The sequence below is a fragment of the Lepidochelys olivacea genome (genome assembly GCF_965140295.1).
Source record: "Lepidochelys olivacea isolate rLepOli2 genome assembly, chromosome: 10".
NCBI lineage: Eukaryota > Metazoa > Chordata > Testudines > Cheloniidae > Lepidochelys > Lepidochelys olivacea.
Genome location: NC_140420.1, coordinates 2,467,968 through 2,528,915, shown reverse-complemented (window position 1 = coordinate 2,528,915; position 60,948 = coordinate 2,467,968). Strand labels below are relative to the sequence as shown.

Here is a 60,948-nt window from a genome sequence, read left to right as displayed (position 1 = left end):
TCCTTTGGCAAGTCTGTCATGTGTCCATCCCACGACTGATATTGGCAGGCTCCCAAGAGCTAATCCATGTAACCTAGTTCTTCTCCAGTGTCAGTTATTTTATTACTACCTTAAGAAAATCACTTACATCGTGTACCAGATTGCTTTTCAGATCTGGTGATTAGTGGTCTGTATATAGCTTTTTTCACAGTATTTTTAACAACCTCTTGTGTATTTACCATTGCTTTGATCTGCCCTTCTTCTGAGCTTCCTAAAAACCCTAACAAATCAGTGGCAATAGAAAGCAGAAAGGATTTTTGATGAAATCTGAAGTTTGCTTCCAAAATCTGCAAGATTTTCACAGGAATTTTAGCCAAAATCATCAGCATAAGGTTTTAGAGTTAACAGCCTACTGCATGAATACAAACTTGTCTACACTAGCCTTTCTTCTGAAATATTTCCTTATCACCAGTTGCAGACCCCTCCTGGAAATGCTAGTGCAGACAAGGTCATAGAGTTGAAGGCCAAAAGGGACCATCCTACCATCTAGATGGGGATGTTTATACCGCTATGGCATGGCGTTAGTAGTCCTTCATGGGTCAGGAGGCCTCAGGAGTCCTGTCTATCCTAAAGGTCCCTCCTTTATTACTAGCAATGAAGTCAAACTAGTGGTACCAACATTGGGTATTTTTGCATGAAAAAGCCTCGTGCAGACTCAGGTTAGCTTACTCAGGCAGGTAACATAGAACTGAGTCTCTTCGGGAGATTTTATTTGCAAGCAGAAGGGCTAGAAACGGGAATTTTTTAGGTGAAATCTTATTTGGGGCGGAATTTAAGGGGTGCTAAATCTGCCTGGGGGTGCAGGGTCCTAGGCAGACTGGAACTTCAGGGGCTTTGAGGAGCTCGGACCCCTCTCCTCCTGCCTGACCCCCAACCCTCCCCTCCCCCACGCCCTCTCTCCTCCTCATCTCGCCCCCCCTTTGCCATTTGCCCCCCCCCACCCGTGTCACGTGACGCCGGAGCAGGCAGCGCCTTTTGTCATAATGCGCCGCATCACGTGAGGAAAAGAGGGCGTGGCGCACTGTGAGGCGCACGCGCAGTGCGGCGCTTCTCGCTCCTCGCCCGTGCGGTTCCTGGCTGGGAAACCCCCTAGTCGAGCGCTGAGGCAGGGGCCGCTGGAGCCGCCATAGCGAGAAGCCGGGCCTCAGCGCGGCTGTGTGAGGAGCCCGAGCCGCACCGTCCGCCCGGCTGGGGTGTGAGGAGGAGGAGGAGCAGCAGCAGCAGCGCCCCCGCCGCCGGGGCCCAGATCGATCGCTGCGGGGCCCAGGCCGGAGCCGCCGCCATGGAGTCCTGAGGCCTCCGGCAGCCCAGCCTGACAGCGCGGGGCCTGGCCATGGCGGAGCGTGGCGGCCTGTGAGCGCTCGCCGGGCCCCGAGCGCGCGCGCGCAGCCCCCCCCCCCACCGAGCAGGCTGCTCGTCGGCCGGGCCCGAGCGGGCCTCAGCTCCCCCCGCAGGCCCCGCCCCGTCCCCGGCGCGGGACCCGTCTCCCCCCTCAGACCGCGGCCCCCGCGCGGAGCAGGCCCCGCCCCCGACCATGTCCTGCGTCCATTACAAGTTCTCCTCCAAGCTCAACTATGACACGGTCACCTTCGACGGGCTCCACATCTCCCTGTGCGACCTCAAGCGCCAGATCATGGGCCGCGAGAAGCTCAAGGCGGCCGACTGCGACCTGCAGATCACCAACGCGCAGACCAAAGAAGGTACGGGGCGGGGCGGGGCGCGGCGGGCACATGGCGCCCCGGGGGGGGACCACTGCCCCTCCCCCCCCGCGGGGGCAATAAACCGAGAGGCCGGCCTGAGGGTGCTCGTCGCTGCGGAGGCCGGCCCGCCGCGGGCTCTGGGGGCTGGGCTGGGCTCGGCTGGGCTCGGCTCGGTCTCGCTCGCGCATCGTCCCCAGTCGCTGAACTGGCTGATCGGCGCTGTTGGGGCGGGAGTCGGAGTTCAGACCCAGCGCCCTCTCCTGCGGCCGCGCAGGGGCGCAAAGTATTTAACAGACGTAAAAGCTAATAAAGGTGGATTTTGGGAACTGAAATCAGTAGATAGGGCTTGGAATGTATGTTCAGGGAGCGTAAAAGGCCACTTCTGTCGTCTTTTTTCCTCTCTCAATAACTACCGCTGACAAATTACGTCCGTTGTCATAGGTAGAGTGCCCGGTTGAATTGGCTGGGCTTTGAGCTGCTGTGGCAAATCCTGAATTCCTTGACCCCGAAGTCTTGATTTCCTAGAACTCTTCTGGGTTTCTTGGTTTATAGGCTGGCAGGGAAACATGGGGCAAAGTTTTATAGTAACAAAGCGCCCGAATTCTACTGGTATCAAAAAAGGAGGTTGAAAGATGCAGAACTTTAATACAATTGGGGAGGATTACTTCCTGAACTACACACTGTGACAATACAGAATCTTTGAGTTAGTTTTGTCTGCTGAGAGATTACAGAATTAGATAATGGTGGTTAGATGGCAGTTATAGAAACTGGGCTCATTGTTAGCTCCTTGGATAAAGAGGAGCTGTTTAGGTTTTTTCTGTAATGTATATTCATGTTATAGTGTTCATTAAATCCTTACAACATGCTTTTCAAAGAGAGAGTCACACACAAACATGTAGATATGTTTGGTTTTGCATTAACAGGTAACTCCCATTCTTTTCTTAATCAAACATAAGACTTACAGTCATTTGGAAGTTCTTTAAGTTCAAACCGTCAATCACTTTTTTATTGTCTGTCTACTTTGCTACAAACTAATTGCATCTGCTCACCTGGTTAAATCCCATTTGAACCTTGATATATTTGGTACATGACCTGTCCTATTGTAAATGGCTTTGTGAATAACACACACACTTCTCAGAAGTTTTTAGAAATACCATTATTTCCATTCAGTGAATAGGGCTGCTGGCTCTGGGGGGATTCTCATTTCATATTTCTCCACAGGAGTCTTAAATTGGTGGATCAGCCATTGGTATAACTTTAGCATCTGATTAAATTTAGAATTCAACTTGCAACAACTTTAAGAAGTGTCTGACTTCTAAAATGCAATATATTACCTTTAAAGGAATGCTACCAATTTAGTCAACTAAAATTGAAAAGTGAAACCTTTGGATGCTATATCTGCCATTGTCTGCCAGCTGTTTCGTGTTTCCTTTCCCTGCTGTGTGAAAGACTCACAGAATATGCAACTGAAACAAAGGCTATCAAATGCATGGGAAACTGAAGATAAATTAAGAAAAAAAAATGTTGTTAGGCCCTGAGCTTTATAGGATTGGACCCTAAAGGTGTTTGTAGTAGAGGCAGGTAAACAATCTTCAGAGAAAAGTGTAACTTTAAAGAGACTCTGACAACGTTGAGGTTAGGGTTTATGGCTCATTCATTTTGAATTTGTATTGATTTGATGAGTTCTTTGTAAAAGGTTAATGTTTTCTTTAGAGAATAAACACAGAATTCCATAATGTTTCACCAGACTGTTAAGTTGAGTGCTTGCCTTCCTAAAAGGAAGTGTTGATTAAAATGGAAGGAACATAACTCAAGTTCCATTCATGGACTGACTAGCATCAGTCTGTTAGTTTTGGTTAGGACTGATAAGTTTTGGATAAGAGGAGGAAAGATAAGACACGGAAATAAATATTGTTAATGTGACTTTAAATCTCTGGAAATGGAATGCTGAAATAGGTGAGAGAGTTTATTTTGTCTGGTATGATTATTCAGGGAGTGTTCATGTAGAACTTGGAGGGAAATGCAAAATGTTGCAAAAAAGTATTGGCTCTTGAAAGCAAAGCTGTATAATAGTAGATTTATAAATACATAAACTTTTCTATTTATCTACCCCAAATCCCTCTGCCTGGTGGCCTTGAGTTTCAGATGCCTAGCCAACTTACTGGTCATAAATTGTAAACTTCTTCAGGATAACAACGAAAAAGATAAAGAAAAATCCTTACAATTCAGCTTCATGTTTTTCATTAAATTCTATTTGATTAGTACTTAAATACTACAGCGTACTTTGTGCTATACAAGACTGAATGAAGGGAGTTTTTGCCCCCAGAGACCTTGCAATTGAGAGGAAAACTCAGGAAAAATTTAGTTTCAAATTATTTTTCTTATTTACTTTTGAGCATTATGGAAGAAGTAAGTTTTTAGGAGTGATAGGAATCAGGTTATGGTGGTGGTTTAGTGAACTAGGATAGTGGTAAAAGATAGTGTGATACCTCAGGGAGAGGTATTATTATGGCTTTGCTTGGATAGGACAGATGCAGTAGTAGACAGGTTTAAGATTCAGCCTTTTTCTTTTTCCCCCTTCTTCCCCCTCTGGTCGCGGATTGAGATTTTTGTGTTAACTAAAGTGGTCTGTTTTATAATTGACTTTCTTTTCCAACCTGATTCAGTTAGGAATATTACAGTCCTTGAAAGCAAGTTGACGTCAAACATTGGGTTGTGATATCGTTGAATAGATATGGCAAGATACACAAGTGAATTAGATGCTATTTACACACACAAATACACATGCACACACACTGGTAAAGTTGTAGGAAAATTTAGTGAGGCTTGTAGGTAAAATGTCCATCTTCATTGCTGCTGTGCAGTTGAGCAGTTGTGCAGCTAAGTGTTTTGTGGATAAGTTAGTGTTGTAAATAGCTTGGATAGATAGAATTGTGTGGTACATCTGCTCATCATGAGGTCTGTTACTACTCAATCCAGGAACATGCATTAATTTTCAAAAGGATCCTCTACCTCTCAGTCCTACCATGCAAAAATGTAGCTGTAGACACTAGGAGATGCAGCAGTATGGCTGAGAGCTTTTTTTGTAGTCCCTATTGTTGAATTAGTGATACTTTTAAAGAAAAGGAGGACTTGTGGCACCTTAGAGACTAACCAATTTATTTGAGCATGATGCATCCGATGAAGTGAGCTGTAGCTCACGAAAGCTCATGCTCAGATAAATTGGTTAGTCTCTAAGGTGCCACAGGTACTCCTTTTCTTTTTGCGAATACGGACTAACACGGCTGTTACTCTGATACTTTTAAAATTACTTCTCAATCAGTGGAAGTATCCATGTCAGATTTTCCTCTCTTCCACTACGGTGTCTAGTGACCTCATATATTTGAGTGAAGTCTTAGTTCAGTGGCCCATATGTAGTCACATTTCATTGATGTATGTTTTAGTTGTGAAGGTGTTCTTTCTCCTTCTTATTACATGAGTTGTCAATAAACATTCAGTTGCAACTGTTGTACTAGCTGTCATGTTCAGCAGATGAATTATATGTAGGTGTACTATGAATATTAAATGCTATAGTTAACAGTAATAAATATGGAGGTTACAACTTCAAATGCACAGAAATTGAGCACTTAACACTTTCTTGATCACTGTCTGCTATAATGTGTACACTATGTCTAATATGGAAGTTGAGTACATAGCCAAAACCAGTACTTGCATACTTTATTAATGCAAGTTTGAATTAATTGGCCAACCCTTCTGTAATTCAATATTTATTGTTTTTAATTGCTGACTTCCTTAGCAGTTTCTCTTTCAAAAATGAAACTACGCAATAGGATCAGAGGATAAGCAACAGCCAAGGTTGTGCATTGTTTCGCTGCAGACAGCTTTCTACAAGGCTGATTTAACAAGGCAGAAACTTCAGTCTGTGGCATTGTATGTATATACTAAACAACTGTTGAACTGATTCTGTAGCACCAATTTAGGCACATGCTCTTTGGTGCTGAATCATGTTAAGAACACATGCTCAGCCTCAAACCACACTAGCGCTTTCTGAACCATTCTAATTACAGTGCCTTATGAATACTTTCCCCACAGTTTCTGACGCAGCTCACAGAAGCAGTGATTTTGGGATACTTGAAGAGACAACTGATACAATGTGGAACAGTAATGGGAGGACTAGTTAAATTTTTTCAGCTAGTTTTCATATGGACTGGCACTAAAACAGTTAGGCTGAAACAACTGAGGATCAAATGGTAAGATGTTCAAGTAAGGTGTTCAAGCTCACACTAAACATTCTCTGAAATTGAAAAAGTAAAACCAGTAAAGTTCAGACTTTGGACGCCCTTCGTATTTCTAAGGTGGTAAATAAGCAGTATGGGACACTTCCTTAAAAGGGAAAAATACCTTTCATGCCCACTTTATACATACACTTACAAAAAGAAAACAAAAATCTATTTCAGATCATACTTTTATAATAAGTGGAGATTTTCAGACAGTACAGAATTAATCAAAAATTGCAGGAGAACCTTAAGATCATGGAATTCATAACTGTCTTTGATTTCATGATTTTCTCCATTAACCAGGTGTTTGGCAGTTTTTCTTGTAGATTTTTTTCAGGAGTTCAGTCTTCTTGAGTAGCAGTTGTTCTTGCCCTACTCCCTTGCCACGCATGGCAAGGGAAATGAGCAGTTCTTCATCCTCTCCTTTGGCCTTCTGTGTACTGGAAAAAATGTGTTTTTGTGTTCTTGTGTTCTTGCATAGTGTTCTTGCAAGCTCTGATGTTTTTTTTTACCACAGTCATCTAATTCTACTCTTTAAAGGAGTAAAAAGGCTTGAGCCCTGTCTAAATTGGTTTCTACCATGCAGCTTTAGTGATGCCACTTAAATGCTATCTACAATACAAAACTTGTTGTGTTAACCACCATTTGATTCCCCCAACACATCTTTAACACATTTTGTATGTATTAAAATGTTTCCAATGGTACACAGGCATTACATCCACTGTATAGATGACCCTTTCTTGAAGAAAGAAAAGGAGTACTTGTGGCACCTTAGAGACTAACCAATTTATTTGAGCATAAGCTTTCATGAGCTAATTGGTTAGTCTCTAAGGTACCACAAGTACTCCTTTTCTTTTTGCTAATACAGACTAACATGGCTGTTACTCTAAAACCTTTCTTGAAGAAAGGCTAACCACTGTGCTAATATCTATTGCAGTGCTCGTGTGGATAGGGATTGCTGGGGTAACATCCCTCAATTGTACAAGTAATCCTCATGCTATGATCTCACAGTGCAGCATTCACTGCCTAGGTGACCTTCGTCAGTCTACTTCCTGAAGTTTCTTGTGTAGGGTCAAGTTGTGCAAATAGCTTTACATACAGAATGGAACTCAAATGTATGTTGTTTCCATGGCGATCAGTTTCTTCTACAACTTTGCTGAAATTATTCTTGTTCTGACAGCAGCATGTTTTGGAGGTGTCCATCATGTGACCATAGAATTAGCTACCTGAGGTTGCTGTGCAAACAACTAATGGCCATATAAGGAGATAAGGCCCAGATGATCTTGGTCATTCATAATAGTGTGAGACTGGGAGTCTGAGTGACTGGTGGAGATGGGCATCACTAGAGGGGAAGGCAATGCCAAGAAAAGGTAAAGGGATTGAACATCCTGTATAATGAGGCCGGAGCTAGTGGCAGTAGGCCTGGTTCAGGGCAAAAAGTGTGCTCCTTTTATAATGAACTGGACAAATTATTTGAGGCTCAACCTTCCAGAGCCACAGAAATACTTCTGCATAGCACAAAGGTCCCATGCATTGCATTGATGGAAGAGGGCTCCATCAACAATTTGGACCACTGGAACATGAAGCTAGTTCTGAAGATGCCAGGCATGTTGCTGACCTCATAGGAACTGTTTTGTGTGCATGAAAGATCCAGAAATAGCAGCCAAGATAGATTGGCAGGACAAGGAATCTGAAAACACAGAGCTCTCAACACCAGGTATATGTCATTTTATTGTAAAATATACTGGTGGGGACAGGGTGTGGGAGTCTGTGACTTAATTATTTGGGGAAGAGTTTTCTGGGTTCTTATGAATATCATTTCTTGAAAGGGCAGATAATAGTCTTACGTGAGGATAGAAATGTCCTCTCCTGCTCCACAAGTCCTTTCTCCACCACCTAGACAGTATAAGCTGTAGCTGATGAGCTTTTTCCATACCTAGTTGCTTTGGTTCTCCCCATAATTCTACAATATTGGCATGCCCCTACATAACTCCCCCACCCTCTGGCTGTATGAGCCATTCTTCCTGTCAGGGTGGAAGTTTGCCTCAGCATGGTGGATTCAAAGAGCAAGAGATGACAATGTTAAAAAAGAAAAAAATCTAAAAATGAGAACTTCACTGTAAAAAAAAAAAAAAAAAGTGTTGGCTGTTTTAAGCTATATAACAGACTGGTGCACCAGATTAGCTGCCATCATCCTAGCAGAAGTTTAAGAGCAGATTTTGACAAGATTCCTTAATAGGAGTGGTGTGTATATGTGTGGAAACGGAAATAGAAGTGAGGTGGCAAAATTGCAAATAACACAATTTAAGTTAGTAAAGACTGAGGAAGACTAACATGAGTACTCTCATCAAGCTGTGGTGATGGGCAGTGTGATGTCAGATGAAATTTAACGTTGACCAACACAAAGTAATGCAAATTGAAGATAATGGTTTGAACAATTCATACTTTACTGCATTTTAAATTAATTCTCCTCAGGAAAAGATCCGGGCATTATTGTGGACAGCTCAATTAAGACTTCTGCTCAGTGTGTAGCAACAGTCAAAAAAGCATCTATTCAAATAAATTAGCAATGGAGTTAGCAGCTTCTCCCTTCATTTCCTAAGGAACTCCTTTATCCCCAAATGCTGGTTAAATGGTTTCAAGTGTTGTGTTTTCCTGTAATAAGTAAACATTGGTAGACCAGCACCTATCCCCTCAATTCCATTCTTGGCCTTAATCTAGCACCCTAATGAACCCTCTTTCTTATAAATGTTTTGAATTCATTGAGTCTAATCCAGGAAGAAAATTACTTGTAAGAAGGTATTAAAATTTGAAACTGAATTTATTTCTGTTGCACGTCTTGGTATTCCTAGGGTTAGGGATCGATGAGTATTGCTATGGTTAACTCATTCCTTATTTTTCACTATAGTGGCCACACCAGTAGGATGGATGTCCCAGAAGAGGCATGGTGTCATGCAGAATAGATTCACAGTGGTGAAATATCTGTCAGTGTACTGGTTCAAGGAACACAAAATGAGGGCCAATTTGCAATATAGGGCAAAGCACAATGAGGCAGGACTATTTCAGGAAGAGGAGAAATTAGAATGGGAGACAGAGTTCTAAAGGGAAACGTTCAACTGATGCAAAGTGTTCAGGAAAATGACTCTGTTGATCGAACAACTGATCCCTGCATTGCCTGTAAAACACAACATTAAATTAGGATAATAGTTATGAGGCTGCCACCTACTCTTCAGCTCCCTTGCTTTCTATTCCTCTGGCAACTCGCGCCTTTAGAAGCCAATGGAAAGGAAAATTGGAATCCCAGTAAGATAATTTGTGAATGAATGTCTGTTACCTTTCATGTTGTACAAATGTTACTTTGTTTTGTTTTTGCAGCTGACTTGCAAATGTTTGTATAATAAAACATTTTCTTAAAAATAAAGGCTTTGTGCATCAAGCATTATGTTCTTTAATAGGAATACATGAATTCACTCCTCCATGAAACTTCCTCACCAGAACTAATACAAATCACTAATAAAGCATGAGAAAAACCAATGCATTAAAATCACCAAGAGTATAAGCTCACAACTGAAAGGCACTTCACAGAAGCAGCTGTCAGTTACTATTCTCTGGTACATGAAATCACTCCTCCATAAATTCATCCACTATACAAATCAAGATAACTGGATAATTAAATGCCAAACACAAGAAGCCCACAGCAAAGAAATATAAATGGCTAAAAATAAAACAATATTTACTTCGCTGAACCAACAGTTTAAAAGTGTGTGTATACAAAGCATTTCTGAAGAGGATTGCACAATGTTTATATTTAAGTGACAGTCTCAGATGCAACTGCTTGTGTGTCCAGATGTGCATAGGTTGCTGCATAGCTAGTTGCCTACTTCTTCAGCTCTCCATAAAAGACTACCTTTGTTTTAATATATGTTTAAAAATGCAGCAGGCAGATGTTACATTGGTCACTGAACTGCCTTTGGAGGTCAACAAACATCTCCATTTTATTTTTAGTCTCACAAAACCTTATGCTTCTCTAGCCACCACCATGCGCACCTGATGTGTATGTTTGAATTGATATCTCTTCAGTCTGGTGTAATCTGGGAATAGATTAATTAGAAATAGAGGAAACGGGCATGTGGGATCACCAGAATCACAGTGGGGACAAATGCCACTGTCAGCGTTGTAGTCCTACTCTGCCCATCTTTTAGAAGTCCGGCTGTTTGAAAAATTGTGCATCTTGCACTTTGCCTGGCCACCCTATATAAATAACCAGGAAACTGTCATAAGTCTCTCAAAGCCATGTCACAATTGAGCAGTAACTTTCTCTGTTAATCTACGTTTTGGACTTAATATGGGAATATGAATTCACAGATTGGGCACATGAGTTCCCTCAATAGCGCCTGCACTGTTCAGGAATCCCAGTTGTTTGAATTTCTCAATGATCATTGGCACACTACACTGTCTTGATCTTGATCCCACTATGTCTTCCCCTATATGCCTCCATGACTAATAATTTAGCCATGTTTCCTGAACCCAGACTGATGTCCACTGTGTTGAAACCATTTGGGGTGGGGTAGCCAGCTGCCATAGAGAGTCAGACCTCTTTCATGGCAAGAAGTTTCATCCTGAGCAAGCTAAATTAGTCTTGGAAACTCAGTTACCACTCACTGTTACACTATAGCAGAGGTAGTCCCAAAACTCACATTTTGAATCTGAAAGTAACCTGATGTTGGGTATTGTTTTTTAAAGACTTGCAGGTTTATGTGAGCTTGAGGTTAGATCAGAATATGTTTCACAAAGACAAATTCAACACTATGTAGAACTTATTTTAAATGTTTAGCTTTTTAAAGTGTTAAGTCTTTCTTTTTGCTAAACCTACGATTTTGTCTTAAAGTGGTTTTACTTTGAAAAGTGAATCTATCTACAAGGGGCATTGTGGAGTTTTTCTCAATTACTTCCTAGACAGTTGCTTAGTTTAAGAAAGAATAGACACATTTCCATAATTAAAAGAAATCCAGTTTAAACCGTTAATACAGACTTTCTTCTACTTTGTTTTCAATCCAAACATCAAGTACTGAAAGTGAAACTGATGGCATTGATTTTTATTGAGCTTGAAGAAATGCCAAAAATAAACACAATAGTGATAAATTGGCTTTTTTAAATTTTCACTTTTAATATTCAAACATATTTTTAGTAACTTAAGTAAATAAACGCATTATAGCATATTTAAGTTTGAAAGTTAAAAGATTACTATTCCGAACTGCCTGCCATGCAAACTCTACTTCAGATCTATATTCACTGTAGCTTTTGCATAGTTACCAGTTCAGTTATGAAGATGTTATGGGCCAAGCTGTCCTCATTTTACAGTGAAATCCTACATTTGCCATGGGTTGGATCTCTTGAGTAAGAAAGTACCTGTTTAGTCACCTTTCTGATTATAACACTGTAGAACTTGCCTGTGTGTGTGTTTGCAACAACCCTCTAGAATTGGTGGTCAATTAATAGAAATCTACTATTTATTTGTGTGGATTAATTTTAACCTTTTCAGTATTTATTTTAAAATTCTGGGTTTGGTTTTTCTCAGTTAAATGAATTCTTCTAAATACCTAACAAATTGCATATGAAAAAGAGAAATGTGTTTTTTTGGGAATGGAAATTGATCTTTCTTACCGCATTTTTACTCTTTTCAGAATATACAGATGATAGTGCCCTGATTCCTAAGAACTCATCTGTAATTGTTAGAAGAATCCCTATTGGAGGAGTTAAATCTACAAGCAAAACATATGTCATGTAGGTATTCATAAAATCAAATACTCTATCAGGTGTTGCGGCTATTAGACTTTGGTAATGAATAGTTTGCTAGAAACATTCAAATGTGTCTAGGTTTTCTTCTTTTCATAAGAGTTACTACTGGTTCACGTTGTAGCTGAAAGCATGAGACCTGTAACCTCTTGATCTTTGCCAGAGGGATGGCTTGAATATCTAGCCTTCTTGGGACTCCAGATTCTAGTCCCACCATTACATTCTGAGGTAGATAGAGTTCTGTTCAGTTTACTCTGTGAGTTGGTCTTTTGGTTGTGCCCTTAAACTGAGGCCCTTTTTGCTCTATATTGACAGGAAAGATTTCATAGCACTTTTTATAAGAAAAACCTATAATGCTTGGCCAAAGTTTTCCCCTCTCTCATCTCTTATGCATGTTTGTGTGTGTGTGTAATATATATATATATACGCACTCATTCCCATGTCAGAGATGACTACTTGTCAGTAAGTGAATGGGTGTACTTCTGTCTTGGGACAGGGCAGGACAAGTACTTTACCAACAAACAACTAGTATTAGTATTGGCAACAATCATGGAGTCTTTCATAGAAACCATACTGGAAAGACCAAGGTCCACCATTCTGTATATCTTCCAAACACAGGAGGTTTTATGGGGGATATGCCCGCCAGATTCCAAGAGACAATCACTGCTTCAGTGGAAGGCAAAAAGAACAAGGTTCCCAAATGTGTGTGGTGAGGGAGGTGATAATCCCTCCCCACCCTGAAATTCAGTAATCAGGTCAGCCATTTTGCATGTGAACAAGATTAAAAGATTTTCATTAATTCTGTTTTATACTATGTTACCATTGAGCGCCAAATGTCTGTTTTCCCTGTTAATCCCAGTGTGGAGTAACAGATGTAGTGTTGGCTAAAATGTCAGAAATTCCAAAGAATGAAGTCAGGATTGCAGGTTGCTTGTTACCCTTCTTTCCTCCTGTATTATCCCACTTCTACATTAGTTTCACTAGCTTTGTTTGAATGAGTCATTTTAATCTGTGGCTGAGCAGACAGCATCTTCCTGGTGCTTCAATGCTATTCCAAAGTAAAGTGTTAGATAGTAACAGATAAGTTATTGAATAGAATAAGTATCTGGATAGAAATCTGTAGGGGGTACAAAAAGAATGGTGCATCTTGCTCTCTCCATAAAGGCTGCCCATTGCTTCTGTGGTGCTTCTAGCCTAACAAGTAGAAGGCAAAGTGCAGAAGTGACTCCTGAGTAGTTGCATACTGTGTGCCGATTTAATTATTAAGCTGCTCATTAGTATAGTTAACTTAAAAATAAGCAGTTTTGAGATTTCAAGCCCAGAACTACAGTATTGTTGTATGCAATGCCTTTCAAAATTTACTGTTCATCTTGTAGCATGTTCTTCAAGGTAAACACATTGATCAACAAATGTGTGGTGTATATCTTAAAGAACTTCCTCACCTATCCCCACCTTTGGGATGTCGTTACCTCTGATTTGATTGTGAGCCTGGAACAGTTTTCCTAGTAGTGACTGTTGTAAGCACAAGTCCTACATGCATAAATAAATTCCATGCGAGGCATTAAACTGCCTCAGCTCATGGGAGACTTTTCGCAACTTCATTAATTAAATATACAACTCTTATTAACAATACCAACAATTGCATGCCTAGTTCTCTAAGTAGTTTGCAGATCCAGAATCAATATGTAGAACCTCAACACACTTTCAAATGTAATAAAGGAATTCCTAAATACTGTAGAATATTCAGGATTTATTTTGAGCAAATTCTGGTAATTAAGACTTTTTTTTTGTCACAGGACTCCTAAACCGCACAAAATCCTAGAAACTTCTTTCAGGTGATGTTTCTACTACTACTTTTAGTCAATATAGCATATATAAAAGGTTTACTATCTGGGCACTTTCGTGGCTAAAATCAGCAGATCCCTCACCAGGGTGTTTGGGCTTCCACAAAGAAATCCTGTATGAGTACCACATTGCTGAGGATTTATAGTATTATTCACTGTACCTCAAACATTCTACTTTTTAGCACAATTCTTACAAGTTAAAATTCACATTTCAAACAATAGAATCCAATAATATTTCAATATCAGACACATTTCAAACAATAGAAATGTTGGGCTGAAGGGACCTTGAGGTAATCTAGCCCATCCCCCCATGCTGAGGCAGGACCAAGTATACCTCTACACCATCCCTGACCCAGTGTTTGTCTAACCTGTTCTTAAAAACCTCCAATGATAGGGATTCCATGATTTTCCTTGGTAATCTATTCTGGTACTTTCCTAACCTTATAGTTAGGTTAGATGCTAGGAAGATTTTTCTGAGTCTCCCTTGCTGCAGATTAAGCTTCTTGTTCTCCCTTCAGTGGACATTGCGAACAATTGATCACTGTCCTCTTTATAACATCCCTTAGCCTATTTGAAGACTATCCGGTCCCCCTCAGTCATCTTTTCTCAAGACTAAACATGGCCAGTTTTTTTTACCTTTCATCATAGGTCAAGTTTTCTAAACCTTTTATCATTTTTGTTGTTCTCCTCTGGACTCTACAATTTGTCCACATCTTTCCTAAAGTGTGGCACCCAAAACTGAGCACAATATTCCAGCTAACGCTTCACCATGTCAAATAGAGTGGAACAACTATCTCCTGCATTTTACATACATGCACCTATTAATACATCCCAGAATATTAGCCTTTTTTTGCAACTGCATCACATATTGGTTCATACTTAGTTTGTGATGTAGTATAATCCCTGGATCCTTTCTGCCGTACTATTGCCTGGCCAGCTATTCCTCAGTTTGTGTTTATGCATTTGATTTTTCTTTCCTAAGTGTAGCACTTGGCATTTTCTTTATTGAATTTCATCTTGTTGATTTCAGATTGATTCTCCAATTTGTGTAGGTCACTTTGAGTTTTAATCCTGTCCTCCAAAGTGCTTGCAATCACTCCCAGCTTGTCATCCCCAGATTTTATAAGCATACTCTGCATTCCATTATCTAAGTCATTAATGAAAATGTTGAAAAATACCAGACCCAGGACAGACCCTTGCAGAACCCAGCTAGCTATATCCTCCCAGTTTGACAGTGAACCATTGATAACTACTCTTAGTACCGTTTTTCAGCCATTTGTTCACCCCTTTATGATTTCATCTAGAGCATATTTCCCTAGTTTGTTTGAGAATGTCATGCGAGACTGTGTCAAACGCCTTACTAAAATCACAATATATCATGTCTACTACTTCCTCCCTTCCACTAGGCCAATAACTGTCTAGACTACCACTCTTTTTCAGAAGCTAGAATAATAATCAAATACAGTCAGTGAGACTCAGAGCTGATCCGTAGTATAACTGCATTAGGAATGTCAGAGTTGTTTGGATACTGTAAGCCCCTGCTTAGATAGGGGATAGTCTGAGAATACAGAATTGTAGCATGAAGCAGTTCATATTTAGGATCATTAATATGTTGGCAATTGTCCAAATGCAGACTTGTTGAATTTTAAATTCAATTTTTACTAAATAAATTTTATTCCACAAACATGAGTCTTACAATATTTGTTTTGAAAATACAAAATATAAATGTAACTTCAAAGTAATGCTGTGACGCCCAAGGGAGAACAGTTTCTCTAGTCACCTAAATTTCTATATTCACTAAATTATCAGAACATATAATATTGGTAATCACAGCATAGTATGTTTTCATTGTTTGTTTGAAGGATGTAAACAGTGTTCTTATTCTGACAACTTTTTATTTCTTCTTCTAGAAGTCGAACTGAACCAGTGAGTGGAACTTCAAAAGCAGTATGTAAAAACACAATCTCACACTTTTTTCCTACACACTGCACTTAATTATAAACAATAATGTAGCAAATTAATTTTCTAAACATTAACTTAAATTTTAACTTCCAACAAAGCACAGTATATATTGTAAATACAATGTATTTGATGCAAAATAGTAAAAATATTGAGTAATGCCATCATTTGCACACTTTTAATGTGAATACTAGTATTTGTGCCAAGTAATGCATTGTATTTCATATTGAATATGCTAGAATACTTCCTGTATGACTCTGTGTTGTACAGATAATGTATGATCAATTTCAGATCATGAAGGTTCAAGGTTTGCACAATTGAACATGGTGCCATGTTCTACATCTGTCTGTCTATAGTTAGTAATATGTATGTTTGTACAGGTTGTTGTGTGCTTTTTTGTTTCTTGCAATAAAAATGTTTGGAGTGTATTTTTTGCCATTTTCACATTGTATCACTTAGCTTTTGTTTTCAATACTTTTTTTGCCTAATGGTTTTTGAAAATGTTATCAAAAACCACTGAGAAACCATTATTGTTAAACTTGGTATTGTTTCTTACTTTTTGACTTGGGGTTCAAACAAATGCTGAACCAAATATATCCCAGCATTTCGGGAGGGGGCGCATTTCTGTGCAGCTAAATGGCTCATTTTGCTGTCCTTAAATACTTGAATATTTACATTCCATAAAACTGTGAGATTAAAAAGGAGTGTTTGGGCGCCTCTAAATACATAAATGTCTTGAAACAGTTGCCATGAATTTGACTAACTTTTGGTACACAAAGTGGTATTCTAAAGTTCTGCATTTGATTCTTCCACTTTCTGTGATATACAGTTTAGTATGTCTGCAGACTAAAGTATCTAAAACTTGGTGTAGGAATTTCAGCTAATTAGTCATCTTGTCTGCTAGACCCTTGTGCAATCCAGGTGAAGCCCCCTACCAACCTCCTTAACTCTGACCTGCAGGACATTTTCTGATCTGGGTCAATTCTGAGTTGGATGCTTCTTAAGCTGTTAGTGACCAAGCCTTTCTTTAGTATACCACCACTTCTGCTTTTACAGTTGAAAAAGGGGCTGCATTTTTCTTTAGGTTTGACACACTGATTGTTAGTCTGTTGCAAAATACAGAATTATAGTTACACAAACAAATATTTAACTGGTTATGGTGTAGACTTTGACTTGCTGATTGGGTTGAATATTGTGCATAATTCAAACATTTCAAAATAGTCCTAATTAGTATTCAGAATTATTACTTGGTGTTTATTTTTCATTTTTCTTTAAGTACAACTGATTTTTATCTAGAATGGTATGAGGCATTACACTAACCCTGGATCATTGGATCTGATTGCTTGATAAGCTTTTAAAAAAACAGAATCTAGAAATTCCTACCTTTAGGTCGGTGGTCTGTGAAGAATATAGCCTCCATTTCTCAAGAAATGTAACAATAAATCTAAAATCCTAGTCTTTTGTACTTGTGGTATTAACATCTTTAAAATCCTAATCCCGCAGTCCAAAATTCTGTCAGCAGTTGGTTCAAATTGGTTTTTAGACATACTTATGTCTCAGCGCTCGCTCAAATTAGCTTGACTGGCCCAGCGACCCTAGAAGTTAATGTAATGCATTTATGTGAACCACATTTACAGTATTTGGTCTAATTCAGATGAGTTTTTATTTCTTGAAAACAGTTCTTTTCCTTTTTGTTTACTAGCATGTGTATGAACACAGATCACATGTTCATAAATAAAGTTAACATTCTTTTAGCCTTGTGTGTTCCCTGGCATCTCTGTATTACATTTCTAAGTAGCATCTTATTATGAGCTGATATAGATTTCTCATCAGTTTTAAAAAATATACTTTAAAGAATGGCTGTATTAATTCTAATTAGAACTATTTAAATTAAAATGGAAGCAAAGGAAAAATATTCCCTCTTGTCTTGTTGGCATGATTGGACGCTATTTAGGTTGTGGGCAGAAAAAAATCAATTGGGGCCTGATCTTGCCAGTCCTCTACATATGCAGTTTCTGTTAATGATCATACCTAACTCTTAGTGCTTTTCATCTTTAAATCTCAAAGACAGTAGGGGTTCAATCCTTGCAGTATCCAGGATAAGTCACTTCCAGTGATGTGGGCACACTTATTACCTGTAATTGCCCAGCACAACCTAAAATCAGGGACAAATTCTGTCCTTAGTTATATGTGCACAACTCCCATTGCACGTATCTAAAAGCAGAACTTGGCTCCAGTGTACTAGGATTAAGTTAATTGAAAGCTGACACACTAAAAACAAAACCTAGGGCAGCAAGTTTAAAATGGGTTAGTATACCTGATATAAATTCAAGTAATTTGATGATTATCTTGACTGATTATTTCTGCATTTCTTGCTCTTTGTGTGTTAATATCCTCCTACACTGTGCCCATTCTGACATTGTCACAATATGATTTAGGGTTTTGAACCTTTGTTTTAAAACTGGTGACTACCTTATTAGTATCAGAGTGTCAGTAGCAAAAAGAAGCCTTAATCAGAATCAGTACCCCCATTGTCTTAGGTGCTGTAGAAATACAGAAAACAGTCCTTTGCTCAGAGCACAAGTCACTAAAATGCAGCTGAAATCCTGGTTGGCCAATTCTTCAGTTAACTTGAATCCTGAGTATTGTAGGCCTTATAATTGAAACGGAAATCCCTATAGTTCTCCAACAGTGGTCTATGTGTAAAGTTTGGGATTGAATGGTTTGTTGTCCTTCTCACCTCTTTCCTCCCCCCCCCCAACTCTACTCCAGTTCCTCTGAGCAGTTTTCTGGTGACATGGGATCCAATCCAATCATTCACCTTTTTTATTATTCGAGTTCTACTACAGTATCAGGTCTGTTCTGTTGTACTCTCACCTGGAGTCACAAGAACCTTGGACATGTAGGTTCCATGTGTCTGAATCCAGTGGCTGGCAGGAAGCTTGACCACATACTATAGTAGAAATTTTGAAAAAGTTGACAGCAAAAAGGAGAAGAATACAAAACAGGCCGGGAGGCCACCAGGAGATACTCGGACATTAAATCAACTATTCACTCCCTCTGGTGGTAATTTAATGTTCAGGAATAACACCATTACCCCCTTCCTTAAGAGATCAGGTCAGACTTGTGTCTAAAACCATTAATGCTTTTGCATGAGAAAATTTTATCTGTTATGTTATCTTGCTGTGCTCAAGGTAGAAAATATAACCGATTTAGAAAAGCTATCCATTGGACTCTTGCAGTTGTACTATTAAACACTGAGAAGTCTAGCATTGGCAAAAAATTGATAAAACATTCCTAACACTTCATAAATTGTTAAACACAGAAGCTCAGAAACTAGTTTTATCGGCTGTAATTGTAAACCAGAGCCCTCTTTATTTCCACATGTAAAAAGGAGGGACTTCTGAAACCTCCGCTTTCTGGTTATTTAACTACATTTCCTTTTTTAACCTAATTGAATGTAGAGCATCACAACATAGCATATCGAGATTTTATAACAGACTGAAATTTTCTTAAATTGAAATTTATAATAAAAAATTCGCAAAGCTTTACCATTGAAAAGGGGCTTCATATTCTGAGTCTTCTAATTCTTCCCCTCCATGGAATATTTTCAGGAGTATCATTTCTTGAAGTCTTTGTGACAATTCTGTAAAAATCCGTGTATAAGTTGTGTTGCAAGTACTGCTCATGTGCAGAAGAGTCCCATGTGGTGGAGGAATCGTGAACTCTGGGACCTTTTTGATTGAATGAAGAATAGGTTCATTACAGAAACATTTCCCCAAAGTTGGAATAATACAATTATTCTGTGGCATATTTCTACTACATTAAGTAATGTAGAATTTCTATAGGATTCTTTAAAAACCTGTTCCATTACTTTTTTTTTCTTTTTAATCTTTCTCCAGCTTATGCTAGTGATAGTATTGGCTTCACTTGAGAGGTCTCTAACTTGTGAAATTTTATTCCATTTCTCCAGTCAGCTTTATTTAAGACAAAATAACCACTGAGCCCAAAATTTCTAAATATTTTCTCTCTACAAATTTTATTTTGATAATTAAGTATTATTTTGATTATTTAATCATTTCATCCTTGGTGGTGGTGGCATGTTACAATTGGATACCTCTACAAAGAGCACAGGAATTTTCCTTTTCATGTGTGGAAAAATTACATATTACCAATCGTTTTGAATAGGTAATCTAATTTATGCTGCAGTCAATGATCCATTTGAAGCCTTTAAAATCAGCCACTTTCCTGCAAGGTACTTTGTCTGGGCAAGCATATGGGGGTCGCATGGATGAGCAGCTTGCAGGGTTGGGACCTGAGTCTACCTTCGTCTCTGAAAGTACGCTTTCTTGCTTTTGTCCATAATGGAGTCCATAACTGCTCCTCATGACTGCTATTAAAAACTGTCCTTTTGGGGGGCGTGGGGCGTGGAGGATGTTAAATATTGAAATCTCTATAAAGTCAATTGCATGTTTTCAGTTCAGTTTTATAATATGCCCTTCTGTTTTAATAAAATGGACTTGTTTAATTTCTTCCCTGTTCTAGTAAACTCTTATGACATATAGAATTATACAGCTTTTTACTTGTCCTCATTTGATCCAGACAGTTTATTTTGCAACTCATAGATAAGTGGAAGGATTGCTTTTATGAAATGGATTTTTTTTGACAAGATTTTATCTCTGGGCTGATATGCCTGTTCTTTCTTTTGGCAACAGGCGACTGTGTACTTCACAAAAGCATAACCACACTCATTCATGATTAAGTGTTAAATTACAAAATATAGTAAACATATATTTATATGTTAACACAATTCTTTCTCAAACTAACTTTAAAAAATTATTTTAAAAAATTTAATCCAGTTAGCTACAAAGTGAGAAGTATTTGTTCTGTCCGTAATATATTGAGTCCTATTGATTTAGGGCGCTATGGGGTCTCATCAAGGGGAGAAGAGGCTCTGAGTCAATACATTGATTTAAGCAAGTTGCTTCACTATTTTAGTGTCTTCCCCTTAGAAGCTGACCCCTCCTGATCTATCACACATTTTTAAAGCTGCCATGGTTTTGGGCCCCATTTCTTTTGTGCAAATAAAAATTGCACTACTTTGGAAAATGCCTCTGTCAATGACACACACAAAAAATACCCAGAGTAGACGTTCAAACTACAATAGAGGCTAAATATCACTATGTTTTGACTGTGGAACTTGAATGTGTGTTTAATTTTTTGTGAACAGATTGATGACTCTTCTGCATCTATTTCTCTGGCCCAGCTTACAAAGGTATATATACATATATATTCTTGTCAAATAAAACTGAATGAATTGTTTGCTTGATATTTAAATGTCTTATATTGTGATCTATATCTGGCTAATTTTGTAATATGAGCAAAATTTTATTTTAGTGAAAAGTGCTGACTTTAACTTGAAAATTTGTGTATATATTGATTGATACTATCCTGTAAAGAGTAGTTCCCAGTTTGGGAAGATAGAAGGGGAGTACCTTATCAGCCTCAGCATAATGTTGCAGTATTACTCATCTTCAAGACACAAGGAAGAAGCACTTCAGAAGCTGTTTACCGTTTCTTTCATACGTTCCGTTAATTTTCCATTGGAAACTAGCACAATTTTTAAAGAAGAATTTAATAATATTTTGGCTGTAAGTTATGGACTTGCCAGAGTTTTTTGCAACAGCCAAAATAGAAGCTTTTCGTTAACATGGACAATTGCACGGTTATTTTTTGGATTTCTAGACTTTCCAGTGCTAGACCAATTCTTTGAGTGTTGCACATAATTTCATAAGTTATAGACTTGTAGTATATTTACAGTGGACAACATTTATACAATCTAATTTGTTTGAACACAGACTTGTAAATTGTGTAAATGTATCAATTGTTTATAGGAATATACCAATGTGTATTTGTGGCATATTGGCAAATGTGACCTTTTGAAACTGTTGTATATGCCATGTTTTGCTATGAAACTGCTTGCATTTTCTGCTCAATGATGTGTGACTTTGTTTGGGAAAGCACTAGTGACTACACTTTCTAAAAAGATACTATAGTATCAGCCAAGTAAATTATTGCTCTTTTAAAATTTAAAAGATTAGAAAGGTTAGGACATTATACAGAGTAGTTAGACTTCCTTTCTTTTGAGGGTAAAGACTGGCGTTTGTTTTCCAGGAAAAAATATAATTCTTTCCATCTACAGCTTCCCCTCCACTATAAACATGAAAATCTTACATTCATTTGGCAACAAAGAAATTTAACTTGAAAAATAGCCATCTAAAGAGATTGGCTTCCATTAGTGCTGTCCCTAAATCTGTCCTCGGTTTTGTAAGCTCGTGTCAACTTTCTTATTCTAAGATGTGAAAAGCTGTCCACGTGGTGTATTCCTTTTTAAGTTTTTTGATAGAACATAAGTATTTCAGAAAAATGCAGAAACTTAACATAAAGCAGCTCAAAACTGTTACTTACTTTAACCTCTTCAGCACAGATTGGCTTAGCATGGAGGCAATGTGTTTAACAGTTTTCTGTTTTATTCCTATTATGTATTAAATGCCATATTGGAATTTTGGTCTATTCCTACTAATGTTTTGTGCTTTTGGATGTGTTTGTAAACTGTTTGGGTTCAAACAAATTAGTTAAGTATCTGTAAATCACATTTTCTGTAAATGTTAATGGAAATGGTTTCATAGATGTCAATCTGGTTGATGTTACTGTTAAGAAAAGCTATGTATATGAAACAACCATTTAATAAAATGTTGAAACTAGTTGGTTGCTTTTGTGAATGAATGTATAAAAAGATAAAATACTTTGAGTGGTTGATCTGAATGCTAGGTGCTTGAAGATCCAAGTAATTAGCAGTCACTCCCTTAGACCCTGCTTGTATCTGGACTAGTGTGTAATGAAATATTTTAACGAGTACTAGTAAATTTTAATTTTTTTCCTCAGTTGGCTTCAGTATTTTGAAAGGTTAGCTCCACATATGAGGATTACATTTACAGTTTTCATATTAAAGAGAGACAGTCAACTTGAAAGCTATTTATCTGCAAATTTTGTACCCGCTGTAGTTACAACACTTCATAGTGTAAAGTTAACAAAAATACATTTTTAGTCTATTTACACGTGACAGAACTCTGTGTATAGTCAGTTTCTGCTTTACTGAAAAGACCCTTCTAAAAATCTCAGGAGGGGAATACACATACCCTTATTTAAAAAACTAAAGGAATTTTAAAAGCACATTCTCTTCAAGGGTGCTATATCAGAGACCCAGACTTTATTTAAAACAAAACAAACAAAAGAGTAAGTTTCAAATAATTCAAGTTGAGTGTCCTTTTAACACTGAAATGTAAATACTGCTACTTGTATCCATATTTCTGAATAAATACAAATACACTGAGCGTACTTTTTCATGTAGTCTGGAGCTTAATATTCAGTTTCTTTAACTTAAAAGTACTGAATAAGATTTTTGTACACTTAGCTTAAGTCCAAGTCCACTTTTGGAGCAGTTACACAAGTCTTTATGTAAGGTACAAACAGAGCCTAAGGTTTTGAGTGTCCAAGAAAGCTTTTCTCAAGTAGACTAACAGGCACACAAACATCATGTAATGGCTTAAGGACTCCCCAGAACATCTTCATGACAATATAAAATATAAGCAGCAATTTTGATGCAACTTCAGTTAGATTTGTGCTGCTCTTTACAGGATTGGATGAGTGGTGTTGTCTTTGGCTGTGTGGACTTAATTGTGTTTCTAATGTGTGTGTCAAATAATTACCTATTAAACAGACTGCCAATCTGGCTGAAGCCAATGCTTCCGAAGAAGATAAAATAAAAGCTATGATGTCACAGTCTGGCCATGAATATGATCCAATCAAGTAAGTGTTTATAATGTCAAATCTGTTCCTTGAAGATTATGGACAAATTGTACAGATATGCTTATGTTCTGTTTAAAAACTGTAGACACACCTTTTTTAAACCTTTTTAGTTACATGAAGAAACCTTTGGGTCCACCTCCACCATCCTATACGTGCTTTCGTTGTGGAAAACCTGGTCATTACATAAAGAATTGCCCAACAAATGGGGTAAGAGTCTATGGAGGGATTTGCACTGTTATGTTTTTAGTAGTATGAGTTTATTGCATTTTATGATTTAACTTAAACACATAGGTAAGATAATTCATAGCAAACGCTGAAACTCTGCTCTGAATTTCTCCTTTTGTGCCTGTGCATAGTAGCTGATAGTGTTTAACTGTATACTATTTGTTGACAAGACATCCACTCTGATAGTGGAGAGCTTTGTTTAGTAATTCAGATTTCTGGCTGGATTTAGTTTACGTATTTAAAAAAATTCATTTTCAGAGTTAGTATCTTTTTCCAGAATAGGAATGCACTGTAGAGATAAACATTCCATTCTGAGAGGTTTTTCTGCCTTGTGTTCCTCTGAATTGCAAGACATTAAGGGGGGAGGGAGGGACCTTTACAATATGTTTATCTATCTGATCTATTTTTAAAAGTAGTAATTGCACATTTGAAGTAAGGAGTAAAGGTTTAGTTATTTATATTCATGATAGTTAGCCTCATTTCAGTGTGTGGAGTAATGTGAGTTTATAGAATGGATTCTAAAAACTGTGTGCGGAGGTGTCAAAAATCAATGAAAATTTAGAAGAATTTTCTTCTAAAATATTTTAAGTTTATCAGTAAAGAAAAGGAGAGAAATTGTGGTGAAGGGGATATGTCCTGTACTTTCCAGTGTGTTGGTATTGCAAGCCCTCTCTTTACCTTATCCCAGTGCGTCTTGCACTTTCATATTGCAAGCTGTGGAATGCTTCATGCTTACCTGAGACTTGTCACATCCTCCATAGTTTCAATATCAATTTTGTATGAATAAACCAATTCACATTTGAATGCTTTATCATTTTAATTGTACACATGAGTGTAAAGAGGATGCCTCTTCCAACCATTCTCCTCCCGTAGATTCAAATGTATGTGACATCTACTCTGTAGCATAAATGTTTTACAGCCATTATTACATGAATGGAGAGATTATCACTTTAGGGCCTAGTACTGCAAAGACCTGTGCTTGTGTTTGACTTCAAGCACAGGAGTTGTCCCATTTTGTTCAAAACACCTGCCTGATTCTTTGCAGTGTCTTAGTCAGTTAAGGAATTATATGTATTTATCATGCAGTCCTCATATTTGCAAAGGAAAAAAAATTAAATACAATTTTTTTTATCACTCTCACACACTTAAGCGTTCAGATGCCCTTTTAAATGGGTTCCCTTTAAAGCTGAAATATATCTGGATTCTTTTTCTTAACAGGACAAAAATTTTGAGTCTGTTCCCAGGATTAAAAAGAGCACAGGAATTCCCAGGAGTTTCATGATGGAAGTGAAAGATCCCAATACAAAGGGTGCTATGCTTACAAACACAGGAAAATATGCAATACCAACTATTGATGCGTAAGTATTTAGTACTTCAGAGGTGGCCAAAGCATAACCAACAGAGACTGCATCAAAGTGGAGCAATGTAGGTTGGCATCTGTGGTCTCCAGGGGTTCTGGCACAGTATCTGAGTGGCTGCAGTCTGCTCTGTATAATGCTAATGGGGTGCAACCGTGGCAAACTTGTCGTTGTGGCTCTAACTGGGAAAATATTGGTACCCCCTGAAGCTGATATAAATGTATTTTTAACCTTTTTCTTGTTCCATTCGTACATATGCTCATAACTTGCTATGCAGATATATGCACACAATACACAGGTGTGTGTGTCACCATATCTAGGCACCCTCTCTGCCCCTCCGACTGTGTTCAGTTTGCTGTTGCAAATAATTCACTTTGGCAGTAAAGTGATTTGAAAACCTTGACTGAAATATGCTGGGCTAATATTTTAATGTGTCATAAAGCATGCATATTATTTCATAGAAATTAGCACTGAGACAGTGAATATTGGGCTATGTAAACATAGCAAAAGCCTGAAACATTTTGGGGTATGCACAGCAACAGCATCTGATCTTGTCCATTTCCATTGCTGGCTAGAAAGCTTTGGCTTACAAATAAATCCTTCATTTAAGTGTAATAGCAAGGTATTGAAAATGAATAGTTGGTCTTTGAATGAAAAGCTTCTTAAAAGTGAACACTTTATAAAAATGGCCAACACTGAGATGGCAGCGTTCTTTACTGGCTAGCTCAGGGAGTTGAGATTCTGTGCCCTTGACTTGGTGTGAATTGCACTAGTCACCTAAACTTTCTACCTCAGTTTCACTGCTATAGGAGTGCTGATGATGTTGTTTTAAATAATATTTGCAGCTGTAGTTAAGCACTTTTTAAAAAAGCTGATTTTCAGCTTATGCTGCATCTGCTTCAAAGGTTTCTTGCAAAACACTGAGCAGCTCTAGATGAAACTGCCAGTTTCAGCCAAGACACCAAAGGTCTTAAGATCAGATGGTCTTTAGTGTTTTTATGTAAACTGATTAAGATGTACCAAAAAAATAGTAATAGCAAGAATTAATAAATACCTATGTGCCTGTGGAAAACCTTGCTGAAGCTGTTCATATGTTGAAATCCAAAACTCCTTCATGCAAAACACACTGCAAACTCAGGTCTAGTGGAAATGCTGCTCTCACTTAGTAAAGGCACTGGAAGCTCAGGAAATCTGAGTTCACCCTGTTTGTTTTAACGCAGTAGAAAATAGTTATCCTCTGTAAGGTCCTACCTAATCCAACAAACACACTTTTTTTTAAATAGTGCAGAATCCTCAATAAGAAGGAGGGAAGGATAAGGATTACAAAAGTACATCAATGCAAATACTTGGGTTTATATGGACGTTTTGGTGGTGATGGCAGATGGTAGGAATGTGGTTGCATTGTATGTAGTGTACATCAAAATTTGTCCAAAAATAGAAATAACTACTTGACCTGATAAAATCCCATTAAATACCAATATATATCAAATGTTTTTGTGGAATATTTTATGGTTGTTAGAAACCAAGAAAATATTGGTGTGGTGGGTTGAGGGAGAGGGATCTACATAACCTTTATATCTAGTTCATATGGTAATTTTAAAAAGATACCTGTTATACAGCTAAAACTCAACCTTTTCTAAATCTCAATTCATTTTTCCATTGCGTACCTCCTTATGTAGAAACAGTATCATGTTTGATCTGTGCTAATTATGCAATAAATAATCACTTACCTGTTTAGAGATTAAATCTCTCTTGCGTAATGTATAATACTAAGTATATGGTTGAATTCTGTTTAGGAAGTGTTTTCTTGATTTATTTATTCTGTTATAAAATCTGAAATTTTTATGCCCCTTCTTTAAACAGATAGTCTTAAATTAAATTATTTCTTTCAGGGAGGCTTATGCTATAGGGAAGAAGGAAAAGCCCCCTTTCCTCCCGGAGGAACCATCCTCCTCCTCAGAAGAGGACGATCCTATTCCGGATGAATTGTTATGTCTAATCTGCAAAGATATAATGAATGATGCAGTTGTCATTCCCTGCTGTGGAAACAGTTATTGTGATGAATGTAAGTGCCATAGTCTGACATTATAGTTAACTCAGATGCCAAATGATCGTCTAAAATGAACAGGAATCTGAATTAACAAAAAATGCTATGCTACTCTTTATTCTGAAACGGGGGTATCTATTCACCAGAACATTCTTGCATTTAATCTTTGGGTAAAGGAAGAATGCTAGAGATGATTTTAGCTGGAACTCAGATTAGAGGAATTTTTTACATAGGGATGGAAAAACATAAGAAGTGAATGCTTGTATTATTATTTTTTATAGTCCCTGATGTTGAAGACCTCTAGTTTGAATAAATGCTTTCTCAAGCTCTTCTTCTCCTTTGTTTCTGTTGTTTGATTTGGTAATAGTTGTCATCAATTTGCCATATAAATTGTTAGTATCCCAAATACAACACCGGCAATTAACTGGAGGCTCAAACAAGAGGAAAGATAGACTGTTGTTCAAACTCCTCTTTTAAAAGGACAGTTAGTTAAAAATATAATCTTAACCTAATTTACTAATGCTTTCTTAGAAATAAAATTTACCCGTTAATCTAGAGATTGATTACTTATTGTATCCCACTCCACTAGACAATGAAAATAAACTAGTTAAATCAGTTTCACTGACTGATTGTCATGCACTAACTTTATCTTGTACTTTGTGATTTGCAAACACTAAACAATGTTTAAGTACAAACAAGGTGGTGCTTTTTTATTTAAGGTGGAGTTTTCAAAAAGCCATGGAAATGGTTTTTTTCTACTCTGTAAATCCTTATTTTTACAAAAAATATTTTTTGTAATCAACCTGTCATTTCTTTATCTGTTAGTAAAAGTAACTGTTAATTATGAAAAAAGAAAAGGAGTACTAGTGGCACCTTAGAGACTAACCAGTTTATTTGAGCATAAGCTTTCGTGAGCTACAGCTCTCCATCGGATGCAAGTGAAAGCTTATGCTCAGATAAATTTGTTAGTCTCTCTAAGGTGCCACAAGTACTCCTTTTCTTTTTGTGAATACAGACTAACACAGCTGCTACTCTGAAACCTGTTAATTATGAGTGTGTGGTCACAGAATTTGTTTTAAAGTATAATACTACATACTAGAACTTCTCAATAAGTCCCTGTTTAAATGTTTTCCGCCCTGTCCATGTTTCCCCTAGACCCCATTGTTCGTTGTGTACAGGGATATGAGAGGTTTCAGAGTAGCAGCCGTGTTAGTCTGTATTCACAAAAAGAAAAGGAGTACTTGTGGCACCTTAGAGACTAACAGATTTATTTGAGCATAAGCTGTGAGCTACAGCTCACTGCATCCAATGAAGTGAGCTGTAGCTCACGAAAGCTTATGCTCAAATAAATTCATTAGTCTCTAAGGTGCCACAAGTACTCCTTTTCTTTTAGGGATATGAGAGTAAAGTATGACCCAAATATTTGTTAGCTCAGGTGCTTCTGTTTGTTCACAGGTATCAGAACATCACTACTGGAATCAGAGGAACATACCTGCCCAACTTGTCATCAAACAGATGTTTCCCCTGATGCTTTAATTGCCAACAAATTCTTACGCCAGGTAACTTCACTTTACATATAATGTATGTACGAAAAGCTCATCTTATTTGTAAGTAGCTAAGAGGCAGGAAAATTCTACTTCATGGAGCCATCACTATAATTAAGACAGGTTGAGATATGCATTTTCAAATCTGTTAATGGCTTATTTTGAAATGATCACTTTAAAAATACAGAGCAATTTCCTGATTTATGATATTAGAAAATTGGCTCACTTCTAGATTTCAGCAAAAAACATTGACATGTTTTCATTGTTGAATATATATGTTGTCAAAAGGATGCTCTGATGTTGGTTTACACAAAAAGAAATCATACTTCCAGTTTTCACTGTTGCAAAGAGAAGCTTGAAAATATGAAGAAAGTGCAAATGGATGCAGTGCTATTCCCATCTGAGGACAGCCTCGTACAATAGCTCTGCAGAGAGTGAACTTCCTTTTTTACCTCCGTGCAGTTGTTAGCTCTGAAAACTAGAGAGAATAGTTCAACCGTAACACTTAGTGAAGGAAGTCTTTTATAGGGATCATAATATACATACTAGTAACTTTTATGTAACAATGATTTTTCTACCTCTAGGCTGTAAACAACTTCAAAAATGAAACTGGCTACACAAAAAGGCTCCGTAAGCAGATACAACCACCAAGACAGACAGTTCAGCGGAACCTGCAACCTGCAGTAAGGCCTCCAGTTTCCAGACAACAGGATCCTCTAATGATTCCAGTCACTTCTGCACCTTCTCTAACATCGTCACTGACTCCTAGTCAATCATCTGTGACAACTACTTTGCCAGTAAATCAGTCTTCTGCCACCGCACCTGCGGCTGATATCTCTGCAACAATGTCCGTATCTCTTCACTCTGAAAAACCAGAAGGACCTTTTCAGTAAGTAAACTTGTAGTTTAACGCAACTGAAAAAGAAATAAAAATGTTAATGCTGGTTTTCCACTTTCATTGACTTCTAATGCTTTATCTTGTCTGGTAGCTGTTTATATGTGCTTTAGTGATGGTTGACAGACAAACCTCTCCTTTCCAGCTCCAAGTACAGCCTTGGAGGATTTCATTTATCATATTGTCTTTCACTTTCCCTGCTGTAATTTAACAGGTCTTGAGAGTAATCCAGATGCCAAGTTTCATTCACCTTGTATTCTGATAGGGTGGAATTCACAAACTTAGTTTCCTCTGCCACTCCTCCTTGAAATCAATTATGTGTTCTTTGACACATTATATATATTCAACATATGAACACTTCATGACCTTGTGAGACCTTATGCTTTTAGTAGGGACTCCATGAGGTACTGGGAGAATGGTACTCAAGCATTTGTTTCCGTAGACTTTTCTTATCTATTTGAGGTACGGCACACCAAGTCTTATTTAATTCATGTGTATCTGTTTCTTTGTAGAAGAATTAGTTACATTAGTCTGCTCCTATGGAGATGCTCACCATTCTTTTAAATAAAGATGCAGTTTTGTGATACGTTGGTGACATGCATCACTCAAGAGCAGCCAATTCCCCAGAAGCACTTGTCTTGGTGACTGTTTGGTCACTACTAAATCTCTCCCAGTGTAGGATTACTTTCTTATAGGAATTCTTCTCCCAGTGTCTTTTCTGGGGGAAGACTCTTTAAATTTAGCAGAGAACAGCAGCAGCTAAAGTTACCATTTTGTTACTTGATAAATCAGTCTCTTCCAATTGGAAAGCATTCTTGATTCCTGTTAGAGTATGTCTACACTGACATTTTATAGCACTCTAACTTGTTAGTGTAAAAAATCACCCCCCTGAGCGCAGCAAGTCTGAGCGCTTTAAAGCACTAGTGTAGACAGGCTCCGAGCGCTGGGAGCTAATCCCCTCATGGCGGTGGATTACCAGGAGTGCTGGGAGAGCTCTCTCCCAGCGCTTGTGTGCAACCACACTCGCACTTCAAAGCACCGCTGCGGGAGCGCTTCTAGTTTCCACTGTAGACATACCCTTAGGTTTGCTTTTCTTACTATTGAGGAGACATGGTGCATTTTCTTAAACTACAAAAATGCATCTACAGGTAAAACTTATCATTTACATTCATATCGCTCCTTCTGTTCAAGTTCTATCATCTACATCATACAGGGTCTGACCTAGCTGCAATGAAATACATAAATCAAAGCAACAGTAACATATGTAGGTTTGAGGCATAGTGAATCAGAGAGCATTACTTAGCAGCTATGTAAATGTAACTCTTCACAATGTAAATTTAAGGTCCAGAACAACTTCCTATTAAATTATTTTAATTTTAAAAAAAATAAACTGTAGTTGAAGGCTCACATCTCCAGCTCTGTGGTTTGAACCTACAAGACAGTACCTCTGTCAAACAAAGTGTCAGCCTACCTATTAGAGAAGGTGGGTGAGGTAATAACTTTTACTTGGCCATCTTCTATTGGTGAGAGAGACGAGCTTTTGAGCTTACACACAGCTGCTTTTCATAGCAAAATACAAGAATACAATACAAATACAGTATAGCATACCTATATCATTAAACACCTGAGGGCCATATTTCAAAATTATCTCATCCCAGCCACTAAATTTCTATTTGAAAGTATATATGTACTAAATTTTACATACCCTGGAACCGAGATCTGTATGTAAAAGTTTAAATGTACACATTCTAAAACTTGCATGTGAAAATATAGAGGCTACTCTGGAAACCTGTGTTCCCTTCTGACCCTCTCATTCAGTAAAGTTGTACTTTACCTTTTTTACAGTCCTAAATCTGTTTTTATGCAACATTTTCTTATTTGCAATAATTAAAAATTGTGCAGCTTTTTCTTATATACCTCAGTCCTTTTTCTTTCAATAACTTAAAACTCCATATTTGAATATGTCACAAATCTTATGTCCTTTGGTTTTTTTCCAGCGATGCTGATAGTGTTATACCTCCTGCTGCTATTGTGCCGGCCTCCGAACATTCTAAAACTTCTTCCTCTCTATCGATTAGCACTGTGATGGAAGAGAAGGTAAATTTTACTTGAGCATATGTAATGAGTTTTATGTTTTGAGAGAGCTGCTCTTCTGATTTTTCCCTCTTGATCCCTAAGGGCTATCAGGTTCCTGTACTAAGACAGCCAGCATTACAAGGCCAGCTGACTTCACAAGGACAGTCAATACCCACTACTGGTGAGTAACCACAACTTTAGCCCTGTTCTTATAGAAATATTTCTTCAGATAAACTGAATAGAATTTTTTCCCCCCCCCAATAGGTCAGCCAATAAGAACCAATACGGTTCGCTCTGCAGGCAATAGGCCAGGCTGGGAACCGTAAGTATATTTGCAAAAAATATTTCACTTTCTAGTGCTTTTAATCAGTTTGCTAATTTGTTAAATTTAACTGTGACTTGGTTATTGAACGTATTTCATTGTAAACCACCTGTTATCTAAGTATATGTAGACAGGTGTGGTGAATCTAAGCCAAATGGTAATCACCATTTCTATATGCTTTAGTCTGAATTTGTTTTAACAAATTGGAACACTAGATTCCCTTAGGATTACCTAAAGAAAAATTTCAGTGTAATCTGGAAAATATTGCAAAAAATAAACCCACTTTCAAAGAATAAACTATTAAAAAGATTTTAAAATCTCAAATATAATTTTAAACAATCAGGTAGAAAAGTTCCCTTGTGACAGTTTGCAGAACAGGGCTGAAGGACTTGGCTTCGCCACTGGGAGCTGCTGGAAATCACTTTCACAGCTATAAGTTCTGTTCATTAAAGAATTTGGTTAATATTGTTTAAGATGATTAAATTTATGCAAATAAAAAAACCCCCATAACATTTACCTGACAGCAATTTTGGGTTCTCTGACTTAGTGCTTTCAAATGGTGAAGCTGATTCCTTTCAATCCTATATATCATCATCCAGCTGATCCTTCTTTCTGGGATGTATAATCATTTATTTGATTACTGTTGTGCTGTAAGCATACATAGCACTTTACAAAACACTTCAAAAAAAAAAAAAAGAAAAGGAAAAAGGTCCATACCACAAATATATTAAACTCTCAAAATCAGTAGACAGGACAGCAGTTCAGGCACAAGAAAGTGCAGATGCATCATCGTGAGATCAACAACATAGGAAGACGCTAAGAAAGAAGTTTAAAGAAGTTCAAGAGAAGATTAGTTAACATTTGTACAGTGCGTTGAAGATGAGAAGTGCTCAAAGTGCAAAGTATTAAATGTGTCAAAGATTGGCAGAGGAGCGGTGGGCATTTGGTACATGCAAAATGGGAGACTGTTGTAAGCATAGGGAGCATCTGTCCAAAATTGCAAAACAAAGAGTGAGGAAAGAAGATTGAGGGAGCAGTTGGGAGTGAGGATATGGAGGGGGAGAGTCAGGAGCAAGAGGAGTATAGGATGAAATGAGCAGACATATAAGCAGGGTGGAGTTTGAGACTTAAATTGAGGACAAGGACAGGAAATGCCCTCAGATGGACACCAGCTTCCTTCACTTTCCTCTTTTAAAATAAGGGCAGAGTGTAACAAACAGTGACACGTGTTTTTGGGTTTCTTTAGAAGTTCAAATCGAGGACGCCCGCATAGTGAACGTACACAAAGGACTCAGGCCCCAACATTACCAGCATCAACACCTGTCTTTGTGACTGTGCCTCCTCCTCCCCTGTTTCCTCCACCTCCCCATGCACTTCCTCTTCCACCGGGGGTACCTCCACCACAGTTTCCTCCTCAGTTTCCACCTGGTCAGCCTCCACCTGCTGGGTACAATGTCCCCCCACCGGGATACCCCCCAGCTCCTGCAAACATATCAACACCTTGGGTACCAACAGCAGTACCAACGGCTCATTCAAATACCATCCCAACGACACAAGCACCTCCTTTATCTAGGGAGGAATTTTACAGAGAGCAGCGGAGACTTAAAGAGGAGTAAGTATTTGGCTCTGAATGAAGTTGCATTATTTTTCATTATTCTATTTCAATAGCATATTGGACAGCAATTACACTAAAGTGCATCTGTCATAAGCAAAAGTGACATATAAAGCAAATTTTCCAATGTGCTTTGCATTACAAGGTGGTAAACCTACAAAACTAAAACAAGACAACTGTAATTCTAAAGTTTGCCATGAAATTCATATAGGAAATATTAGTGTTTTTTCAAAAATATAGGATGTTCATTTTTTATTTGTGTGCAGTGTAAATATTTTAATATTAATGTTTGTTTCTTGATGTCTTTTATTGTGTGTTTATATGTTCAAACTATCATAATTTTATTTTAACAGAGAAAAGAAAAAGTCCAAACTTGATGAGTTTACAAATGATTTTGCTAAGGAATTGATGGAATACAAGAAGATTCAAAAGGAACGTAGACGCTCATTTTCCAGGTAATTGTTTTACATGTCTTGTGACAAAGTTCCTCCTCTACCTTGGTGGGTCTTGCGCTTATTGGCGGATTTGCTCGCCTTGGAGCTTCAAGGCAGCCCTCAGCTTGGCCGTTTTTTGAACCCACAGTCCAGGTCGACTTCTCCTGTGTCTGAACAGGAGTTGGGAGGATTTGGGGGGAACCCGGGCCCGCCCTCTACTCTGGGTTCCAGCCCAGGGCCCTGTGGAATGCAGCTGTCTAGAGTGCCTCCTGGAACAGCTGTGCAACAGCTACAACTCCCTGGGCTATTTCCCCATGGCCTCCTCCCAACACCTTCTTTATCCTCACCATAGGACCTTCCTCGTGGCGTCTGATAATGCTTGTACACCTCAGTCCTCTAACAGTCCGCGTTCTCACTGTCAGCTCCTCGTGCCTCTTGCTCCCAGCTCCTCACACACACACCACAAACTGAAGTGAGCTCCTTTTTAAAACCCAGGTGCCCTGATTAGCCTGCCTTAATTGATTCTAGCAGCTTCTTGATTGGCTGCAGGTGTTCTAATCAGCCTGTTAGTCTTAATTGTCTCTGGTAGGTTCCTGATTGTTCTGGAACCTTCCCTGTTACCTTATCCAGGGAAAAGGGACCTACTTAGCCTGGGGCTAATATATCTGCCTTCTATTACTATCCTGTAGCCATCTTGCCCAACTCTGTCACAGTCTGTAATGCAGAGCCAACTAATCTAGCAGAATTAAAAAGAGTTCTACTCCGTCCCTCTTTCTTCAGAGGGATTAGCAATATGATACAAGTTCATTGGTTAGATCATTGGCAAAATTTGGTCCTGATCGTAATTGACTGGAAATTGTTATAATCTTGCAGCAGTTTGACCCATCTGGAATTATGACTTAGTCTGGTTTGCGTGAGGGAGATCCCTATGCCTACGGTGACACCCTTGTAGACCATCTCATCACAGGCCTAAAACTGAGTAGATGTGCTTACTGAATTCTCTACGTGACTCTGTAGGTGTTTCTATGCAATGTGTGAAAAGACTCCACTACTTCTGCCTGTGTGTCATCTAATCTATGGATATTTCGGAAGCGTTTAACTTCCAGGACTGCGTATCTGGTGCCTTTCACTAGCATTAAGTTCACTTTACTTCATTAAGCTTTTTTCAGAAATGAGAAAAAGTTAATTTGCTGTTGTATTTAATTTTTTGAAAACATTTTTGTTAAATTATGGTTGAAGGGCTACTTCACAGGGAACTGATAAAAGTGTAGTGGCATGTTAAATTAGGCATCTTTTTTAAAAGTTTCTACAAGGAAAATATCTTCAGGGTCCTGAAAGTCCTCAAAAGCTTCCCACCCTAATAGTACAGATCTGTTCGGCAACGTTGGTCAGAATAGTTCTTCAGTAATACTATATAAATCACAGTATTGGTAGTAAGAAAAGGAGGACTTGTGGCACCTTAGAGACTAACAAATTTATTTGAGCATAAGCTTTTGTGAGCTACAGCTCACTTCGTCGGAATAATTTGTTAGGCTCTAAGGTGCCACAAGTCCTCCTTTTCTTTTTGCGGATACAGACTAACATGGCTGCTACTCTGAAACCTGTCAGTATTGGTAGTAATACTGAATAGTTTATAATATTACCAAAAGTTACAAGTTGAAAGCTAAAAGCTTTTAAATGTGATTTTTACTTGAAACAAGGTCACTGTTCTTAGGCTTTATCAATGTATTGCACTTACCTCCAGTGAGGAGTCCTAACTGAAAGCATTAGTTAAATAATATTGTGTGTCATGTTGCAGTATAGAATATTATGCACACTGTGCAAATTACCAAATCAGCAGTAAAGTTAAATTGTGACTGAGCTGGCATTTTGTTAAGATTTAGCTTTGCCTTCAAGTAATTCATGGTCTTCTAATGCTTGGTTCTGCACTTCAGCCATTAAGACTTGCCCTTTTAGCATCCTGTTGCAACATAAATGATCTGTACAGACTGATTTGCCGAGTAGCAAAATATTTGTCTGTGCTTACACATACCAGTAGAGGCCACTATACACCACCTTAAATCAATTAACAAACTTGGTAGTTAATATGATGGAAATGAGTGATGGGGCTAGACGCTGGGCTTGTAGTCTTCCTGCACCAATTGTTACGCTAGCCGAAACATAAGAGCAACTTTTGCATGTTATGCAGAGACACTTCTACACAACAGATTACTCGTAAGAAGTTTGCAGTGTCATTATGACTGTGTTAACTCGCCTACTGTGGTTTTGGTAACAAAATATGGAAAAACATTTTTTTGGGAGGATGGGTTTGGTATTTTTTAAAGCAGAGCGAAGGGATTATTTTACATTAAAAGTGTTTTTGTTTTGGTTTTTTGTTTTTAAGGTCCAAGTCACCATATAGTGCTTCATCTTACTCTAGAAGCTCATATACCTACTCTAAGTCAAGATCAGGTTCATCCCGCTCCCGTTCCTACTCTCGATCCTTTAGTCGCTCACACTCTCGTTCATACTCACGATCACCTCCATACCCTAGAAGAGGCAGGGGGAAGAGTCGTAACTATCGTTCTAGGTCAAGGTCCCATGGATATCATCGTTCAAGATCAAGGTCACCCCCATATAGAAGATACCATTCACGATCAAGATCTCCAGTTTTTAGAGGCCAATCCCCCACTAAGCGGACTGTACCTCAAGGAGAGGGGGAGAGAGAATATTTTAACCGGTATAGAGAAGTTCCACCATATGACATGAAAGCATACTATGGCAGATCTGTGGATTTTAGGGATCCATTTGAAAAGGAAAGATACAGAGAATGGGAAAGGAACTATCGAGAGTGGTATGAAAAGTTTTACAAGGGCTATGCTGCTGGAGCTCAGCCTAGACCTCCAGTGACTAGAGAGAACTTTTCTCCAGACCGATTTGGTCCACCAGGATCCAGGCGAGAGAATTCCCCATATGCTCGGGGTCGTAGAGAGGATTTTGCTAGTGGACAAAGCCATAGAAGTCGCAATATAGGTAGCAATTATCCAGAAAAGACTTCAGGCCGAGAAGGCCACAACATTAAAGATCCTACAAAATCAAAGGAAAAGGAAGCTGAAAATCCATCAGGAGATGGCAAAGGAAATAAACATAAAAAGCATAGAAAGAGAAGGAAAGGGGAAGAGAGTGAAGGCTTTCCCAATGCTGAGTTGTTGGAAGGCTCACGAAAGCCCAGAGAGCCTGGTGGGGGGGACGAAATTAAAACAGACTCGCTGTTCATGCTCCCAAGTAGGGATGATGCTACACCTGTCAGAGATGAGCCTATGGAAGCAGATTCTATTGCTTTTAAACCAGTATCTGAAAAGGAGAAAAAAGAGAAAGATAAACCTAAAGTAAAAGTTGACAAGACAAAACGGAAAACAGAAGGAACTGCCACTACCAAGAAAGACAGTTTAGTAAAACCATCTAAAGCACCCCAAGAAAAAGCAGAGGCTGATCGTGAAAAGTCTCCTCGAACTGAGCCTCCTGTGAAAAAAGCAAAGGAGGAGTTACCAAAGACAGACAGTACTAAATCGACTTCATCTCAAAAGGATGAGAAGGCGCTAGGCACACCACGGAAAGTTAACCCAAAAGTGACAAAAGAGCATCCCGAAACCAGACCAGCCAAGGACGAAAAAGCAAAGAAAGAGCATCCAAAAGAATCCAAGCCAGAAAAGCCATCAAGCAAGGAAGAGAAGTCAAAAAAACCGATGGAAAAAAGCAAACCTACTGATACAAAACCTGAAAAAAGAAAAAGAAAGGCAGAGGAAAAGGTAGAAAAGGAACATGAAACCACTTCATTAAAAACCTCTAAAGCAGAAGTTGCTGAAGTGAAACCATCACCAAAGGGAAAAACTGAGCCTGATGATGAAAAAGCAGAGAGATCCCCTGAAAAGGACAAAGGTGCTTCTCTGATTGCCCCAGCAAAAAAGATTAAACTAAACCGAGAAACGGGCAAAAAGATTGTAAGTGGGGAAAATGTACCTCCTACAAAAGAACCTGCCGAGAAACCTGAGCCACCCAGTAGCAAAGTTAAACAAGAAAAAGTGAAAGGAAAAATGAGAAGAAAAGTAACAGCAGCTGATGGATCCAGTTCAACTCTTGTAGATTACACCAGGTACCTTCTGATTTCCTCTTTGCTCGTTTTCTCTTCTGCTCTCCATAAAATAAAATCTTTGAGTTGTCTAGTGACAGGAACAACTAAATTGATGATAAAATGAGCATATGAACCACAACCAAGCAATGGTTGTGTTATACTACAGGTTGAACTTCTCTAATCCGGCACTCCCTGGTCTGGCAACATCTGTGGTCCGGCATAGGCTGGAGCACCCACGGGGAAAAATGAGTGGGTGCGGAGCATCCACTGTTGCCAGGCTCCCCCCTCCACCAGTGCCTCTTGCGTGCTGGCGGCCTCATGCTTGTCTCCTCCTCCTCCCTCCTAGCGCTTCTGGAGTGCCACGAACAGCTGATTTGCAGCGTTCAAGCTGGGGGTGGGGACCTGGGGCCAGCAGCTGGGACCTGGGGCTGTCATCAGAGCCCCTGGGTGGGGGGCCGGTGACAGGGACCCTGGGTGGCAGCGGGGCCCTCGGGTGGGGGGCCACACTCGGCGCAAAGCCTGGGGGTGCTGCAGCACCCCCTGCACCCCTACTTCGAATGCCAGTGGAGACGCCTGGCACTCTGCATTGACTTCCCGTGGTTCGGCAAATTACCTGGTTTGGCCCCAGTCAGGTACCGAGGGTACCGGATGGATTAGAGAGGTTCAACCTGTACAAACTCTTGTAGTGTCGTGGCTTGACTACCAGAACATTTAGTTCACAGCAAGCTGGGGTCTGACCCTGCTGAGGCACACTAACAGTTTAATGCACTTTTATCTGGTCCTCTTTGAAATGGAACTAGATCAAAGCACGTTAATGAACTGTTAATGCACATCAGCAGGGTCCACATGGACAATTAGGGCTTGTCTAAACACAAACTGCTATAGTGGCGCACAGCTGCAGTGCTTCAGTGAAGATGTTACCTTCACTTCGGGGAAGGGTTCTCCCTTTGTGATAAGTGCTCCGCCTCCCCAAGAGGCAGTGGCTAGGTCAGCGGGAGAATTCTCCCATTCACCTCGCACTGTTCTACACCCGGATTAGGTCAGTTTAATTGCATTGCTCAGGGGTATGGATTTTCACACCCCTGAGCAATGTAGTTATGCCGACCTGATTTCCACATGTAGACCAGGCCTTAGTCTGCAGCAGGCTAGTGTGGGGCTAGATTCATACCCCAATTTGCTGTGAACGAATTGTTCCTATAGACTAGCCCTTAAACTACAATCTAATCTATTAAAAATCAAACTTGTGTAAAACAAGCAGATGCTTTGAGCGAAATCCTTGAATTCAGACAAGTTCCACTCCACGCAGGACCCAGGTTGGGGGTGCAGAGATACACCACCTGATGCTGCGGCTGCTTCCCATCTATCACCTACTCATGTATAGTATTGACCAATTGGCGGTGTGTACTATGCCTCATTTATTGTGGGGGCTGGGAAGAACATGTTGCTGTCCTTTGTTCCATCAGGTGTGGCTACTGCTAAAAACAAGATAATACTCATCCAGGATGGGAGATTTGGATTACTGTAACATGCATTTTAAAAATAAATGTGATATCTGGAAAAAAACCTAACACAAAGGTGGCCTGGGTCAGCTGGACAGATGAAAATTAGAGTATCATTGGTTGCTGAACTGCAAGTTGAAGAGGACTATCTTATCTGTCTAGTACTGGTAGAACTAGGGGACACAGGAATTACAGACGAGAGATTCCCCAATCTGATGATCTAGTGCATAAACTAATTAAATGCATAGTAGGGAGAAGCTATATTAATTTATTGCTCGTAATTCTTACCCTGTGGAATCATCCTCTCTTGCCCACTTTTATAATATGAATTTGTTTGGAAGGAATATTGAAGATTTAGAGTTTAAATTGTGAAATTAAACAAAAACCACTTTATAGAGTATATCACTTTGATTAACAAAAATAATCTGCTGTAACTGGATTTTAGGTCTTTATTAATGTATATATTTTACTTCTCCTTCCCCCCCACCCCTCCACCATAGCACTAGCTCTACTGGAGGCAGCCCTGTTAGAAAGTCTGAAGAAAAGCCAGACGCAAAACGAACGGTCATTAAGACAATGGAAGAGTATAATAATGATATAACAGCCCCTGCTGAAGATGTCATTATTATGATTCAGGTTCCTCAGTCAAAGTGGGATAAAGATGACTTTGAGTCTGAAGAGGAAGACGTTAAATCTACACAAACACCTTCAAATGTAGGAAAACCTGCTAGTGTTGTAAAAAATGTCAGTGCTAAGCCCACAAACCCTGTGAAACACAATGAAAAAGAAAATGAGCCTTTGGAAAAAACACAGAAAACTGCAAAAGAAGCAAATTATGAAAGCTCCCAGCATGAAGCAAAAAGTTCAAAAAGTTCTGTGTCAAATGAAAAAGGGAAAACCAAAGAGCGGGATCATTCTGTGTCAGACAAGGACACTTCTGAGAGAAGGAAGAGCAGTGTTCAACCAGAAAAAGGCCACTCAGAACGTGGGACTGAACAAGGAAACCTAAAAAACCTTTCTCAATCTTCCAAAGACAGCAGATCTTCAGATAAACATGATATTGGGCGTGGCTCTTCCACTAGAGATTTTACTCCTAACAGGGACAAAAAATCTGACCATGATAGCAGCAGGGATCATTCTAGTTTCAAGCGTAGAGATGAAAAGAATGAGTTAACAAGGAGAAAAGACTCCCCTTCTCGAAATAGAGAGTCTGCATCAGGCCAGAAGAGTAAACCAAGAGAAGAACGTACAGAATTGTCCAAAAAGGGAACCGTAGAGTCCAAAAGGAGCAGCTATAGTCCTCAGAGGGACAGAAGACAGCATGATCACAAAACAGCATATGAGTCCAAACGTTCATCTGACGAACACAAATCTCTAGATAGAAGTTCGGGTAAAGAGAGAGAGAAACACACAACGGAAACAAAGAGCAATAAAGACAGAGACACAAGTGGCAATAAATCATCTTACAAACATGGATCACCGGATGCAAAAAATGAGAGAGAACATGCTACTGGGCAAAGTGACAAGAGCACCATCAAACCTAAGCCTCCGTTAAGCCACTCCTCTCGACTCTCTTCTGACTTAACTAGAGAAACTGATGAGGCTGCATTTGTACCAGACTACAATGAAAGTGACAGCGAGAGTAATGTGTCGACAAAAGATGAAGACTCTATAGGAAGAAATACTAGAGAACTGAAAGAAAAGGCAGTGGATAAAACTAAAGAGACTGCAGTTAAAGCAACGCTTGGCCAACCTGGCGTAAGTAGAAACCAGAGTCAAAGTAGTCCCAGTGTTAGCCGCAGTCGTAGTCAGAGCCCTTCTGAAAGTCAGACTCGGAGCCACAGCAGCAGCGCAAGCTCAGCAGAGAGTCAGGACAGCAAGAAAAAGAAAAAGAAAAAAGACAAAAAGAAACATAAGAAGCATAAAAAACACAAGAAACATAAGAAACACACTGGAAATGAATCTGAATTGGAGAAAAGCCAAAAACACAAACACAAGAAGAAAAAATCCAAGAAGAGCAAAGATAAAGAAAAGGAGAAAGAGAAAGATGACCAAAAAGTGAAATCTGTCGCTGTATAAAATGACAGATAAGAAAAATTGACTTAATTATTAAGTCATCTGTATTAAATTTTGTTATAATGTAAACAAATTCAAGCTTTGTAAATAATGACATGAAAGACCCTGTGCTGCACTTAAAATACTGCTGCTTGATTATTTGATTTTTACATCAGAGCTTTATAAAGTGAACATTTTGTACAGAATTGTGAGTTGTGACCATGTAACATGAAAGGTTTTGCTAAGGCATCTTATTTTTAACCACCGTTAATTAGTTTGGGTGGAGTTTACTGTACTGTGAAAATTTTCACATTTGAATTTTTTTTAATTGCCTGGCAGAAAAAGCTGATATCCGTTCTGAAATATCAGCAGAATGATTTGCAGAATACGTTACAGCCCTGTTATGTCACTTTTTGATTACAATAAAAAGTTTTCAGTAAACTTTATTCAATGTGATGGAATTTGCAATAGTAGCTGAACATAAACAGGGTATGGATAAGAACAGCAGCAGACAAAAATGACAAATAAAAGCTTTTAGGCAGCCGAAATGTACTGAACATAACAGTTCTAACCTTTTTTTAAAAAAAAAAAACAGTAGAACATGAGGAAAGTTTTGAGCTGAGCTAATAAGGGTGGTGTTGCAAAAAAGCTTTTTTTATGTGCCAGGTTATGCCAACTAGATGTTTTTATATTTAAAAAGGTATATTACCTGAATAAATAGCCACTCTACGTAGCCGGTACTGACTCTTAAAAATGTCATATATATGAAGCTGTCACATGTCAACATTGTTCCAATTTATGTTAAAGAGCCATTGCCACACTCTGGCAAATGTTTACAAATGTATTTTGGGAAACATGTCCTATATTCTGTATTTCCTTTTGTATCATTGCTGATCACCAAGATATTTGTGTCTTCAGAATAGAAGCTTTTGCTTTATAATGGGCTGTTTTATACTGTGATGACACAGTTCCTTGTATATCATCATGGAAGTGACTTATCGCTACCATTGAATTTTGGGGTTCGTGAATAAGTTTGTCAAGAGGAAGAAGCCAATTAGAAAGGCAAGTTTTTTATATAAACATTTCTGAATGGTGAGAGGAAATGCAGAAAAAGTGTAAAAGTAATGATTTTGATAATGTAAAGAAGACCTATAGCGTCACTTTCTTTTATTAAAGTGACAGCAGTGTTGTTCAACAGTTGGAAAGTTAACATGGTGAGAAGTATTTTTCACTGTGAATTAAGAGCCAAATCCTGATAACCAGTTGAAGCTGGTGGCAAAACTCCTTGACTTCAGTGGCTCTGGGATTTGATCTAAACTGAGTTTTGTTTGAAACTATTTAAATTAAAAGTGGCATTTCAGGGCTTCCTGTTTGTGGAGACTATTTTCTTCAAAAGTGGCGTTGTTTGTGGTGGCAGCAGTTTGACGAGTCAACCAGGAGAGAAAGTAAACTCGTTCCAGCCTGTTTACAGGGGGGCCTTCGTGCAGTAAGCATTGGCTTAAAGATGAGCATTCAGGTGCTTGTGCTAGCTAAAACAATAGTAAATCAGGATGAATTTTGGACTGCATTTTCCAGCAGCAAATTTCCCATTTTTATGGTAAGGCATTTTTCTTACGGTGGACTTAAGGAATCTTCTGCTGTACAAAGGAGTAGCAGATTTTAGGGATAAGGCAGTCAAATTTTTGCTTTGAAGAATCAAAACAATTATGCAAATGTATAAGGAAGTAGAATTGTTGCATGCACCTCTTTCTAAATGTTCCTGCATTCCAATCCAGTGCAGCTATTTCATAGCTAAGTACGCAGCAAATGTGCTGGTATTCAAATGCATCTGTAAAACTGACCTCTTCTATTCTCTGTGTTCCTGTATCTCTTACTCACTAAAGTGATGCCACTGAAAATGGAAAAGGGTTCACCACTATGGCCCTGTTTGGACCTGATGAGTACAGCAGCCTTCTTCAGGCCTCAGTTAAATTCTTAAAACTCCAGTTAGAAGAAAATGTTAACATGCTCTTTATTGTCTAGGCTCAAAATAAGACATCTGTTTAGCAGTCAGGTTTTGGAAGTTGAATACAACCATGTGCCTTCACAAAAAAGACAAGATGCTGTAGTTCTTCATAACCCAATGCTAAAAAAACTCTCAACGCTGCTGTTTTTAGAACTTCAGTTTATATATCCTTTGCTGTCAGAGCTGTAAAACCTACGTTAGGGTTTTTCAGGAGATTTTTCGCACTTGTCTCCAGTGAATTTTGAGGTAATATGTGCAGAATCTCTGTGATCACCTATCTTCCTTTACAAATTTCTTGGGATGGAAAAGACTGAAATACAGCTGTTGTGTTCAATCCTGAATGTAAGAGCATTCGGTACCACTGTCACTTTTGAGCAACCTTTTATATCCAACAAATTTCTGAAGGAAATGTGATTTGGTATTAATGTATTCTGTTTTCATGCAATCCATAGTGTGCTATGAAGGGAGTAGCTCCAAACATGTTTTCTAGACTTGTGGGGTCAAATTAATCTCTGGTGCAACTCCAGTGACTTCAGTGTAGTGAAACTGAGATGTCCTTAACCAAGAATGTCGAGAGCTGGATGCACACAGCAAAAGATGCTTGTTTCTAACATCTAAACCAGCTTTTCAAATTTTGTCAAAATGGCCAAGTTCCTTTGATATATATCGCTTCAACAGAATGACCTATGAGAGTTTCTGGCTTCCAACCTTGGGAAAATCCACTAGTGTTCCATCTGGTCTAGGGTTTTGTTTATTAATGAAGGGTCTCTCTCCTTGATCCAGTCTTTAATCAGCCATCAGAATGCATTTGCAATACAGAAGGAATTAGATATTTGATGCTGTGATTTGAGCTGAGCATGGAATGGCCTGTCAGAATGAAATGTGGTATTTTAAGGTAAAAGTGCAGGAATTGGAGATGTGGAGATGGCTCTCATGAACTGCAGAGGACCTTATTGCCTTTGCGATCTATTCGGCACAGTTAAATATTGAAAGTGGCTTTGCAATCAGTGATCACTTCAGTTTTAGAAGCTGATAAATGTTTAGCAACTAAGGCTCCCTCCACCCACCTACATCTGTTTTTATTGGTGTTCCAGAGATTGTAAGTGCTCAGCAATTACCTGAAGGCATGGAGGTGTGAGGCTTGTCTCTTTAATAAACAACTCTCCCAAAAGCATGTTAGATGTTAACAAAAATGAACTGAAATAAGAGCTTTGAACAGTATGATTAAAACTAATTCTTTCTAAAATCAGACTTCACTATTTCTGCCATAAACTTACTAGTCCTGTATTAACCATCAGTTCTTCCAATCTGAATGTTTAACGCAAAAACAACCCCCCCCCAACACACACCCCTATGGGGGGGGCCAACAAAAAGACCAATCTGAATACACCTGTCAGCCCCACTAGGCTTGCTTTGTACACAGTGTATGTTGTTGTCACTGCCCTCGCTAAGGCCAGCCAGGGGATCACATTTCATGCAACTGCTGGAAGAACTGGCATTGGGCTGGTGACAACAATTGGCTCTAGAAACTACAGTCACATTAGTTGAAATACAATGATGCAACAGAAAGAGACCACAAAACATTGTCATCTGCCCAGTGAGGTATTGATCCTGAAACTGGGAAATTATAAGCTTGAAGACCACTACCCTGCCTCTGCAGCAAAAATAAATATTCAATGCAAAATGTACTGCCTATTATGCCTCTGGATAAAGGTTTTGAAAAACGTTTTGGAGATCTAGAGAAACATGCCCTGGCCTTTAACTACATTGGTTTCCTAAGTCCCAATTGTCAGTGAAATGTGTACCTGTTTTAATCCCTCTTCTGAGAACATGGTACCACTGAGTGCAGAAGATTGAGGGCTGCTTCTCACACCCACCACACACGCACTTCCTCCCCACCCACCCCACCTCCCACATACTCATGCACAGGTGGTTTAAAAATAACCCTTTAAAATGTATATTGTGGTATTACCCAGAGACTTCAGTCAAGGCTGGGGCCCTGGTAGAGTTGGGAACTGCAAGAATGGCCAATCCAGTAAGAACATACGTTGTTAGAGCGGAGCTCCCAAAGAAGTCTGTTGTGCACTGACTGGTTTATTGTGCCGACTCATCTTGGCACTAAATTGTGCTAGAAGAAGTTAAACATACCTGGATTGCTAGCTTTAGCTGATTGCTTCTGTAACTTATGACACAGATGCCTCCACTCTAAGGTATCTTTGTACATTTATAAAAATGTAAATAAATTTAAATACTACTACTGGTTTCCATGTAAACACTACTTGTAGTTGGCACAGGGATGTTTAATTGCCAATAACAGATGGCCCTTAAGGCAATCTCTCTTTTCAGATCTAGTCTATGCTATGAAAAGAAAATTAAAGCCCTTGTATTAGATAATGCCTCCATGTAGTGTCTCTGCTCCCCATCTCTAGTGTTTGGTAAGCTGGGGCCAGGAGCGTCTGCATCTTGTTTTGTACGGTGCTTAATAAATGAAATAGTCGAGAGATGTAAAGATGGTATACGTGCAAGATCCTACCAGTTATTATAAAGCACTGGAATGTTCTGAAATTAGTATATGAAACTCAGATATGGGAAAGCATTTAAACCCCTCATTCCCCATTAATGGCTGCTTGGTGCTAGATACATACCTTAATGTGCTGGGGCAAGAATCAAAAACTCCAAAACTGCTTGTGTCTCCTCTCAGACCTTGAGCTCCCTGCCAGCCTTAAAGGAGAATGGAGACTGGTATCAGGAGGGGGGGGGGAATTTCAAGCAAAGGTTTGAGTCCCACGATATAAAGCCTGAAATTTACACTGTGGAAGTCATCCAGCTAAATAGGAATTTGATGCACTACATGGTCTTTCCTTATGTTGCCACAATGGCCGCCTTATAATTACAGGCATTGTGCTCTATTTTTTATGGTATCTTTTGTTTTCTTCCATCTCCTGTAATGTTCCACACCCCGAAGCGGCATCAGCAGTGCAACCGATTCCACTCCACATAGTTTTCAATTAAGTTATGGTTGGTGGGGGTGGGGAGAAATTGCCATTAATTTCTACCTGCACTCTGAAAGTCTATAAAGCTACACTGTTTCTCACTGCATTTTTTTAGGCTTCTCCCTGCCGTTGAACACAAGCTAGGACGTACAATATTTGAAGAAGTCAGGTAGCAGAGATGAGATGTGGTAAAAACCATTTAAAAGTTAGGGTCTGTACTGGAGGGGGAGCATTAAGCTTTGCTGTGAGTGTCGTCGCTGTATACTGAATACTGGGAAGAAATCTAGTGTAAGGTACGGTAGCCTTTGTGAGCTTTATCCAGCACTCTTTGTGTGGGCCCTGGGTCAACATACAGTCTTCAGCCTCTACAGCTGCAAACTCACTGGTTAGAGTCTGACTTAACCACATGCTGACTTCTTTAGGGAGACTTAAGAGAAACATTCCAAGTAGCAATAATTCTACTTGAACCTAATGTTAAATTCTCTGCTTTTCTCTCTCCAGTAATAATCCACCTCCCCATGAAAAATAAGGCTGGTGTTAAGCTCCTTTACTACTCACCATGTGAGCTCCCAGCCCTCCATGGGTCATCCAGTGCATGGATTGGGCTTAGTGTGACAAAGTGATGCTGTAACAGCAAGCAGAACTATGTGAGTGTGCTTGTGATTCAAAACAACGAGCCATGACAGCAGATGAGGAAGGTCAGGACAGCCCATGCTTTGTGTGTTTACAGCAACACCAACAAAAAGACATAGCAAAGCTTCTATTGTCCTGGGACACTGCTGCACTACAGTGCGTGGGTGCATTTCTCTGGTGCACTGGAACTGCAGCCATTAGAGACCCTGGCCATAGGCTGCATTTACTGTTTGTAATGCTCATCAATGGTATCTGACTGGCACCAAGGCCTAAAGCTGAGCTATTCAGCCCTCTGCTAGCTTGCCCCTCTCTTCACAGCCACTCCCGCTGGGGGTGGCTGTGCTGGGTTGTGTGCAGTGTTGCTACATGAAGCCAAAGGTGTGTGATTATTCGTACAGAGCTGAGGTGCATGTGCACGGCTTTTGATGGGTAAAGATGAGGTAGTCCCTGCCCCCAGGAGCTTGCACTCCACCTTAGACTTAAAGCAAATGAGAAGTACAGGTGGGGAGGAGCTCACGGGGACTGGGGCAATCTGTGCAGGGAGCTCTGTCTGAGCTTTGTGCAACTCCCTTCAGGGATCCCAGAGGTGGGGAAGCAGGGAACTTTTAAGGAGCCCTTTCAACAATAATTTCCTAATGATTCTTGTAAATAAAGTAGATGCAAGGCAAGGCCCCGTGTGGCCGCTTGGGACTTGGTATCAAGCCCTGCTGGTGCCTAGGAGAGTGGAAGCCTGAGTGGGGAAAGTGGATGCTGGTGTTTCTCCCCCAGAGCTGATGAGAGATGGCAGGGCCCTGGGTGCCGAGGGAGCCAGCTGCCCTGGGGAATCCTCCTGTCTTGCCGCTCTGCTCCCAGCGGCCAGGTTCAGAGTGAGCCAGCTCTGCAGCACAGCCCTGCGCCACTAGGGGGAGTGCTGGGGTGTGACTGGTGTTTGCAGTGGGGCAGCCTGGGCCCAGGTAAGTTTCCCGCAGGGCAGGGCAGAGTGCAACTAACACACCGGGGAGGTGCCCCAGAGCGTGGGAGAGATGGGGGATTGTGAGGCCCTGCTGGGGAAGGGGTCACCTGGGCCTAGAGTTTGGGGAGGGAACAACTGGCTCTGAGGCAGCCCCCCGACCCTGAGGTGGGCTGGAGACCCTGGGCAGGTGCAGAAAAGGCCCCAAAGCATCTCCTGACCGGCCCTTGCCATGATCCCATGTGAGCGCAGCAGTGGGGACACAGGGTGATCCCTGACTCCCCTCTGCCTAGCCCCACCTGCAGGGGACCGCTTCGCCCCGTGGCCTGGGGACGGCAGCTTCCACTGAGGCAGGACAGCACGCTCCGCGTGCAGAAAGCAAGGCTGCCCTGCTAGCCGGACCCAGCTGATACCACCGCCCTGGCACCCTGCTCCTGGGCAGCCCCAGAACACGGGAGGAGTCTGGTGTAAGGACAAACTGCTCCCCCAGGATCCTAGGGTCGGGAAACACCTAGAATGCTGACGATGCCCCAAATCCTCAGCCTCTACCCTGCCCCACTCCCCAGCCTTCCCTGCCAGCTCGGTGGGTGTCGGCCAGGCACACAGCCATGCCTTGCGAGCCGGGAGAAATTGAATGCAAACGGGGGGGGGTGCCTTTTCCCCTTCTTCTAGGTGCAACCATCAGAGCCTGGATGTCGATGGGAGAAATTAGCCCTTGATTGTGCAATAAAGCGAGGCAGGGTTGTGTCAGCCTGGTAATTTAGGTAGGTGGCATATCTGTACTTGAATCAATCTCATCTTAAAACCTCTTCGTAACCTGCTATGTCAGCCTGTGATAACATAAGAACAACCATACTAGGTTAGACCAAAGGTCCATCTAGCCCAGTGGCCAAGGCCAGGTGCCCCAGAGGGAATAAACAGAACAGGCAATCACCCATTCATCCACCCCCTGCCGCCCATTCCCAGCGTCTGGCAAACAGAGGCTAGAGACACCATCCCTGCTCATCCCGGTTAATAGCCATTGATGGACCTATCCTCCATGAACTTATCTCGTTCTTTTTTGAACCCTGTTATAGTTTTGGCCTTCACCACATCCTCTGGCAAAGAGTTCCACAGGTTGACTGTGCGTTGTGTGAAAAACCCATTCTAGAGACAACCACAAGAGCATTCTCTGTGCCCAGAAAACAAATATTTCACACACACTCTGGGTCTCCTGGAAGTTTTGTACTCTTTTCTCTTGTCTGCAGTCTCACTTGCTACACAAGCTAGCAGAGTCTCAGTCCATGTGAACTATTAATGGTAAATAAGGCTATGATTTTGTCACAGAGGTCGCTAGAAGGCACAGAATCCGTGACTTCCAAAGACCTCTGTGACTTCAGCCCTGGCGGCTGGGAGCTGCAGAGTCCTGCCCCCTCCTTCAGCAGCAGGGAGCTGTGAGGTACCCCTGCCGCCTGAGGCAGCGGGTGTACCCCACAGCTCCCAGCCACCGCAGACAGGGGGGTACCCCACAGCTCCTAGCTTCTGCAGGGGACATGGGGATCCCCACAGCTCCCCGGCAGCTCCCCACCACCAACGGGGGGGAGGAACCCCTCAGCTCCCAGACTCTGCGGAAGACAGGGGGACTCCCACAGCTCCTCGCCAGCCGCGGCGGGGCAGGGGGATCCTGGCAGCTCCCTGCCACCACCGTGGGGGTAGGGGGATCCCCGCAGTCCCTGGCTGCCATGGAGTACATGGAGCTGCAGGGGTCACCATGTACTGGGAGCCGCCAGGTTCCCATGCCTGCACAGAGCCAGCTGCAGGACTGGGGTCTAGGTTTAGATGTAATGGAAGGCGGAAAAGGGCAATACCAAAGGTGATGTACTTGGATTTGTACCAGGGTACCCAGCGATCTTTCCTGTCTTCTAATTAGTGAGAGGTTCTCAGGATGTGCAGGTCTGCAGCCCCCTACTGAGTTGGGGGCACAGCCACAGAGGTGGCTGCACTTAGGGGGGGACTCGCTTTCTGAAAATCTTGTGTGAATTCACCTGCTAATTTTTCTGGGTCCGTGTAGGCGGCCCATTCAGCTTTGCTTCGTGTGAGCAGTCGAGACCCTGACTGCATTGGCACGGAACAGGCTGCCCGCGCTGGCATTCATCACAAACACACCTAGAATCTTCGATCTTGAGGCAGCATTCAAACCTCTGGACTGGTGATGTTGATTCGTTATCTAAGTCGTCAAATCAGGAATTGGAAACTATGCCACGTGACGAAGGTAGCTCAGCAACACCTGCAGGTCGCAATCCGACTGGAATAGCCGCATGGAACAGCTCGTGAGCTCGTTGCATGGGGGAAGCATTGCAAAGCATGCTGTCTAACAAATGAGAACCCCGGGATTTGCTCTGAGAGGAGTCAGCCCTAGACAGATGAATTGCTCCTCGCATGTTACTTGCTTAGTGGCCTTCGACTGGGATGAATACGAAAGTGCCCAGGATAATGCACCTTCCATCCCAAACCGCTTACAAATGAAGGCTCCCAACCCCCATTATGCCCATTTTGATAGGTGAGGAAACTGCCTCGCCCAGGACCACGCAGTGAGTCTGGAGTAGGACCCAGGAGTCCTGCCTCTTAGCCCTGTGCGCTAGCTGCTAGACCGTCTCCACGTGCCAGGGTGCTGAGTCCCCATCTGCGTCAGATGGGGATGCTACATTTCTCTCTCGCTCCCCTCAGTGTGGCTATTTCCCTAGCAGGGGAGTGCAAGCATTGGGAGCGCCTGTGGAGAGGGGCTGGGGGAAGCCCGGGCCTTTTCTCTTCCCGTAACATCACCCTGGTCCATCTCTGGGCCGTCGTCCTGCCCAAGCAGGGCATGGCTTGTGCCACAGCCTGTCCAGAGCGAGCGTTGATAGCTGCACGGACAGGCACAGTTACAGGCTGGCCAGGGGCCTGGAGCTGCCTCTCTAGGACAGAGGATGGAGCCCGAGGGGAAATAAGCATCAAGTCTCCAGACTGAGGCTTTGGCATGCTCATTCAGTCATGCTCATTCAGTGCCCGACAGCTCTTTGGGCCCTCACCAGACCGGACTGGGGACCTGTGCCAGGGTTATCCTGGTGCTGGCGTTTCATCTTGCTCCATGTGCAGTGCCGCGGAGCCAGCGTCGCTCTCCTGAGGACGGCCGGGGGGAACCAGATTGCTCGTGTGGCCGGAAATTCTGAGATTTTGACTTTTTTTTTTTCTGTGCCAAAATGGAACAAAACCAAAACTCCCCACAGAACAAAAATAATAAGAAAAAATAGTTTCCGGCCAACCCAAACGGTTCATCCTGAGTTTGACTTGTTTTAAATGTTATCTTCGGTTACATAATGTACGGCTCCAAAGCTGGAAATGAAACCTTCTGAAACGGGAAATCCACAGTTTATTTGGTGAAGGTCAAAGTGGAACATTTCGAGCTGAGCCGAGCGCTCCCTTCGGATTTTTTTTTTTTTTTTCAGAAAGAAATTTTGTCAAACGCCACATTTCTGTGAAACGTTTTGCTGAAACAGCATTTTCTGGGGGAAAAACGTTGTCAGAAAAATCTCCTCCTCCCTCTACTCTTGAGTCCAAGAGCGTGGGGCTTTTGCTACATCATCCCCCTGTGCACTGTGGGGGTTTTCTCCTCCGTGTATGCTCTATGTGGGGCTATGTAGAAGAGGCTTTGGGCACATGTCTTCATGTTATTGTTAGCCCAGTCTCTCTTCCCCCCCACTTCTGTCCTCGCACCAAAACTTCTCACCTGAGCTTTGATCCTAGCTAGCTGGCACAGTTAGGATATAAACTAGAGCCAGGTGCTGCTGTCACTGAGGCTGGTGGTAACCTGCCCATTTTGTAGTGTGGATGCAGGGTAAACCACAGAAGTGCTGACAGTCCTCCTGTGCCTTCCCGTAATCCCCCTGTGTGCCCAGAAGGACAGGCAGGTTCTCCCCCAATTCCCTGGGGAGAATCAGAGAGCAGCTCAGCTTTCGGCAGTGCTAAGAGCCCTGGGATGTGGCCCCAGCCCTAGTGACGCACACGGGGGAGTGCAGAACCCGCGAGGAAGCAGTAACTTGCATCAAGCTTTGCAGTCTCTGCTCACACCTGGGTGCCCAGCACCAGCATCTCTGCAGTGAAGACCTGCCCTGGGGCCCGGCCAAGCCCTGGTGCAAATGAGTGAAGCCTGCTGAAGCTGGGGCAGTTGGGCCTACTGATGCCAGGGCTGAATTTTGCTTTGAAACCTGGACTTTCTGCTTTGGGTGAATTCATTTTGCTGGGCAGTAGTCAGAGTCCCAGCGCCCTGTGAAACAAGTGAGTGGTGCTGAAAGCCTCAGCCTGGCAGAGCCTCCTGTCTGCCCTGGCTGGTGGGTAACTGTGCGCCTGCAGGCAGCTGACCAGAGCGCCGACGCGGGGTCATAGAATCATAGAATATCAGGGTTGGAAGGGACCCCAGAAGGTCATCTAGTCCAACCCCCTGCTCGAAGCAGGACCAATTCCCAGTTAAATCATCCCAGCCAGGGCTTTGTCAAGCCTGACCTTAAAAACCTCTAAGGAAGGAGATTCTACCACCTCCCTACGTAACGCATTCCAGTGTTTCACCACCCTCTTAGTGAAAAAGTTTTTCCTAATATCCAATCTAAACCTCCCCCACTGCAACTTGAGACCATTACTCCTCGTTCTGTCATCTGCTACCACTGAGAACAGTCTAGAGCCATCCTCTTTGGAACCCCCTTTCAGGTAGTTGAAAGCAGCTATCAAATCCCCCCTCATTCTTCTCTTCTGCAGGCTAAACAATCCCAGCTCCCTCAGCCTCTCCTCATAACTCATGTGTTCCAGTCCCCTAATCATTTTTGTTGCCCTTCGCTGGACTCTCTCCAATTTATCCACATCCTTCTTGTAGTGTGGGGCCCAAAACTGGACACAGTACTCCAGATGAGGCCTCACCAATGTCGAATAGGTCCCATGGGTGCATTTTGTTTCTCCCCCTGGTGCTGCATCTCGGAAGCTTGGCCTGTACGGCTCAGAGGGAAGGCATGTGGGGATCTGCTTGTGACAGTGGTTAGAGACACCGAGATCTTCTAGGTCTAGTCAGCAGGCAAGGAGGGGAAAGCAACGGCAGCTCATGGTTGTAGCAGGCAGCCCCTCTGAACCAGACTAGTTAAAAGTTAATCAAGGCCTTGTGCTTCTGAGACCCCGCCCCCTCCCCCCCCCCCCCCCCAGGCTGCGAGGAACGAGGATGCAGGGCGAGGCGAGCAGAGAGGGCACCTCTGCGGGGATCCGGATGGAGGCTTCCTAATGAAATGCAGAGCTGCAGCTCCCAGGGGGATTGTGGAGGAAGCCGTTAGCACAGAGCCATGTGCAGCTGGAGGTTTGCTCTGGCAGAGCCTGCTCACCTGATAAATCCCTACGGGAGCCAGAGGGAACACAGCCGCTCAGCTGGACCTGGGATCTTGACCGGGACTCCTCCTCCTGGCTCTGGGGACTGGGGCACGGGCATTCTGTTTAGTGATGAGCTCGGGGCTGCCCTGTGCACTCAGACACAAGGACTGTCCCTGCCCCAGAGAGCTGGGCAGCGTGCTGGGAACCCTGTCAGGCGGTCTGCTTTCATTTATGTCAGGTGAAGCGTGGTGGGGTTACCCTTTGGCCTAAGCATTTTCATTCTAAAGGCCTGGAGTCAGCTGCTCATAATTTGCTCCGCCTCTCACATTTTGGGCTGAGACTTCCCAGATCTGATCTGCCTGGCTGAGTTATTTCCGAATGAGCCATTTTTGAACGCAAAGGCAGAGAATAAAATACCCTGGGGCTGTTGGGCAAGAAAGACGTAACCGCCAGGCAGCATGACTTTGGGGCAGACGTTAACATTTGGCGGGGGGAGGCCCTAGGCTAGTGCTACCCTGCGCTTGGGACCAGAGACCGCATGTTTGGATTTGGCCAAGTTTATAAGGATTCAAGAAACAGCCGTAAAGCCTGTGAGCATCTCATGCCCTGACAAAGCCCAAGGAGGCTGTTCCCTGCATTTGGCTAGCACCACACAGGGCCACACTGAAGCTGGGCGCACTCTGAAACCTTGTCCCTGCTGTGCATGAAGGGGTGTGCGGACTGAGGCAGGGGCCCTGTCTCGCACCAGATAATACATGAAAGTTCTCACCTGTTGCTTTTTCCATGGGGACCCTGTCTCATACAAAGCACAGGTTGAGCGGTCACACAGTCAGTGAAGCAGGGATAGTTGTGAATGTAACAGGGGAAACTTTCCTGATTTGGGGGCAGAGTCTGTTTGCATTTATGCTGGTGCAATAGCACGTTTGGCTCCTCAGTGGACAGGAGGGATAGTGGACAATGAACGAGGCAGGGTGACTATGCTGTGGGAACAGTAGCATGTGATCTCCTAGTGAGGTTGTCTCATAATGTGTATGCACAAGGGGGCAGAGTTAAGGCTGCCTGGGCATCCTTCCCCTTGGCATTTCCTCACTTTACAGCCTCAACATTCCTGTAATGCAGCTTTTTGTGTGAATAATAGTGAGCTGGTGCTTTTCCCAACCAGCTATAGAACAAACAGAGTCAAAAACACCCCTGCCTGGGCCTGGCTTTGTTAACAGAAACATTAATATCAACAAATGCTCAGCCCATCTGCTAGACCCTCCTTTCCCCTCTAGAGAGCCATTTCTACCTCCTTTATAGCCAAGGTGAGAGAACTCACTTAGCCCTAGCTCAGCAGGCCCCACACTGGCTAACAGGTTGGGTGTGTCGCAATCTCTGCCAGCTTGGTACTGTAGGCACTGCCCGCAGGCAGGGGAGACTCGTTTCCACTGCCCGGGGTCGGTCCCGTAAGAGTTGTTCTCAAGGATGTGGCAGTGGGGTCTTTGCTTTGGGGAAGGCAGCAACCTGCATTTCGTCTCTGCTACTATTATTTGTCGTGGCCGAAACTTCCTGATGGAAGAGCTGGAGGGGGGAGTGCTGGGTAGCCAGTGGCATTGCATATAGCAGGGTTCTGTGCGCCTGGCAGGGGCTGCCCTGGGTGCATGGGGCTTTGCGTCTGTTGGAGGGCTCTGCACGCCTACTGTGGGGTATCATGCATGGGGAGGAGGAGTCTGTGTGTCCCGGGGGGAGGTGCAGTGTGCGTGCCAGGGAAGCAGCAGGCATGTGGGGCAGTGCTGGGGGGCAAGCCAGGGTAGTGCTGGAATTGCTGTTAGCACATAGGCAGGCCCTGCGCTTGTGGGGCAGGGTGTGATGAAGCGGGACTGTTCTCAGTGTTTCCTCTGAATAGTGTGCGGGGTGCCTCAATTTCCCCTATGCAGTTCTTAAGTATCTAGGTGGTGGGGTAAGGGTGTATGATTGTTGCAGAGCCCTCGAGGGCAGGTGTGTGCAGGGGGCTGGACACAGAATGGCCAACACCCTGTTTCCTGGCAACTGATGGCCTGGCCCTTGCCCGCTGGAAAGGTGAGAGCTAAAGGTGTTGGAGAACAAAGGAATCAGGTGCCCTCCTGGCCCGGAAAGGGACAAAGCCCAGAGGAGGAGGAGCGGGAGAGAGTTTCAGCTTGGGGCTGGCTGGGGACGAGGAGTGAAGTGCAGACGCAGTTCTCTGGCTCACTGCCTCCCAAAATGGACCCAGCTGAGGGGTCCTGTTCTCTGCACCTACAAGCTTCATGTTAGACCATGTTCCTGTCATCTAATAAACCTCTGTTTTACTGGCTGGCTGAGAGTCACGTCTGACTGTGAAGTTGGGGGGCAGGACCCTCTGGCTTCCCCAGGACCCCGCGTGGGTGGACTCGCTGTGGAAAGTGCACGGAGGGGCAGAGGATGCTGAATGCTCCGAGGTCAGACCCAGGAAGGGGGAAGCCGTGTGAGCTGTGTGTCCTGAAGACAGGCTGCTCCCAGAAAGGAGACTTCCCCAGAGTCCTGCCTGGCTTCGTAGGGAGCAGTTCCAGAGCATCGCCTGGGGACTCCGTGACACAGGGCTACTCCCCTCTCCTGGTTCTGTGCCTGGCGGCTAGCTCACAGTGGCACAAAGCAGCTGAGGCTGGGGGCGAGTGGCCAGCGCTGCCCACACAGGGCCCCATAAGCGTGCTCTGGAAGGGGGCTCCAAGCCCGCACTGCCCCGCCGGGGGCACATTTTCCCCATGCATGCAGCCCGGCTCGGAGCCTGCGGGGCCCCTCACTGCAGCAAGGAGCTGCTGGTTGTTGCTGTCAGCCCTGCTCTCTGCATCCCCAGGCAATTAGAACCAGCTGTAAAAATATGTTTGGGGCCCAGGCCTGAGAGAGGAGTTTACTCTGCTCCCGCCCCCGCCTTCCCCGGAGCTGGGAGCTCTTCTTGTGGTGCTGCTTTCGGGTCCCTCTGGCTCTTGCGTGGCCCACAAAGGTCTCTGAGTTCAGACCCAGCACCTGGGGCCTGGCTGCAATGCCCGGGGTTTGCATTTGCTCCCTGGAACCGGCACAGGCCAGTCAGAAGCAGCAGCTCCTCCCCTCTGTTCCTGGGATCTTCTTTCCTCTGGGGCCTGATGCATGGCTGGCAGCCTCACCCGGCCCCAGCAAGAGCCCCCGCTCTCCCCAAGCCAGCCAGCTGGTGCTGCAGCCACTCCTGTTCCCAGCCTCTTGGTGAGTGAACCTGAGCGATGGGGGGCTCTGGGCTGGCCCGTTAGCCCTGGGGTCTGGCGCTGGTCCCAGCGGCTTTATTACAGATATGACACAGTGGCACATAAAACATTGCTGCAATCATTTATTTGTACGTCAGTGACCCCGGGTGATATCAGGCCCCCTTGTGCTGGGCACTGCCCGTTGGAAGAGTCTGAGCACACAATCCAGCCGGGCAGGCCAGCCGACGTGTGGGGAGGGGAAGGAGAGCGGCGGGGAGGGTCCGGAACTTGCCCAAGGTCACCCAGCTAGTCTGTGGAGTGCTGGGGAAATAACCCAGGTCTCCTGAGTCCCAGCCCAGTGCTCTGGCTGCTGGTTTTGTGATGGGTCAAATGTGCCCATCAGAACGGCTCTAAGCAGGTATAAAACCACGTTAACTCCCCCCGCCCCCCGTACTCCATGAGGTTTTCTGAAATCTCCTTCACTGCTCCTTACCCAGGGGGTAAAGCCTGTGGAGAACCTTGACAGAAATGCCCCAATGCTTTATTCCTCCTGGTTCAGAATAACAACACTGAGCACTCATACAGCCCAGAGCCACAGCAACCCTCTGCCCCTCGCCACCCGCTCTGAGAGAGGCAACGAACTCCCCTGTTTCCAGACAGGGAAACTGAGGCACAGAAGAGCTCAGTGACTTGCCTTTGGTCACGTGGTCAGTAACGGGTGGGAGCAGAGGAAAGGGGTACAGTACAGACCAGTGATGCTTTGCTATAGTAAAACCACTTGGTTCAAGGCAGAGCGTCTGGACGGGCTGCAGACATCTGCTGTCCTTTGTCTGATCAGCAGGCACTGCTCTCCAGCCACCCCCGAGCCAGGTAAAAACAAATCAGCTCCTCTCAGGTAGCCCGTGTTCCTTTAACCAGGGCACTGGCAAAATCAATTCGATCTGAGAACAGCTGTATGGCAAAGACTTAACCATGGCTAAACAGCCAGTCTGCTGGATGCCAGCGAGGTGGAGAAGTCCCCGAACTGTTGGACAGCAAGCTGGGGTGTGCAGCAACTGGCTGCCACAGAATCTGAGCAATGAAAGATGGGAAAGAGCCATCAGGACATCTAATTCCCACGCTTGGTCCTAGACCACGTAATCACAGGTTCAACAGCTTTGTGTGTTGGCTTTCCCAGAGAGCTGGGGCCAGATCCTCCGCTGATGGAAACTGATGTCGCGGCATTAAGTGAAATGCTGCCCCTATTGAAGACAATGGGAGTTTTGCCATTGACTTCAATGAGGCTGAAGTTTCACCCTTTGTATTTATCATTTGATTTAAGGGGAGCGATGCTGATTTACATCAGCTGAGGAGCTGGCCCTTAACTTCCACTCTCCTGCTTGCAGCGTAATCTGGGTGATTAGAGTGATGCCAGCACCTCACAGCTAGCGTGGGAATATTGACTGGAAGTGAATTTCAAACTCCATATTCAAGTGTGTGCAGCTGACCCTAATTTGCACTCATCCCTCCAGGCACCAGAAGAAATGTTGTGTGACCTCGCTACATGCCATCCAACCTAACCGATGCTGGTCGCAACTCCGAGATAAAGGGTTCTCTGTGAAACAGCTTGCAAATGGCCTCCAAGAACAAAGTGGCTCAGGAATAACTTTAAATAATCATTAAATCCATGAAAATCACCAGGCGTTTGCCCACAGGAAAAAAGGCAATGTTTGTCAAATGATTTTCTGTAAACTATTTGTTCAGCTCTTCTTATAACCAGTGATTACAGTGTGTGAGGAAACACTCCCTTTTTATGCAGAACTATGCTCCATCTGGCTGTCAAGAAAAGGAATTATTCAGCCTGCTTGAGTTCTGTATTGATCTGGCCGTGCAGGATTTGTCCCTATAAATTGCATCAAATCATATTTTAGGTCACTAAGTTTTTTTTAAATTCTAGTTCTGAAGATGATTGATTTAATGCTTTGTTACAATTTAGGGTTCTGTGGTGATAGAGGCCCGTATTTTAAGGTGTCGTTATGGGTTTGGATAAAATGCTGCATCGCTAGTGGTTTTAAAGTTTTCTATTAAATTTTCCAGCAACTAAACTGATAAATTTTCTTAGATTACTATGAAAAACGATCAAGCAAATAAACAAAACAAACCCCCCAGCAAACCCACAGCCCCATTCCTGCGCTCGTCTCCCAGGGACAAGAGTTACCGTCTGTGTATCTAGCAGGGGTTAGTCTGTCATTTCGGTAGGATGCACGTCGTGCTGCTGATTACGAATCTCACATTTTTATTGTGTCTGTTTTTGTTGTCCAAACCAAACTCCCCAGTGAGTGCGGCTCAAATTATGTGTAAATATAATCTGACAGGAAAGTATTTTCTGGAGATAACACCACTTTCTCATCTCTCTGTTTACAGTCCGTTGTATCTCCAGTTTGGGCTGGGTAGTTGCAATCAATACAATATGCTCCTATAGCTGAGATGTGTATTTCTCTGTGTCTGCCCTTTCTATCTGAAAACTAGATTACACATGTGAGGGCAGAATAAAAAATAAAACCGTCATGTTTCCTGAAATGCATTTAACGCTTTAAAGAGATGCAGATGCGTTTCTCCTTCAGCAGATGCTAAACAGGGAAAGGAATGTTAGCAGAAGCCGGGGACTTCTTGTTATCTGTCACTTTTAAGTTTTTAACACAGTTTGATTTGAATACATTAATTACACTGTTGTTTAAACCGTCTGGGATATTTCTGCTTTAAACATTCAAATATCTGTGCTTGTTGCTGAACTAAAGCTGTTTGTTATGATCCCCCCCCCCACCTATCTGCAATATGCACATATATCCTATCTGTCCAGATCTAAATAAAAAGTCTAGGGGGGTTATGTGTTGAGACGTTACCCTGGTATTTCCTGAAAGAAAGTATTTATGGGAGTTTGCTTGGATAAAATTTCTTTCATTTAGCTTCCCAGGTGTACAATCGTGAAAAATTCATCTCAAAAGCTAACTCAGTTATTTTTTCACTTTAAAAAGCCATTTGTCTATTTTCACGCAAGTTCATAAAATAACAGGCTTAGTTTGTACAAAATTAAGTGATTTTTGACTAAATGTTTGACCAAAAAACCTAGCACTCCTAGCGCATCTACATTGCATTCAGTTCTCTGGACGCCAGACGGCTTCCTTCCTAGAAGGTTTAATCATATCGATTGCAATTTCTTCTGCCTAAACACCAAACACACCCCAAACACTCTGCCTTTGAATGAACTCTCGGCAGCTTCTTTTTTACCGGCCTAGGTTTAGAAAAACAAACTTTAAAACACGAATTTCTAAAGATTTGTAATCCTGCCACTCCACCTGCAAAAATCTCCCTCCGTGGCTCTCGACCATTCTGAATAATATTAGTTATTTCTGTTTGGCCGCAGCTACAAAATACCTTTCCAGTTCTCTCTGCTGGCTGTGGCGACATCTTCCAGGTTCATTCCGATTTTGTTTGTATTTATTTCAAATAGTTTTTCCTTAAGTGCTGCTCAGTGGAAAAAATTTTTGGTTCATTGCAATATTTCTTTTAGTAAGAAAAATGGTGTTTTCATGTTTTCAGTCCAACGCTACGTTTTTTTTTACTCAGCCACTGTGCGCCGACCTTTTAAATTTGCCTCAACTGTTCGCTTCCTTCCGCCATGATAAGTTTCTCCTTCCTTGAGTCTGTGGTGTGTACTGGGATGCGAAAGGCTCTCGATGTCAGATGCCTCCCTCCATTCTTCAGGCTGCAAGCTTCCAGGTAAAGCACATTCCACCGATTTGGGGCTTGATTTTTGCGTGTGTGTTTGTGCAGCTTCTTTAAAGCAATTTTTTCCCCTGGCATGTGTCTCAGTTGTTCGGCGTGTTCGCATGAAATGTGTGAATCAGCACCGTCTGAGCCGAGGTGGGTGCGTGTGGGGGAATAAAGATGCCAGCGTGCCAAGAGTCCAGATGTAGTGTGAACTGAGCAGCCCTTGGAGACAGTCCCAGCTCTGCAGTGGGTAGAGAAGTGGCAGCCTTCCAAAGCCATCACAGCTTTTATTCATAGTCTGTACAACAGATACATAGTGTCTCTCTGGGCAGCGCCGGGCATGGATGGACGAGGGGAGAGTTTTGAAGGAGTGGGAAAGCACAACTTGGGAAATGGGGTTCTCA

At 42.0% G+C, this 60,948-nt stretch overlaps 1 protein-coding gene and 1 long non-coding RNA gene across 4 annotated transcripts; both read left to right on the top strand.

The window, feature by feature from the left end:
* Nucleotides 1-1,090: 1,090 nt before the first annotated feature.
* Nucleotides 1,091-43,026, top strand: RBBP6 (RB binding protein 6, ubiquitin ligase). 3 transcript variants are annotated; one of them, XM_084641903.1, is made up of 18 exons: nucleotides 1,091-1,739; nucleotides 11,701-11,800; nucleotides 13,609-13,647; nucleotides 15,567-15,603; nucleotides 20,846-20,890; nucleotides 23,396-23,484; nucleotides 23,595-23,691; nucleotides 24,928-25,067; nucleotides 26,960-27,132; nucleotides 28,570-28,673; nucleotides 29,243-29,547; nucleotides 31,551-31,650; nucleotides 31,732-31,810; nucleotides 31,894-31,951; nucleotides 33,198-33,563; nucleotides 33,917-34,018; nucleotides 36,381-38,129; nucleotides 40,108-43,026. In XM_084641903.1, the coding sequence occupies exons 1-18, from the start codon at nucleotides 1,574-1,576 to the stop codon at nucleotides 41,684-41,686; spliced, it is 5,328 nt and encodes a 1,775-aa protein (XP_084498029.1). In that variant the 5' UTR covers nucleotides 1,091-1,573; the 3' UTR covers nucleotides 41,687-43,026. The 3 variants fall into 3 exon arrangements, with proteins under 3 accessions (XP_084498029.1, XP_084498030.1, XP_084498031.1); XM_084641904.1 differs by lacking the exon at nucleotides 13,609-13,647; XM_084641905.1 differs by lacking the exon at nucleotides 33,198-33,563 and having other exon boundaries at nucleotides 1,092-1,739.
* Nucleotides 43,027-56,527: 13,501 nt separating this feature from the next.
* On the top strand, nucleotides 56,528-58,696 carry LOC311527911. The gene is made up of 2 exons (XR_014713478.1): nucleotides 56,528-56,816; nucleotides 58,306-58,696. It is a non-coding gene; the product is annotated as an uncharacterized lncRNA (long non-coding RNA).
* Nucleotides 58,697-60,948: the final 2,252 nt, after the last annotated feature.

What these genes read in the sequence shown, in the direction of transcription:
- RBBP6 (XM_084641903.1), top strand. Translation starts at nt 1,574, where the DNA reads ATGTCCTGCGTCCATTACAAGTTCTCCTCCAAGCTCAACTATGACACG. An exon ending in CATGAATATGATCCAATCAA is followed by an intron (nt 23,485 to 23,594) that starts GTAAGTGTTTAT and finishes AAACCTTTTTAG; the next exon opens with TTACATGAAGAAACCTTTGG. An exon ending in CGTAGACGCTCATTTTCCAG is followed by an intron (nt 34,019 to 36,380) that starts GTAATTGTTTTA and finishes TTTGTTTTTAAG; the next exon opens with GTCCAAGTCACCATATAGTG.